The sequence below is a fragment of the Akebia trifoliata genome, unplaced genomic scaffold, assembly GCF_017979445.1.
Source record: "Akebia trifoliata isolate Shusen 1 unplaced genomic scaffold, ASM1797944v1 Contig01306, whole genome shotgun sequence".
Classification (NCBI taxonomy): domain Eukaryota; kingdom Viridiplantae; phylum Streptophyta; class Magnoliopsida; order Ranunculales; family Lardizabalaceae; genus Akebia; species Akebia trifoliata.
Genome location: NW_028237662.1, coordinates 3,421 through 75,509, shown reverse-complemented (window position 1 = coordinate 75,509; position 72,089 = coordinate 3,421). Strand labels below are relative to the sequence as shown.

Below are 72,089 nucleotides of genomic sequence, written 5' to 3'. Positions count from 1 at the left end.
AGAAATTGGAGTTCTATTCAATATTGAGTATGGATGATTGACGTTATGTGTAATTTTTAAAACTGTTTAGTTGCTCATCCCTGGCTATATGTACAAGTTGATCGTATTTTATCTTGTAAAACCTTGCATGTGTTAAAATGTTCAGTATGCTTTATTCGATCATGCTTAGGAAGGGTTATTAGTAGGAATTGGCTGTGGACTTACTGGGTAACCATTGTTACTCACCCTTTCCTTCCTATTTTTTTTTTTAGTTTCAGCATTTGCAGCTACCGAGGCAGGCGTAGAGTCAGTAATTGAGGAGTATCTGGTCAATCAGATCGACGATCAGAGTTTATTGCCTGGTGAGCACTAGGGCCACATCCCTTAGTGTTGTCAGTTTCACCTAGGGTGTATGTAGTTTTTGGATTGAGAGTTTAGGCTTATGTTAGAGTGAGAGTGTTTTGGTAAGCCTGTATATTGATAAATCTTCTGCACTTTGATCTACTTACATGTTAGATGTAATTAGTCTTCCGCTGTTATTTTCCTGTATCTACATTTTTATATACAGGTTTTGTTATAAATTGGTTTATCAGGTTTGAGTTCCGTGAAGCGCTAACATAAATAGAGGAGACCATGCCAAAATTTCGAGGTGCCACCTAGTACCTTGGGATTTGGCCTTGGGATTTGTGTTAGCGTTTGACGGGGCGCTACACATAATAAGTATAAAATCAAGTTAATCAAATTATTTTGATGTATAAAATAAAATATGAAAGCATTAGAGTACAATCACCTAAATAAATCACAGTCCATAACCAAATATTATCGTTTAATGATTTATTTTAATTGAATTATTTTTCTTTAAAAGATAAAAATTCAAATTGATTTCAAGTGCATGGCGTACTAGTATTATGAAGAAATGTAGGTTATTTTTTGTTTGTTTTTTTCCTTTATTTTAACAACTTCAAAAATAACAAAAGATCATTTCATTTTCTTTTAAGATAAAATTCTTCGATCAATTACTTTTCTACTCTATGCATCTATGCCTAAAAATCCTTGCTATCTTACGGAGCAAAAAGATTATAAAATTCTAAATAACATCTTATTTCTTATCTCTCAGTTAAGACCAACCCCGTAGGCAATCTCTAAGTTTTACCTTCCAGTTGAATTTCTTTACATTTAGGTTTGATAGAAGGTAGATGTTATCTCTGGATTTCAACATATTTTTTATTTGAATTTTAACATCTTTCATTAATTCGATTGCAAAAAACATATTATTGTGAGAATAATTTCGATTCATCAACCACTAGTGTTGCTCAATTTTTTTATTTATTTTTAAAAGGTTAGTCATCTCACTATCTTTAATTATTTTATATTGGATCTCTTTCTTTTAATCTATTTGGTATTTTTTTACAATTTCATATTCAAATTATATAGTTTAGTTCTTTTTCTATAAATATGATTCTTTCCTTATGATTTGAATCATTAATTTTTATTTGATTGATAAGAAAATGGAAAAGATGAATCAAATTGGGAAATGTGACCCTCAACATTCTACTTGTCTTTCTTTGCAAGATGTCATGGAAAAAAAGAGAAGAGAAGAAAATTTACAAGGTGAAAAAGAAAATTTACATGATGTCATGAGAAGAAGGGAAGAAGAGGAAAAATTATATTGCTATATATATGCAAAAAGTTATTCAAAATGAGTTCATTTAAAACCTACAACTAGAAAATTTACATGCGTTTTAATCGACCACCAGAGTTGCTCAATTTTTTTGTCTTATTTTTAAAAACGTTATTTATCTCACTATCTTTAATTATTTTATAGTAGATCTTTTTTTTAAATATTTTTTTGGTATTTTTTTTTTTTATAATTTTAGATCCAAATTACATAGTTTAGTTCTTTTTTTATAAATACGATTCTTTTCTTGTGAGTTAAAACATTAATTTTCATTTGATTGATTAGAAAATAGAAAAGATGAATCAAATTGGGAAATGTGACCCTCAACATTCTACTTGTCTTTCTTTAAAGGATGTCATGGGAAAAAAATGGAGAAGAAGAAATTTACAAAACATCGTGGGAAGACGGGGAGAAGAAGAAAAATTACATTGTCAGTATTTCAGTTTCAAAAAAACTTATTCATTAGATAATAATACGTTATTTCGATTAATCGGGCACTAATGTTACTCAATTTTTTTATTTTTATTTTTATAAGATTATTCATCTCACTATCTTTAATTATTTTATATTGGATCTCTATTTTAATCATTTTTTGTATTTTTTTTTCAATTTTATATCCAAATTACATAGTTTTGTTCTTTTTCTATAAATGTGATTCTTTTTTTATTATTTGAATAATTAATTTTCATTTAATTGATGAGAAAATGAAAAAGATCAAATAAATTGAGAAATATGTTCCTCAGCAATCTTCTTGTCTTTTTTTGTAGGATGTGATGGAAAATCGTAGAGAAGAAGAAAATTTACAAAATGTCATAGGAAGACAGGGAGAAGAAAAAAAATTATATTATTTTTTATGCAAGAAATTATTTAAAAGGAGTTCATTTTAAACCTACAAACCAGAGAATTCAGAAACGTTTTAAGTACTTAATTTATTTATAAATCTCTTATTTTCATTAAAATTTTTATTAATGTATGAGTTAAAAAATAATAATAACAATTAAATGAAGTTATTATAAAAGATCTTGCTAGTATTGCAACAGATATAATTATAATTGTGCTTAAACTCTTACAAATCAAGTTATACCATCTTCGTAATAAATAAATATTTTTTCCCTCTTTAAGTTATCGATTACAGTAGTGATTTGTGCTTTCAAAATTATAAGATATTTCGTGATATATATCACAAATGGTTACATCTGAATGTATCAAAATATTTTGATATATATGTCCAACGAGCCATCTTACATCCTGAGTATTTATAACAGTTTATATGCAAATATAAAAATAACCCAAACAACAATTTTTAAAGATATTTTATTATCATAATAAATATAAAATCAAGTTAATCAAATTATTTTGATATATAAAATAAAGTATGAAAGCATTATAGTACAACTACCTAAACAGATCACAATCCATAATCAAACACTATCTTTTAATGATTTATTTTAATTGAAGTATTTTTTTCTTTAAAAGACAAAAATCAAATTGCTTTCACGTGCAGGGCACATTAGTATTACAAGGAAATGTGGGTTGTCTTCTGTTTCTTTTTTTTTTCACCATTTAACAACTTAAAAAATAAGAAAAGATCCTTTCCTTTTCTTTTCAGATAAAATTCTTCGATCAGTTACTCTTCTACTCTATATATCTGCGTCTAAAAACCCTTATTATCTTATAGAGCAAATGGGTCATAAAACCCTAAATAACTTCTTACTTCTTATCTCTTAACTAAGACCAGTCCTTCAGACAATCTTCAACTTCAATTTTTCAATTGTGTTTCTTTACATATAGATTTGACCGAAGGTAAATGTTATATCTGAGTTTCAACATATTTTTTTTATTTAGGTTTCAACATCTTTCATTATTTTGATTTCAAGAAACTTATTCATTGGAGAATAATACGTTATTCCGATTAATCAGCCACCGATGTTGTTCAATTTTTTTTATATTTTATTTTTAGAAGGTAATCCATCTTAGTATCTTTAATTATTTTATATTTAATATCTTTTTTTGATTTTTTTTACAATTTTAAATTTAAATTACATAGTTTAATTCTTTATTTCTTTTCTATAAATGTCATTATTTTTTTTTGCGATTTGAAACATTAATTTTCATTTGATTGAAGAGAAAATGAAAAATATTTAACAGATTAGAAAATATGACTCTCAATATTCTTTTTGTCTTTCTTTACAAGATGTCACGGGAAAATAAGGAGAAGAAAAAAATTTACAAGGAGAAGAAGAAAATTTACAGGATGTCATGAGAAGACTGGGAGAAGAAGAAAAATTACATTGCTATACATATAAGAATTTATAAAAAAAGGAGTTAATTAGAAACTTATAACAAAAAAATTACAAGCGTTATAAGTACTTAATTCATTTATATCTCTTATTTTCATTAAAATTTTTGTAAATGTATAAATTAAAAAAAATAATAATAATTAAATGAAGTCATTATATAAGATCTTATATGTATTGCAACATATATAATTTATAATTGAGTTTAAATTCTTACATATCAAGTACATCATTTTTATAATAAATAAATATGATTTTTTTCTTTTTTTAAGTTATTGATTACATAAGTAATTTATACTTTTAAAATTAAAAGATATTTCGGATGGTAATAATTTCAAAAATATTATTACGTTTTATAAGAGGTTGTAAGTTTTTAAAAAATATAATTATTGTAAGTTAATTATATGGTTTGACATATTTTAAATGTTAGTAAAATAAATTATAAATCAACTCAATAAATTTAAATTATTAATAGTTTTATGTTAATCTCATATAAACTTATTTTAAATAAAATAATATTGTTAATCCAATTGTATTGATTGATTTACTAAATTATTGTAATATATTTAGTTAATAAATCACATATTTGAATGTGCAATTATATCGCAAATGGTTACATCTTTTGATGTATAAGACAAGCGAGACATCTTACATCCTAAGTGTGCATAACAGTTTATATGTAAATATAAAAACAAATCAGACAAAAACTTCTAAATATATTTTATTGTCATAATAAGTATTAAATCAAATTAATCAAATTATTTTGATGTATAAAATCAAGTATGAAAATATTAGAGTACAAACACTTAAACAGATCACACTTTATAACCAAACATTATCTTTTAACGATTTATTTTAATCGAACTATTTTTCCTTTAAAAGATAAAAATCAAATTGCTTTAATGTGTAAGGCATACTAGTATTATTAAGAAATATGGATTATTTTTTATTTTTTTACCCTCTATTTAACAGCTTCAAAAATAATGAAAGATCCTTTCTTTTTTTTCTAAATAAAATTCTTCGATTAACTATTTTTTTATTATAAGCATTTACGTTTAAAATCCTAAATAGCTTATTATTTCTTATCTTTTAAGTAAAACTAACCCTGCAGGCAATCAACAAGTTCAAGATTCTAGTTAAGTATCTTTACATCTGGATTTGATCGAAGGTAGATGTTATTTTTGGGTTTCAACATCTTTCATTATTTCAGTTTCAAAAAACTTATTTATAAGATAATAATACGTTATTTCGATTAATCAGCCACAAATGTTGTTCAATTTTTTTATTTTTATTTTTATAAGATTATTTATCTTACTATTTTTTATTATTTTATATTAAATATCTCCCTTTTAATCATTTTTTGTTTTTTTTTTTTACAATTTTAAATCAAAATTACATAGTTTCGTTTTTTTTCTATAAATGTGATTCTTTTTTTGTGATTTGAATCATTAATTTTCATTTGATTGATAAGAAAATGAAAAAGATCAAATAAATTGAGAAATATGTTCCTCAACATTCTTCTTGTCTTTTTTTGTAAGATGTCATGAAAAATTATGGAGAAGAAGAAAATTTACAAGATGTCATGGGAAGACATAGAGAAGAAAAAACTTACATTGTTATTTATGCAATAAGTTATTTAAACGGAGTTCATTTAAAACCTACAAAACAGAAAATTCAGAAACGTTTTAAATACTTAATTCAGTTATAAATTTCTTATTTTTATTAAAAAATTTGTTAATGTATGAAATAAAAATTTAATGAAGTTATTATAGAAGATCTTACATGTATTGCAACATATGTAATTTACAATTAAACTTAAATTCTTACATATCAAGTACATTATCTTTGTAATAAATAAATAAATATTTCGATTTAAAAAAATTTATTCATTGGAGAATAATACGTTATTTCGATTAATCAACCACCAATGTTGCTCAATTTTTTTTTTTTTTTTATTTTTAAAAGATTTCAATATTAGTATTTTTAATTATTTTATATTGAATCTCGCTCTTTTAATCTTTTTTTATGTTTTTTTAACAATTTTAGATTTAAATTATGTTGTTTATTTTTTTTCTATAAATGTGATTATTTTTTTTTTTGCGATTTGAAACATTAATTTTCATTTGATTGATGAGAAAAGAAAAAATATGTAACAGATTATGAAATATGACCCTCAACATTCTTTTTGACTTTTCTTTACAGGATGTCATGGAAAAATAGGGAGAAGAAGAAAATTTACAGGATGTCATATGAAGACGGGGAGGAGAAGAAAAATTACATTGATATATATATAAAAGAATTTATTCAAAAGGAATTCATTTAAAACCTACAACCAGAAAATTCACAAGCATTTTAAGTACTTAATTCATTTATATCTCTTATTTTCATTTAAATTTTTATAAACGTATATATTAAAAAATAATAATAACAATTAAATGAAGTCATTATATAAGATCTTATATGTATTGCAACACATATAATTTACAATTGAGCTTAAATTCTTACATATCAAGTACATTATCTTTGTAATAAATAAATATTTTTTTTTTCTCTTTTTAAGTTATTGATTACAGAAGTAATTTGTACTTTTAAAATTAAAAGATATTTCGGATGGTAATAATTTTAAAAACATTATTACGTTTTATAAGATATTGTAAGTTTTTAAAAAATATAATTATTGTGAGTTTATTATATGGTTTGACACATTTTAAATGTCAACTCAATAAATTTAAATTATTGGTAGTTTTATGTTAATCAAATATAAACTTAGTTTAAATAAAACAATATTGTTAATCCAATTGTATTGATTGATTTACTAAATTATTGTAATATATTTAGTTAATAAATCACATATTTGAATGTGCAATCATATCGCAAATGGTTACATCTTTTGATGTATAAGACAAGCGAGACATCTTACATCCTGAGTATGCATAACAGTTTATATGTAAATATAAAAACAGCTCAACAAAAATTTCTAAAAATATTTTATTAAAATAATAAGTATTAAATCAAATTAATCAAATTATTTTGATGTATAAAATCAAGTATGAAAATATTAGAGTACAAACACCTAAACAGATCACACTCTATAACCAAACATTATCTTTTAACGACTTATTTTAATCGAACTATTTTTTCTTTAGAAGATAAAAATCAAATTGCTTTCACGTGCAGGGCATACTAGTATTATTAAGAAATATGGGTTATTTTTGTTTTTTTACCCCTTTATTTAACAGCTTCAAAAATAATGAAAGATCATTTCTTCTTTTAAAAAAAATAAAATTTCTCGATTAACTACTTTTTTACTTTATGCATTTACGTTTAAAATCTTAAATAACTTATTATTTCTTATCTCTCAAGTAAGACTAACAATGCAAACAATCTTCAAGTTCAACATTCTAATTAAGTATCTTTACATCTGAGTTTGATCGAAGGTAGATGTTATCTTTGGGTTTAAACATCTTTCAGTATTTTAGTTTCAAAAAATTTATTTATTAGAGAATAATACGTTATTTCGATTAATCAGTCACAAATGTTGTTCAATTTTTTTATTTTTATTTTTATAAGATTATTTATCTTACTATCTTTAATTATTTTATATTTGATATCTCTCTTTTAATTATTTTTGTGTTTTGTTTACAATTTTAGATCAAAAATACATAATTTCATTTTTTTTTCTATAAATGTGATTTTTTTTTGTGATTTGAATCATTAATTTTCATTTAATTAATAAGAAAATAGAAAAAATCAAATAAATTGAGAAATATATTTCTCAACATTCTTCTTGTCTTTTTTTGTAAGATGTCATGAAAAATTATGGAGAAGAAGAAAAAAGACAGAAAAAAGAAAAAAATTAAATTGTTATTTATACAAGAAGTTATTCAAAAGGAATTCATTTGAAACCTACAAACCAAAAAATTCAGAAACGTTTTAAGTACTTAATTCAGTTATAAATCTCTTATTTTTATTAAAAAATTTGTTAATATATGAAATAAAAAATAATAATAACAATTTAATAAAGTTATTATAGAAGATCTTACCGGTATTACAACAGATATAATTTATAATTGTGTTTAAACTCTTACAAATCAAATTATAATATCTTTGTAATAAATAAATATTTTTTTTTCTGTAAGTTATCGATTATAAAAGTGATTCGTACTTTTCAAATTATAAGATATTTCATTTGATAATAATTTCAAAAATATTATTACATTAAATTGGAGATTATAAATTTTTAGAAAATACAATTATTGTAAGTTTCTTATATGATTTGACACATTTTAAATTTTATTAGAATGAATTATAGATAAACTCAATAAATTTAAATTATTAGTAGTTTTATGTTAGTCATATATAAACTTAACTTAAATAAAACAATACTATTAATCTAACGGTTATTATGGATTTGATCGATGGTAGATGTTATATCTTGGTTTCAACATATTTTTTATTTGGGTTGTAACATCTTTCATTATTTCGATTTCAAGAAACTTATTCATTGGAGAATAATACGTTATTTCGATTAATCAACCACCAATGTTGCTCAATTTTTTTTTGTTTTATTTTTAAAAGGTAATCCATCTTAGTATTTTTAATTATTTTAAATTGAATCTCGCTTTTTTAATATTTTTTTATGTTTTTTTACAATTTTAGATTTAAATTACATTGTTTAATTTTTTTTTTTCTATAAATGTGATTTTTTTTTTTTGTAATTTTAAACATTAATTTTCATTTTATTAATGAAAAAAAGAAAAATATGTAACAGATTAAGAAATATGACCCTAACATTCTTTTTGTCTTTCTTTACAGGATGTCATATGAAGACGGGGAGAAGAAGAAAAATTACAAGATGTCATATGAACACAGAAAGAAGAAGAAAAATTAATTTAATATATATAAAGAAATTATTTTAAAGGAATTCATTCGAAACCTACAACTAGAAAATTCACAAGCATTTTAAGTAATTAATTCATTTATATATCTTATTTTCATTAAAATTTTTATAAACGTATATATTAAAAAATAATAATAACAATTAAATTAGGTCATTATATAAAATCTTATATATATTACAACACATATAATTTACAATTGAACTTAAATTCTTACATATTAAGTACATCATCTTTGTAATAAATAAATATTTTTTTTTCTCTTTTTAAGTTATTAATTACATAAGTAATTTGTACTTTTAAAATTAAAAGATATATCGGATGGTAATAATTTCAAAAACATTATTACGTTTTATATAAAGTTGTAAATTTAAAAAAAAAATATAATTATTATGAATTTATTATATGGTTAAAACATTTTAAATGTCACTAGAATAAATTATAAATCAACTCAATAAATTTAAATTATTTGTAGTTTTATGTTTACCACATATAAATTTATTTTAAATAAAACAATACTGTTAATCTAATGGTCTTGATCGATTTACTAAATTATTGTAATATATTTAGTTGATAAATCAAATATTTGAATGTGCAATCATATCGTAAATGGTTACATCTTTTAATGTATAAGACAAGCGAGACATCTTACATCCTGAGTGTGCATAACAGTTTATATGTAAATATAAAAATAAACCAGACAAAAACTTATAAAAATATTTTATTGTCATAATAAGTATTAAATCAAATTAATAAAATTATTTTGATGTATAAAATCAAGTATGAAAATATTAGAGTACAAACACCTAAACAGATCACACTCTATAACCAAACATTATCTTTTAACGACTTATTTTAATCGAACTATTTTTTCTTTAGAAGATAAAAATCAAATTGCTTTCACGTGCAGGGCATACTAGTATTATTAAGAAATATGGGTTATTTTTTATTTTTTTGCCATCTATTTAAAAATTTTAAAAATAATGAAATATCCTTTCTTCTTTAAAAAAAAAAAAAATTCCTCGATTAACTACTTTTTTACTTTATGCATTTACGTTTAAAATCTAAATAGCTTATTATTTCTTATCTTTTAAGTAAAACTAACCCTGCAGGCAATCAACAAGTTCAAGATTCTAGTTAAGTATTTTTACATCTGGATTTGATCGAAGGTAGATGTTATTTTTGGGTTTCAACATCTTTCAGTATTTTAGTTTCAAAAAACTTATTTATTAGAGAATAATACGTTATTTCGATTAATCAGCCACAAATGTTGTTCAATTTTTTTATTTTTATTTTTATAAGATTATTTATCTTACTATCTTTAATTATTTTATATTGGATATCTCTCTTTTAATTATTTTTGTGTTTTGTTTACAATTTTAGATCCAAATTACATAGTTTCGTTCTTTTTCTATAAATGTGATTCTTTTTTTGTGATTTGAATTATTAATTTTCATTTGATTGATTAGAAAATGGAAAAGATCAAATAAATTGATAAATATATTCCTAAACATTCTTTTTATTTTTTTTTGTATGATGTCATGAAAAATTATGGAGAAGAAGAAAATTTACAATATGTCATTTGAAGACAGGGAAAAGAAATAAAATTACATTGTTATTTATGCAAGAAGTTATTAAAAAGGAGTTCATTTAAAACTCACAAATCAGAAAATTCAGAAACGTTTTAAGTACTTAATTTAATTATAAATCTCTTATTTTTATTAAAAAATTTGTTAATGTATGAAATAAAAAATAATAATAACAATTTAATAAAGTTATTATAAAGATTTTACTGGTATTACAACAGATATAATTTATAATTGTGTCTAAACTCTTAAAAATCAAATTATAATATCTTTGTAATAAATAAATATTTTTTTTTTCTGTAAGTTATCGATTATAAAAGTGATTCGTACTTTTCAAATTATAAGATATTTCGTGAGATAATAACTTCAAAAATATTATTACATTAAATGGGAGATTATAAGTTTTTAGAAAATACAATTATTGTAAGTTTCTTATATGATTTGACACATTTTAAATTTTATTAGAATGAATTATAAATAAACTCAATAAATTTAAATTATTGGTAGTTTCATGTTAGTCTTATATAAACTTAACTTAAATAAAACAATACTGTTAATCTAACGGTCATTATGGATTTGATCGAATGTAGATGTTATATCTTAGTTTCAACATATTTTTCTTATTTCGGGTGTAACATCTTTTATTATTTTGATTTCAAGAAACTTATTCATTGGAGAATAATACGTTATTTCGATTAATCAACCACCAATGTTGCTCAATTTTTTTTTTTTTATTTTTAAAAGATTTCAATATTAGTATTTTTAATTATTTTATATTGAATCTCGCTCTTTTAATCTTTTTTTTTTCAATTTTAAATTAAAATTACATTGTTTAGTTCTTTTTTTTTGTAATTTTAAACATTAATTTTCATTTGATTGATGAGAAAATGAAAAATATTTAACAGATTAAGAAATATGACCCTTAACATTCTTTTTGTCTTTCTCTACAAGATGTCATTAGAAAATAGGGAGAAGAAGAAAATTTACAGGATGTCATATGAAGACGGGGAGAAGAAGAAAAATTACATTGATATATATAAAAGAATTTATTCAAAAGGAATTCATTCGAAACCTACAACCAGAAAATTCACAAGTATTTTAAGTACTTAATTCATTTATATCTCTTATTTTCATTAAAATTTTTGTAAACGTATATATTAAAAAATAATAATAACAATTAAATGAAGTCATTATATAAGATCTTATATGTATTGCAACACATATAATTTATAATTGAGCTTAAATTCTTACATATCAAGTACATCATCTTTGTAATAAATAAATATTTTTTTTTCTCTTTTTAAGTTATTGATTACATAAGTAATTTGTACTTTTAAAATTAAAAGATATTTCGGATGGTAATAATTTCAAAAACATTATTACGTTTTATAAGAGGTTGTAAGTTTTTAAAAAATATAATTATTGTGAGTTTATTATATGGTTTGACACATTTTAAATGTCACTAAAATAAATTATAGATCAACTCAATAAATTTAAATTATTGGTAGTTTTATGTTAACTTCATATAAACTTATTTTAAATAAAACAATACTGTTAATCTAATGGTCTTGATCGATTTAGTAAATTATTGTAGTATATTTAGTTGATAAATCACATATTTGAATGTGCAATCATATCGCAAATGGTTACATTTAAATGTATCAAAATATTTTGATATATGAGACTAGCGAGTCATCTTACATCTTAAGTGTGCATAACAGTTTATATGTAAATATAAAAACAACTTAGACAAGAACTTCTAAAGATATTTTATTGTCATAATTAGTATTAAATTAAATTATTTTGATGTATAAAATCAAGTATGAATGTATTAAAGTACAATCACCTAAATATATTACATTCTATAAACAAACATTATTTTTTAATGACTTATTTTAATTGAACTATTTTTCCTTTAAAAGATAAAAATTAAATTGCTTTCACGTGTAGGGCATAGTAGTATTATTAAGAAATGTGGGTTATTTTTTTCCACTCTATTTAATAGCTTAAAAAATAACGAAAGATCCTTTCTTTTTCTTTTTAAATAAAATTTCTTGATCAACTACTTTTTTACTATAGGCATTTACACTTAAAATCCTAAATGGCTTATTATTTCTTATCTTTCAAGTAAGATTAATACTGCAGGTAATCTCCAAGTTCAACATTCTAGTTGAGTATATTTGATCGAAGGTAGATGTTATCTTTGGGTTTCAACATCTTTCAATATTTCAGTTTCAAAAAACTTATTTATGAGAGAATAATATATTATTTCGATTAATCAGACACCAATGTTGCTCAATTTTTTTATTTTTATTTTTATAAGAGTATTCATCTCACTATCTTTAATTATTTTATATTTTATATTGGATATATCTCTTTTAATCCTTTTTGGTATTTTCATTTTGTAATCTTAAATCCAAATTACATAGTTTCATTTTTTTTTATAAATGTGATTCTTTTTTTGTGATTTGAATCATTAATTTTCATTTGATTGATGAGAAAATGGAAAAGATCAAATAAATTGAGAAATATGTTCTTCAACATTCTTCTTGTCTTCTTTTTTAGGATGTCATTGGAAGACAGGAAGAAGAAAAAAAATTACATTGTTATTTATGAAAGAAATTATTTAAAAAGAGTTTATTTGAAACATACAAACCAGAAAATTCAGAAACGTTTTAAGTACTTAATTCATTTATAAATATCTTATTTTCATTAAAAAATTTGTTAATGTATGAGTTAAAAATAATAATAATTAAATGAAGTTATTATAAAAGATCTTGTTAGTATTGCAACAGATATAATTATAATTGTGCTTAAACTCTTACAAATCAAGGTTATATCAATTTGTAATAAATAAATATTTTTTTCCTCTTTAAGCTATCGATTACAGAAATGATTTGTGCTTTCAAAATTATAAGATATTTCATGTGATAATAATTTTAAAAATTTTAAAAATATTATTACGTTAAGTAGAAGGTTATAAGTTTTTAAAATATACAATTATTGTAAGTTTCTTATATGGTTTGACAAATTTTAAATTTCAATAGAATGAATTATAAATTAACTTAATGAATTTAAATTATTGGTAGTTTCATGTTAGTCTTATATAAATTTAACTTAAACAAAATAATACTGTTAATCTAACAGTCATTATCGATTTAATAAAGTATTGTAGTATATTTATTTCATAAATTACATATTTAAATGCGAAATAATATCACAAATGGTTACATCTAAATGTATCAAAATATTTTGATATATAAGTCAAACAGACTATCTAACATCCTGAATTTGCATAATAGTTTATATGTAAATATAAAAACAACCTAAACAACAACTTCTAAAGATATTTTATTGTCGTAACAAGTATTAAATCAAATTATTTTAATGTATAAAATAAAGTATGATAGCATTAGAGTACAACTACCTAAACAGATTACAATTTATAACCAAATATTATCTTTTAATGACTTATTTTAATTGAATTTATTTTTTGACAAAAATCAAACTGATTTCACATGCAGGGCACACTAGTATTATAAAGAAATATGAGTTATTTTCTGTTTGTTTTTTTCCTCCATTTAACAACTTAAAAAATAACAAAAAATCATTTCCTGTTCTTTTCAGATAAAATTCCTAAATCAACTATTCTTCTACTCTATACATCTACGCGTAAAAATCCTTACTATCTTACAGAGCAAAAAGATCATAAAATCTTAAATAGCTTATTGTTTTTTATCTCTCAACTAAAACAAATCTTGTTGGCAATCTCTAAGTTCAACCTTCTAGTTGAGTTTCTTTACATCTGGATTTCGATCGAAGGTAGATGTTATTTTTAGGTTTCAACATATTTTTTTAATTTGAATTTTAACATCTTTATTGTTTCGATTGTAAAAAAACTTATTATTTTAAGAATAATATGTTATTTCGATTGTAAGAAACTTATTATTATAAGAATAATGTTATGTATTTCGATTAATCAGTCACCAGTGTTGCTCAATTTTTTTGTATTATTTTTTAGAAGGTTATTTATCTTACTATCTTTAATTATTTTATATTAGATCTCTCTCTTTTAATATTTTTTATATGTTTTTTTAACAATTTTAAATCCAAATTACATATAGTTTAGTTCTTTTTCTATAAATACAATTCTTTTTTTGTGAGTAGTAACATTAATTTTCATTTGATTGATGAGAAAATTGAAAAGATGAATCAAATTAGAAAATGTGACTCTCAACATTCTACTTGTCTTTCTTTAAAGGAGTGTCATGAGAAAAAAGGGAGAAGAAGAAAAATTTACAAGACGTCATAGGAAGACGTGAAGAACAAGAAAAATTACATTATCATATATGCAAAAAAAATTATTCAAAATAAGTTCATTTAAAACCTATAACCAAAAAATTAACAAACGTTTTAAATACTTAATTCATTTATAAATTTCTTATTTTCATTAAAATTTTTATTAACGTATGAAATAAAAAATAATAATAACAATTTAATGAAGTTATTATAGAAGATCTTACCTGTATTGCAATAGATATAATTTATAATTGTGCTTAAACTCTTACATATCAAGTTATACCATCTTTGTAATAAATAAATATTATTTTCCTCTTTAAGTTATCGATTACAAAAGTGATTTGTGTTTTTCAAATTATAAGATATTTCGTGTAATAATAATTTCAAAAACATTATTACGTTCAATGGAAGGTTATAAGTTTTTAGAAAATACAATTATTTTGAGTTTCTTATATGGTTTGACATATTTTAAATTTCACTAGAATGAATTATAGATAAATTCAATGAATTTAAATTATTAATAGTTTCATGTTAGCCTCATATAAACTTAACTTAAAAAAGTCAATACTGTCAACCTAATGGTCTTGATTGATTTACTAAAGTATTGTAGTGTATTTATTCCATAAATTACATATTTGAATGTGTAATAATATCACAAATGGTTACATTTGAATGTATCAAAATATTTTGATGTATAGGTTCAACGAGTTATCTTACATCCTGAGTGTACATAACAATTTATATGCAAATATAAAACAACTCAGACAATAATTTCTAAAAATATTTTATTGTCATAATAAATATAAAATCAAGTTAATCAAATTATTTTGATGTATAAAATAAAGTATAAAAGTATTAGAGTACAACCATCTAAATAGATCACAGTCCATAACCAAACGCTATCTTTTAACGACTTATTTTAATAAAACTATTTTTTTCTTAGAAAGACAAAAATCAAATTGGTTTCATGTGCAGGGCACATTAGTATTACAAAGAAATGTGGGTTGTTTTCTATTTCTTTTTTTCCTCCATTTAACAACTTAAAAAATAACGAAAGATCCTTTCCTTTTCTTTTCAGATAAAATTCCTCGATTAGTTATTTTTCTATTCTATGTATCTGCGCCTAAAAACCCTTATTATCTTATAGAGCAAATGGGTCATAAAACCCTAAATAACTTCTTACTTCTTATCTCTTAACTAAGACCAGTCCTTCAGACAATCTTCAACTTCAATTTTTCAATTGTGTTTCTTTACATATAGATTTGACCGAAGGTAAATGTTATATCTGAGTTTCAACATATTTTTTTTATTTAGGTTTCAACATCTTTCATTATTTTGATTTCAAGAAACTTATTCATTGGAGAATAATACGTTATTTTGATTAATCAACCACCGATGTTGCTCAATTTTTTTTGTTTTATTTTTAGAAGGTAATCCATCTTAGTATCTTTAATTATTTTATATTTAATCTCTTTTTTTTTTTAACCTTTTTTTTATATTTTTTTTTTACAATTTTAAATTTAAATTACATAGTTTAATTCTTTTTTTTTTTTCTATAAATGTGATTATTTTTTTTCCGATTTGAAACATTAGTTTTCATTTGATTGATGAGAAAATGAAAAATATTTAACAGATTAAGAAATATGACCCTTAACATTCTTTTTGTCTTTCTCTACAAGATGTCATTAGAAAATAGGGAGAAGAAGAAAATTTACAGGGAGAAGAAGAAAATTTACATATCATAAGAAGACGGGGAGAAGAAGAAAAATTACATTGCTATACATACAAGAATTTATTCAAAAGGAGTTCATTCGAAACCTACAACAAGAAAATTTACAAGCGTTATAAGTACTTAATTCATTTATATCTCTTATTTTCATTAAAATTTTTGTAAATGTATGAATTAAAAAATAATAATAACAATTAAATGAAGTCATTATAGAAGATCTTATATGTATTGCAACACATATAATTTATAATCGGGCTTAAATTCTTACATATCAAGTACATCATCTTTGTAATAAATAAATATTTTTTTCTCTCTCTTCAAGTCAGTGATTACATAAGTGATTTGTATTTTTCAATTAGAAGATATTTCGGATGGTAATAATTTCAAAAATATTATTACGTTGTAAGTTTTAAAAAACATAATTATGTGAGTTTATTATATGATTTAACACATTCTAAATATCACTAGAATGAATTATAGATCAACTCAATAAATTTAAATTATTGGTAGTTTTATGTTAACTTCATATAAACTTATTTTAAATAAAACAATATTGTTACTCCAACGATCTTAATCGATTTAGTAAATTATTATAGTATATTTATTTGATAAATCACATATTTGAATGTACAATCATATCACAAATGGTTACATCTGAATGTATCAAAATATTTTGATATATGAGACAAGCGAGGCATCTTACATCCTGAGTATGCATAACAGTTTATATGTAAATATAAAAACAATCCAGACAACAACTTATAAAGATCTTTTACTGTCATAATAAGTATTAAATCAAATTAATAAAATTATGTATAAAATTAAGTATGAAAATATTAGAGTACAACCACCTAAACAAATCACACTCTATAACTAAACATTATCTTTTAATGACTTATTTTAATCAAACTATTTTTCCTTTAAAAGATAAAAATCAAATTGCTTTCACGTGCAGGGCATACTAGTATTATTAAGAAATGTGGATTACTTTTTAATTTTTTTCCCTTCATTTAACAGTTTCAAAAATAACGAAAAATCTTTTCCTTTTCTTTTTAAATAAAATTCCTCGATCAACTACTTTTTTACTATAGGCATTTATGCTTAAAATCTTAAATAGCTTATTATTTCTTATCTTTTAAGTAAGACTAATCCTGCAGACAATTTTCAAGTTTAACATTCTAGTTGAGTATCTTTGATCGAAGGTAAATGTTATCTTTGGATTTCAACATCTTTCAGTATTTAATTTTAAAAAACTTATTCATTAGAGAATAATACGTTATTTCGATTAATCAGCTATCAATGTTGCATAATTTTTTTGTTTTTATTTTTATAAGATTATTTATCTCACTATCTTTAATTATTTTATATTGGATATCTCTTTTTTAATCCTTTTTGGTGTTTTTTTTTTTAATTTTAGATCCAAATTACATAGTTTAATTTTTTTTTCTATAAATACGATTCTTTTCTTGTGAATTGAAACATTAATTTTCATTTAATTGATGAGAAAATAAAAAAGATGAATCAAATTAGGAAATGTGACCCTCCACATTATACTTTGTATTCTTTGAAAGATGTCATGGGAAAAAAGGAGAAGAAGAAAATTTATAAGACGTCATTAGAAGACGGGGAGAAGAAGAAAAATTACATTGTCATATATGCAAAAAAATTATTTAAAGGAGTTCATTTGAAACGTACAACTAAAAAATTAACAAACGTTTTAAGTACTTAATTCATTTATAAATCTCTTATTTTTATTAAAATTTTGTTAACTTATGAAATAAAAATAATAATAACAATTAATGAAAAAATTATTAGAAGATTTTACCGGTATTGCAACAGATATAATTTATAATTGTGTTTAAACTCTTACTTACAATCAGTAATACCATCTTTGTAATAAATAATATTTTTTTTCCTCTTTAAGTTATCGATTACAGAAGTGATTCGTGATTTTTAAATTATAAGATATTTCGTGTGATAATAATTTCAAAAACATTATTACATTAAATGGGAGGTTATAAGTTTTTAGAAAATACAATTATTGTGAGTTTCTTATATTGTTTGACACATTTTAAATTTTACTAGAATGAATTATAGATAAACTCAATGAATTTAAATTATTGGTATTTTCATGTTAGCCTCATATAAACTTAACTTAAACAAAATAATACTGTTAATCTAACGGTCATTATGGATTTGATCGAAGGTAGATGTTATATCTGGGTTTCAACATATTTTTTTTATTTGGGTTTCAACATCTTTCATTATTTCGATTTCAAGAAACTTATTCATGGGAGAATAATACGTTATTTCGATTAATCAACCACCAATGTTGCTCAAATTTTTTTGTTTTATTTTTAGAAGGTAATCAATCTTAGTATCTTTAATTATTTTATATTTAATCTCTCCCTTTTTTTATCTTTTTTTTACAATTTTAGATTTAAATTACATTATTTTGTTTTTTTTCTATAAATGTGATTATGTTTTTTGCGATTTGAAACATTAATTTTCATTTTATTGATGAGAAAAGAAAAAATATTTAATAGATTAGAAAATATGACTCTCAACATTCTTTTTATTTTTCTTTATAGGATGTCATGGGAAAATAGGAAAAAGAAGAAAATTTAGAAGGAGAAGAAGAAAATTTACAGGATGTCATGGGAAGATGGGGAGAAGAAGAAAAATTACATTGCTATACATAAAAAAATTTATTCAAAAAGAATTCATTCGAAACATACAACCAAAAAATTCACAAGCGTTTTTAAGAACTTAATTCATTTATATCTCTTATTTTCATTAAATTTTTGTAAATATATGAATTAAAAAATAATAATAACAATTAAATGAAGTCATTATAGAAGATCTTATATGTATTGCAATACATATAATTTACAATTAGACTTAAATTCTTACATATCAAGTACATCATCTTTGTAATAAATAAATATTTTTTTTCTCTCTTTAAGTTATTGATTACATAAGTGATTTGTACTTTTCAAATTATAAGATATTTCGGGTAGTAATAATTTCAAAAATATTATTACGTTCTATAGGAGGTCATAAGTTTTTAAAAAATATAATTATTGTGAGTTTATTATATTGTTTGATACATTTTAAATGTCACTAGAATGAATTATAGATCAACTCAATAAATTTAAATTATTGGTAGTTTTATGTTAACCTCATATAAACTTATTTTAAATAAAACAATACTGTTAATCCAACGGTCTTGATCGATTTAGTAAATTATTATAGTATATTTAGTTGATAAATCACATATTTGAATGTGCAATCATATCGCAAATAGTTACATCTAAATGTATCACAAATGGTTACATTTAAATGTATCAAAATATTTTGATATATGAGATTAGAGAACCATCTTACATCTGAAGTGTGCATAACAGTTTATATGTAAATATAAAAACAACCTAGACAATAACTTCTAAAAATATTTTATTGTTATAATAAGTATTAAATCAAATTAATCAAATTATTTTGATGTATAAAATCATGAAAGTATTAGAGTACAATCACTTAAACAGATTACATTTTATAACCAAACATTATCTTTTAATGACTTATTTTAATCGAACTATTTTTCCTTTAAAAGATAAAAATCAAATTGCTTTCACGTGCAGGGCATACTAGTATTATTAAGAAATATGGGTTATTTTTTGTTTTTTTCCCCTCCATTTAACAGCTTCAAAAATAATGAAAGATCCTTTCTTTTTTTTCTAAATAAAATTCTTCGATTAACTATTTTTTTATTATAAGCATTTACGTTTAAAATCCTAAATAGCTTATTATTTCTTATATTTCAAGTAAGACTAACCCTACAGGCAATCTCCAAGTTCAACATTCTAGTTGAGTCTGTTTACATCTGGGTTTGATCGAAGGTAGATGTTATTTTTGGATTTAAAAAAATTTATTCATTAGAGAATAATACGTTATTTCGATTAATCAACCACCAATGTTGCTCAATTTTTTTATTTTTATTTTTATAAGATTATTTATCTTACTATTTTTTATTATTTTATATTGGATATCTCTCTTTTAATTATTTTTATTTTTTTTTTACAATTTTAGATCAAAATTACATAGTTTCGTTCTTTTTCTATAAATGTGATTCTTTTTTTATGATTTGAATTATTAATTTTCATTTGATTAATGAGAAAATAGAAAAGATCAAATAAATTGAGAAATATATTCCTCAACATTCTTCTTATCTTTTTTTGTATGATGTCATGAAAAATTATTGAGAAGAAGAAAATTTACAGGATGTCATGGAAAGACAGGGAGAAGAAAAAAATTAAATTGTTATTTATACAAGAAGTTATTCAAAAGGAATTCATTTGAAACCTACAAACCAAAAAATTCAGAAACGTTTTAAGTACTTAATTCAGTTATAAATCTCTTATTTTTATTAAAAAATTTGTTAATGCATGAGTTAAAAAATAATAATAACAATTAAATGAAGTCATTATAGAAGAGTAATTCGTCGTCGTTGAAGGAGGAATGACACTTCCATCGAGGGTTTCGCAACCAATCCGATTCGTTTGGCACTCAAATTCAACCAATATCAAAGCTTCGGGCCGTCGATCCTTGATTTCCAAGCTAACTCATCATGTCCAACAGCCACAACTGTAAAGGACTCTCAATTCTTAGTAGTAATTTTAAATTTCGAAAATGTGCATTTAGGTTTTTAAGAAAACTTGTTGTTTGTATTTATAAATCATATAAATCTTGTGTCCGAGTTTAAATTCATGTTAGAATTCGAGATTTAATGTGTTTTTATCAAGTTTTAATGACAAATTCATGGGGCGGGTTGTAGGGTTTGAAGAATGGAAGAAAAACCCAAAAAATGGATTGAGAAATCGAAAGTTCATGAAAGTGTTCAGTGATGTCGGCAGGAACCGTCTGTGCTACCAACACCTGCCGAAGGACATACTGTCTGTCTCACCGATAGAATCATACTTTTGTCCCAGACAAAATAGTTTAATCAAAACTACTTCTGGCTTTTGGGTTGTCTTCCTCATGCCTTATACATATTTTTCCACTTTTCATTTCATTAAAAATATTTAAGTAAATGGAGGACATTTACTTTAAGTTCTTTAATGAAATTAAAATGTTACCCCTCATTTCGGAATAATGGGAATGGTTTTAAGATACAGATATCAAAGGATCAAAATTCAAATTTTGATTTCAAGAACAAAACGTAAATTTTGACATTTTCGATATATTTTCAAAAAAGTTAATATTTTTCGCGCTACTTTGAATTAGATTATAAAAATTATATGGTGTCGAATCTCTTGCTCAAAACTTTCATTTCTGTAACACCCCGTATTTTTAACTCGTATCTCGAGGAAATCAGATAATATTATTTGAAGAATATTTTATAAAGGAAAATTAGAGTCAAGTACCCGGATTATGCTATGTTGTTTTTTTATTGAAGATCGACTTCGCCATTAGTTTCAAAACGATCGAAATAATATTTTAGCCTGTAAGCAAGTTTGAATTCAAGTTCGGGTGAAAAAGTTAACAAATCCTCGAATTTCGCGTTAAGTGGGACCCCAAAAGAGTGAATTTCGTTAGAGCGAGAATCAGGAAGATTCGACCACACCATTAGGACCGCAACGAAAAATTATTCGAAATGGTATATTCGTTTGTCATTTTTCGAGTCCAAATAGTCAAGTTACGGTCGAATCGAAAACTAAGAAATAAATAAGGAAATTACATAGTATGCCTCGCCCTTGTTATAAAAGAAAATTTATTTTTCTTTTAAATCACTTTCCTTCTTCTCCAAAGCATCCAAAGCTCAGATTTTCTCAAAAACCTAGGGTTCTCCTCTCTTCTCCTCAAGATCCGTTAAGAATGAATGACCGTTGAACTTCGACGAAGAAGACAAAGTTGTCGACTACGACGATAGCTACAACCTCACCCTCCTTGTTAACCCATCCTCATTTGTTTTCCCCATCTTCCATCAAAACCCAGCCGTGTGTTCGAGTGAATCTTAATACATCTTCATCAAGGGTTCCATCGAGTGAGAGTTAGGTCCACCATTCATTGTAGAAGCAAAGGAGCGTCGTCGTCAAAGGGGATTGCAAACCCTAGCTCACTTTGCATCAAACTCAACTCAACACCAACTCCTTCACCACCAACTTTGATCCTTATACGAGTTCATTGCTTTCGGCGTCCACAAACAAGTAGGGGACTTTCAATTCCTATTGGTAACTTTAGATTTCTCAAAATGTGCATTTAGGTTATTTTAATAAAACTTATTGTTTACTTTTGAATCGTAGACGGTTGTTGTTTGATTTCAAATTCATGATAGAAATAGGTATTTTTTTTATGTTTTATCGAATTTTGATAACAAAATCGTGGGTGGGTTGAATGATTCGAAGAAGGGAAGAAGAAATTGAAAAAAGGGATCGAAAAATCCAAAAATCGCGACTGAGGTTCAGGCTGTAGGTGGGAAGGGTCGGTGCCACCGGCACCTACCGAAGGCATTCTGTCGGTCCCACCGACAGAATGATGTTTCTGCCACCAACGAAACCAAAGAACGCGAGAAAATTTTGTTCTGTTGGCAGGATCGTCGGTCCCACCGACATCTGCCGATGACCAATATGTCGGTTCCACCGACAGAATCCTGGTTCTGCCACCGACAGCCACCGACAGAAACAGTTTTGATCAGAACAGTGTTCTGACTCTTGGCTTGACCTCTTCACACCTTATACACTATTTCTTACCCTTCATTTCATTAAAAACATTTAATTCCATTTACTTTAAGTTCTTTAATGAAATTAAGGTTTTACCCCCCATTTCGGAACAATGGGAATGGTTTTAAGATCCAAATCTCAAAGGATCGAAATCCGAATTTTGGTTTCAAGAACAAAACGTAATTTTCGACGTTTTCGGCAAGTTTTCAAAATGTAATAACTTTCGCGTAACTTTGAATTAGATTACAAAAACTATATAGTGTCGAATCTCATGATCGAGACTTTCATTTCGAAAAACCCGTTTTCAATTTCGAGAACTTTAAAAAATTGAATTTCTGACACTTAGCCAAATTTTCACCAGCTTTCTCTTTTTAACAACCTTGGTTCCGAGCATCGTTGGGATTTTGTTTTGAATAAACTTGATGGTTTTCAATGGAAAGACCAAAGAATGATTTTGAAATATTGAAAATGGATGGTCGATGTGAAAAGATGAAAATTGAGAATGTCGAGAAGAATGAAAAGGGTGAACGGAAAATGTAGAATCGTCAGAATCACACCGAGGGGTGATGTCTACATTTTACATTGTATGTTGTGTGTAGGTTGGTGAAAGGATATCCAGGTTATTAATGAAAGGGTTGCATGTTTATTTCTGATTATGTTAGCGTGCGCTGAGTACTGTTGTTTATTTTTAGGCCGGGTGGCCACAGTTGCATGGTAGGAACTGGATATCCATTCTCAACCCTGTTCTGTTAATTTCTCTTCTGTTTTAAATGAAAAACTATATATATACGTAGCTATTTTGTGAGCTACTAAAGGGTTTGTGAATGCCTGAAGGGATAGTGCGTCACATCATCCGGAGGGGTGCACTATCCTGGGATGTACGGTAGGGACCACCAAATTCATACGTGGTATGGGACGCGTATGAGAGTGGAGTCACAACTGGAATCCGGGTTCATTCCTTACTTATCTTTACCAGTGAACGTGTATTGTAAAGGTGGTCGTATACGAGTGGAGTGTCATTTGGGAATCACATGCACGCCTGATAGGCATAGACGAAGATGATTGGTCAGTGATCACTAACAATCTAGTAGTAGTCGAACGTTCTGACACATCGAAAAGAGACCCATTGCTTACGGTCACGTCAAACGGCCAGCCTGAGCCGGATAAATGGTCACCGTGTGGTAAGCGCAGCGACCGGCCACAAAATCAGGAACTAAAAGCCAGATTTATTGTTTGTAACATCATGTCCCAACTGGGAGCGATCCAGTCGTGAATCCCAACGCTCAAATTCCATTACTCCACCACTTGTATTATGTATTTGCTGTTATATTTTGAACTATAAACTGAAGAGCATGTTTATTATTTTAATGTTGCCAACTGTATTTGCGTAAAATGGAATTTGTATAATGAGTATGGATGATTGATGCTAGGTGTTATTTTTAAACTGTTTAGTTGCTCATCCCTGGCTATATGTACCAGTTAAATCGTAGTTTCTACTGTAAAACCTGCATGTTTTGAAATACCGCAGTATGATTATTCAATCACGTTAGGTGAGGTTATTAGTAGGAATTGTTTGTGGACCTACTGGGTAACCATTGTTACTCACCCTTTCCTTCCATTTTTTTTTAGTTGCAGAGCCTGTGCTTGGGGAGGCGAGTGTTGAGCCATCCGTCGAGGAGCATCTGGTTGGTCAGATCGACGATCAGTGTCCCTTACCCGGTGAGCGTCATGACTACTTCTACTAGGAGGCTGTTCGTTCTAGGAGAGGTCTATGTTTTTGGGGCCGAGTGATAGAGCTATGTTAGAGTGAGGATAGACTTTGTAATCCTGTATAACTTTATACCCTTTTGCGCAACTCTGATCTTGCCTATTTTGTTGTGTATAAGATCTATTGTCTTTCGTTCTTTAGTCATTGTGAATTCGTTGCTCTATACAGGATTGTTTGGTATTGTTTATCAGGTTTGAGTTCCGTGAAACGCTAACATAAATAGAGGAGACCATGCCGAAATTTCGAGGCGCCACCTAGCGCCTCGAGGCGCCACCTAGCGCCTCGAGGCGGTATTGGGATTTGTGTTAGCATTTGGCGGGGCGTCACAATTTCTAAGAATACGTTTTCAATTTCGAGAACTTTGAAAAATTGAGTTTCCAATACTTAGTCAAATTTTCACTAGCTTTTTTAATTTTGGACAATTTGCCTTCTCGTACCTATGGGACTCCGTTTTAACAAAAAATTAATAATTTTTCGATTGAAAGATCAAAGTGAATTTGAATACTTGAAAATAAAAATAAAGGTTTGGATTTGAAAAGATGAAAAGTGAAAATATCGAAAGAATGAGAAAGGGATGAAATGGTAAAATGTCAGAATCACACCCGAGGGTTGATGTCTATATTTTACATTGTATGTTGTGTGGAGGTTGGTGAAGGGATATCTAGGTGTAATGAATAGTTGTATGTTCATTTAAATTATGTTGGCGCAGAGGCTCCGAGTACTGTTATTTATTTTAAGTCGAGTTGTCACAGTTGCATGGTAGAAAATTGGATATCCATTCTCAATCCTGTATAGTTAATTTCTCTTTTGTTTCAAATGAAAATGATATATATATATATATATAATATATATATATGTAACTATTTTGTGAGCTGTTAAAAAGTTAATGAATGCCGGAGCGTCATATCATTTGAAGTGGTGTACTATGCTAGGATGTACGATAGGGGCCATTAAGCTCATACGCGGTATGAGACGCGTATGAGAGTGGAGTCACAATTGGAATCCAGGTCCATTCCTTTCTATCTTAACTAGTAAATGTGTATTGTAAGGGTGGTCGTATACGAATGGAGTGTATAACTTGGGAATCACATGTATGCCTGATAGGCATAGACGAAGATGATTAGTCAGTGATTACTAACAATCTAGTATTAGTCAAACGTTATGACACATCGAAAAGAGACCCATTGGTTATGGTCACATCAAACGGCCAACCTAAGCCGAATAAATGGTCTCGCAAGCGTGGTAAACAGCGACCAGTCACAAAATCAGGAACTACAATGTTATTGAGAAATATCATGTCCCGACTGGGAGTGATCCAGTCGTAAATCCTAACTCTCTAATTCCACTGCTCCATTATTATGTATTATGTACTTATTGCTTTATTTTGAACTATAAAATGAAAAACATGTCTATTGTTCCAATGTTGTTATTTAGATTTGTATAAAACTAAAATGTATAATGAGTACTGATGATTGATGTTATGTGAACTTTTAAAATGTTTAACTCCTCATCCTTGACTATATGTACCAGTTAATCGTATTTTTTCTTATAAAACTTTGCATATATTAAACTGTTCAGCATGCTTACTCGATCATGTTTAGGAGAGGTTATTAGTAAGAATTGATTGTGAACTTACTGGATAACCATTGTTACTCACCCTTTTCTTCCTATTTTTTTTTAAGTTTCAGAACTTGCAATTACCGAGGCAGGTGCGGATTCGGCAAGTGAGGAGTACCTAGTTGGTCAGATCGATGATCAGAGTCTAGTGCATGGTGAGCATTAGGACTACACCTTTTAATGTTGTTAGTTTCGTCTAGGATGTATATAGGTTTTTGGGGTCGAGTGTTAGGTTCATGTTAGAGTGAGTATTTTTGTAATTATGTATATTGTTAAACTTCCATATTTTGATCTATTTATATGTTAGATATATTTAGTCTTCCACTGTTCTCTCGTGTTTGCATTTTTACACATGATATGTTGTATTCTGGATTATCAGGTTTTCGAGTTCCGTAGAATATAACATAAACAGAGGGGAGCCATGCCCAAATTTTGAGGTGCCACCTAGTACCTTGAGATTTGACCTTGGATTTTGTGTTAGCGTTTGACGAGGCACCACAAACCTTACCCTAATCTTACCTTGTCGATTCATTGAATCGAAGAGTAAGGCATGGTTCTTTGAATTGATGTTACCCTAACATTGCCTTGTCGATTCGTAGAATAAAAGAATAAGGCTTGGTTTGTTGAACCGACCCTACCCTAATCTTACTTTGTCAATTCGTTAAATCGAAGAATATAGCTCGATTCGTTGAATCGACCTTACCATTTTCTTTGTCATTTTCGATTAATTGAAACGGCTTGAAAACTTGACTAAGTAGAGATCACAAAGTTCATAGATTTTAATAACACAAATTCATAGTACATTTTTTCTACCTTAAAGAAAATAATTTTTAATACCATCCTTCTAAAAATATGTTTTTTTCATGTAATCCTGAGTTCAAGTTCCTGAATATACTTGGATCAAGCCCTCAAATAGAAATTAACCATTTTACTTTACTAAACGGGTTTAAATTGAGTCCCCCGAATATTTCACAATGGATTAGAAATTAAGAAATAAATTGAACTTAGCTTAGAGTACGTAGACTTGAATGAGTTGGGCATAAAATTAGCCCCAAAATTATACTGTTTTACCCGGTCAAGCTTCTAATAAATAAATTTGACTCGGCTTGCCCCACGTCACTTTTTTGCCAAGTTAACTCAAGTAATAAATTAGTATTAATTAGCATGGCATGGTATAATTAGTGAGAATCGTGGATCTCAAATTGAATCCATATCATTTTTACCTTGTATTTCCTTAAATAAGGGCGTGGGTTTCAATATACACCAAAGTTGATGGCCACAGAAGAACGCCCTAACCCTTGGATTTTCTTAGAAAATCTAAAATTAGTGTAAAATAGAAATTTTAAAATTAATTTAAATACCTGGCTATACCACAACCTCTGCGGTACTTTTTCCATTCCTATCCCTTTGAAATAGTGTGGCAATTATAGATCCTCTGCGTGAATAGGTGAGTATTGCTCCAGACCAGGCAATATAACTTGGCCATAGCACAAGTTGCCTGTCGATATCATTATTAAGAGGTGGAGTTCGTTTTAGTTAGTTGTCTTCCTAGGCATGTGTTTTGGCCCGATGGCTACCCTTGTAAATGAAGTAATAATCCACAAAAATCACTTTTGTAAATAAATAGTGATTCGGTGGAGCACCTTGGTATGTTAAACCTATACATATCCACCAAAAGCAATCATAGTGACGCCCCGCCAAACACTAACACAAATCCCAAGGCCAAATCCCAAGGTACTAGGTGGCACCTCGAAATTTCGGTATGGTCTCCTCTATTTATGTTAGCGTTTCACGGAACTCAAACTTGATAAACCAATTTATAACCAAACCTATATATAAAGCTGTAAATACAGGGAATGAACAGCGGAAGACTAATTACATCTAACATGTAAGTAGATCAGAGTGCGGAAGATTTAATCATATACAGGCTTACAAAATACTCTCACTCTAACATAGGCCTAAACTCTCAATCCAAAAACTACATACATCCTGGATGAAACTGGCAATTCTAACGGATGTAGCCTTAGTGCTCACCAGGCAATAAACTCTTATCGTCGATCTGACCGACCAGATACTCCTCAAATACTGACTCTACGCTTGTCTCGGTAGCTGCAAGTGCTGAAACTAAAAAAAATAGGAAGGAAAGGGTGAGTAACGAAAGTTACCCAGCAAGTCCACAGCCAATTCCTACCAATAACCCTTCCTAAGCATGATCGAATAAAGCATACTGAATATTTTTAATACATGCAAGGTTTTACAAGATAAAATACGATCAACTGGTACATATAGCCAGGGATGAGCAACTAAACAGTTTAAAAATTACACATAACATCAATTATCCATACTCACTATACATTTTTCATTTTATGCAAATAATGTTGACAACATTAAAATAATAGACATGCTTCTCAGTTTGTAATTCGAAATATAACAACAGATACATAATACAAGTGGTGGAGTATTGGAATTAAAGAGTTGGGATTCACGACTGGATCGCTCCCAGTCAGGACATGATATTCCTCAATAACATCGTAGTTCCTGATTTTGTGGCTGGTCGTGTCTACCACGCTTGCGGAACCATTTATCCGGCTCAGGCTGGCCGTTTGACGTGACCGTAAGCAATGGATCTCTTTTCGATGTGTCAGAACGTTCGACTACTACTAGATTGTTAGTGATCACTGACTAATCATCTTCGTCTATGCCTATCAGGCGTGCATGTAATTCCCAAAATGACACTCCACTCGTATACGACCACCTTTACAATACACGTTCACTGGTAAAGATAAGAAAGGAATGGACCCGGATTCCAGTTGTGACTCCACTCTCATACGCGTCCCATACCACGTATGAGTTTGGTGGTCCCTACCGTACATCCCAGGATAGTGTACCCCTCCGGATGATGTGACACACTATCCCTTCAGGCATTCACAAACCCTTTAACAGCTCACAAAATAGCTACGTACATATATGATTTTTCATTTAAAACAAAAGAGAAATTAACAGAACAGGGTTGAGAATGGATATCCAGTTCCTACCATGCAACTGTGGCCACCCGGCCTAAAATAAATAACAGTACTCAGCGCAAGCGCTAACATAATCGGAAATAAACATGCAACCCTTTCATTAATAACCTGGATATCCTTTCACCAACCTACACACAACAAACAATGTAAAATGCAGACATCACCCCGCGGGTGTGATTCTGACATTTTACCGTTTCATCCCTTTCCCATTCTTTCAACATTCTCATTTTTCATCTTTTCAAATCAACCATCCATTTCCAATCTTTCAAGGTCATTATTTCGGTCTTTCCATTGAAAACCTTCAAAGTTTATTCACAAACAAGGTCCCGATGATGCACGGGGCAAAAGTTGTTAAAAATAATGAAAGCTGGTGAAAATTTGGCTAAGTGTCGGAAACTCAAATTTTCAAAGTTTTCGAAATTGAAAACGAATTTTTCGAAATGAAAGTCTCGATCATGAGATTCGACACCATATAGTTTTTGTAATCTAATTCAAAGAAACGCGAAAGTTATTTCATTTTGAAAACTTGCTGAAAACGTCGAAAATTACGTTTTGTTCTTTAAACCAAAATTCGGATTTTGATCCTTTGAGATTTGGATCTTAAAACCATTCCCATTGTTCCGAAATGGGGGGTAAAACCTTAATTTCATTAAAGAACTTAAAGTAAATGGAAAGTAAAAATTAAACCTTAAGGGTGAGAAATAGTGTATAAGGTGTGAGGAAGTCAGGCCAAGAGTCAGAGTCTGTTTCTGACTCAGAACAGTGCTGTCGGTGGCTGAACCAGGATTCTGTCGGTGGAACCGACAGATTGGTCATCGGTAGATGTCGGTGGGACCGACGGTCCTGCCGACAGAACAAAATTTTCTCGCGTTATTTGGTTTCGTCGGTGGCAGAAACCTCATTCTGTCGGTGGGACTGACAGAATGTCTTCGGTAGGTGCCGGTGGCACCGACCCTTCCCACCTACAGCCTGAACCTCATTCGCGATTTTTGGGTTTTTCAATCCCTTTTTCGATTTCTTCTTCCATTCTTCGAACCATTCGACCCACCCACGATTTTGTTATCAAAATTCGATAAAGCATAACCAAAACACCTACTTCTACCATGAATTTGAAATCAAACATCAATTTCTACGATTTAAATGCAAACAATAAGTTTTGTTTCAAAATCCTAAATGCACATTTGAGAAATCTAAAGTTACCAATAAGAATTGGAAGTCCCTTACTTGGTTGTGGACGCCAAGGGTACAAGCTAGCACTACAACTCAAGGTTGGATGGCTCAAGAGTCGAGGTTGGGCTGACTTGGATGTGAAACGAGCGAGGGTTTGCAAGGTATCCGACAATGACGTTCTCCTTCGCTTCTACAATGAAGTATAGACCTAGCTCCTAACTCGATGAAGCCCTCGGATGGAATGTGTGGAGGTTTACTCGAGCTACCCGGCTGATTTTTGATGGAGGATGGAGAAAACGAACAAGAATGAACAACCAAAGGTGGTGAAGTTGTAGCTCTCGACGTGGCCGACAACTTTGTCTTCTTCGTCGAGGTTCAACTCGGCTTCGTTCGGGCTAGAACTTGAAGGGAATGGGTTGAAACCCTAGGGTGGAGAAGTGGCTGTCGTTTGGGGTTTTCTTAGAGAAGAAGAGGAAAATGAAATAAAAGAAATTAGATCCCTTTTTATAATAAAGCTGAGGGGCATACTTGTAATTTCCCCCTTATTTCTAGTTTCGATCGTAACTTAACTATTCGGACTCGGAAAACGACAAACGAATATACCATTTCGAATAATTTTTCGCTACGGATCTAATGGTGTCATCAAATCCTTTCGATTCTCGCTCTAACGAAATTCCACTGTTTTGGATCCCACTTAATGCGAAATTCGAGGATTTTATAACTTTTTCCTCCGAACTCGAATTCAAACTTGCTTACAGGCTAATGTATATATTTCGATCCTTTTGAATCTAATGGCGAAGTCAATTTTCCTCAAAATTAATCATAGCAATATTCGAGTGTTTTACTCTAAATCTCTCCTTCGACATTTTCCTCTAAATCTCACCATTTAATTTCCTCGAGATATGAGTTGAAAATCCGGGGTGTTACAATTTTCTTTGTCATTTTTGATTAATTGAAACGGCTTGAAAACTTGACTAAGTAGAGATCACAAAGTTCATAGATTTTAATAACACAAATTCATAGTACATTTTTTCTACCTTAAAGAAAATAATTTTTAATACCATCCTTCTAAAAATATGTTTTTTTCATGTAATCCTGAGTTCAAGTTCCTGAATATACTTGGATCAAGCCTTCAAATAGAAATTAACCATTTTACTTTACTAAACGGGTTTAAATTGAGTCCCCCGAATATTTCACAATGGATTAGAAATTAAGAAATAAATTGAACTTAGCTTAGAGTACGTAGACTTGAATGAGTTGGGCATAAAATTAGCCCCCAAATTATACTGTTTTACCCGGTCAAGCTTCTAATAAATAAATTTGACTCGGCTTGCCCCACGTCACTTTTTTGCCAAGTTAACTCAAGTAATAAATTAGTATTAATTAGCATGGCATGGTATAATTTAGTGAGAATCGTGGATCTCAAATTGAATCCATATCATTTTTACCTTGTATTTCCTTAAATAAGGGCGTGGGTTTCAATATACACCAAAGTTGATGGCCACAGAAGAACGCCCTAACCCTTGGATTTTCTTAGAAAATCTAAAATTAGTGTAAAATAGAAATTTTAAAATTAATTTAAATACCTGGCTATACCACAACCTCTGCGGTACTTTTTCCATTCCTATCCCTTTGAAATAGTGTGGCAATTATAGATCCTCTGCGTGAATAGGTGAGTATTGCTCCAGACCAGGCAATATAACTTGGCCATAGCACAAGTTGCCTGTCGATATCATTATTAAGAGGTGGAGTTCGTTTTAGTTAGTTGTCTTCCTAGGCATGTGTTTTGGCCCGATGGCTACCCTTGTAAATGAAGTAATAATCCACAAAAATCACTTTTGTAAATAAATAGTGATTCGGTGGAGCACCTTGGTATGTTAAACCTATACGTATCCACCAAAAGCAATCATACTTACATATTAACACGTGCCTCCTCTTAAGACATGCTTCCTCTGCACGTTTGCCTTGCACACGATGACCTTAGGCTTAAGCCTTTCTTGAATCGTCAGAGATGCTAAACCCCTCCTTCATCTTATTTTTTTGAAGGAGCTCACTCCAATTGAATCCATGAATTTGAAGAGATCTACAACTTGAATGGGTACCCTCTTGCTGCCCAAGAAACTTACGATCAAAGGATCTAATCGGTGATTCGCTTTTTGATCAAGCAACTTTGAAATCCTAAATCTACAAAGGGTACATCTTCGGGGAAGCCCTCAATTTCTGTTTGAGACCCCGACCATCCCCACATGATTTCTCATGGTTGCCTATTCGATTCCCATGAACAACGCTTCGATTTTGTAGTAAATCGACCTTGGTCACAATCCTTTCATTCAATCTGGCAAAAGAACATAAAAAAATAGAAAAATAAAAGAACACGAAATCTCTTACGTGATTCAACAAATGTGCTTATGTCGTCGGGGTCAAGGAGTTATTCTTTTATATTTTCATGACCTCCTCTCCTTGGTCTCTTTCCTCCCTCCTTAGTCTCCCTCCCTCTTTCTTCCTCTGTACCTTTTTACAATGGCCTAACCCCCTTTAAATAGTAAACTCTCACTTACTAAAAAAAAATCTTTGTGGCTACGTGGCTTTTGTCATTATGACGACCACACATACTACGATTTGGAGTCGCCACCATTCAAACTGTGAATGGGTGTGAATGGTCACCCGGTGCACATTTTTTGAAAAATTGTCATTTTTAGCGTTAGTGACTCGCAATGGATAGGGAACTAATCCAACCTAAAGGTTCGGGCAAGCGGCTCGATTGGAGAAAATGGAAGGTGTTAGGCACCCTTTTCTCCCTACCAAATGGTGGAAACCTCTACACAACTCGGTTACTTTGATTTTGACAAAATATTAGAAAATAAAGTGCTACGTGGAAGTGCTTATACTCTTGATAGGAATTCATTTTTGACTTGATCATAGGGTCATTCCATTAATAGGAATGACCCTTATGAACCTTAGCCTTGGGGTCCAATCATCAAAAGGGGTAAAATAAAATATAAGAAAATGGGTGTTAGAAGAGGGAAGAGTAGAAGGTTAGAGAGAGAGAGGGGAATGGGAAGTCTAGGACCCACCTTGTAGCCTTCAAGTTCTTCTTTTCTTCTTCCTTTAACTTCTCTTGAGTCCTTGGTGAGTTGAGAATGAAACTTTTCTTTTTTTTAGAATATGTTATGAGAGATTAGTAAGAAAGAGTAGAGAGGGTATGCTTTTTTTTCTAGGGAGACTTGGTAACCATTTTTGAGGATGAGAGGGGAGGTATTTATAAATGTTTGGAGGGGGTTTGGGGGTATAATGGGGTGAAGAGATGAGAGAATAGAGAATGACATGGTTTTTAGAAGATGAGAGTATGAAATTTGGAGTGAATTTATGGGTAGTTTTGTAAAGAATGGAAATGGATTGTATTTCAACCCAAATGATTTGGATCCAACCCAAATGATTTGGATCCTACCCAAATCCATTTGGGTAGAGTGTTGGGTGGGATGAGATGAGTGATGGTTGATGAGAGGAGTGGGGGTGTAAGAGAGTTGTTTAGGGAAGGAGTGTTAGGTTGATGAAAATGGTAAGGTGGAGGGATGCGTAGTGTAAGGGATTGGTTGGTTGATTTTTGGGAGAATAAAGGAGATGATGCCATGTGACAATCATGATGAGAGGGTGAGGAATGAGATTGGTTGATTGGTTGATGGGGGTTGTTTGATTAGAGAGAGAGAAATGTGTTAGTTGATTGATGATGAATGAAGTATTGGTTGAGTTGATTTTATTGGAGTGTTTTAAGGAAGATGATGGGTAGAGATATGGGTAGTGATGTGGGTGGTTGATGATGTTAGATAATGGTGATGGATTAGGGCATGAGTGGAGGTGTGGGTGGTTGATGATGTTAGAGGATGAGATAGGTTAGGTTAGGGTAGGGTATGGGTTGAGTTGATTTTGGAGGGAAGGTGATGTGTTTGATTGATTTTTAGAGAATGGTGATGGAGGTAGGTGATTAGATGAGGGAGGTGAAAGGTGGTGGTGACATGTGTCATCTTTTGGTGTGAGGATTGTGATTGGTTGATATGGGTAGTAGTTGGTGGATTAGGGTTGTGGGTTGGGTAATTGGATATGGATAGAATGATATTTGTGGGCTTTTGGTGTTGGGCTTTGGTTTGTAGATTATTTTAGGTTGGGTAAGGCTTGTTTTGGGTTGGATTTTGAGGGTGGATAGGTTTTAGGGTTTAGAAGGTATGAGGTTATTTTTGGGTTAAGGGTAATGGGTTTAGGGCATTTGTGAATTTCGAGGTGGAGTGGTGGATGATAGATGAAGGGTAGGTTTTCCAAGTCTCACATTTTTTTAATTTTTTTAATTTTTTTGTATTTTTCTTGAGATTATTGATCTGATCAAAAATGTCATGTGTTTGGCGATTTGGGACTTTTGGACCTGTTGGAGAATTTATCAATTGTTCAATTTTTCTTGGATATAAAGGTGGAGCGGTGATGTTGAACACGTATAGGACGAGTCACAACCCTTTTCGTAGGTTCCCTAGACCATTGGGAGGTCTTAGGAGCCTTGGTTCAATTGAATTGCCACATTTTAACCTTTTGGGCCCTTGAGGCCCGTTGGCCTATTTCGTTTGGAAAGTTGGTATTTTGAAAGGGGGTGGGGTAGATGCCAACTTGTAGGATCCCTTTGGTGAACCTACTAACCCATTGAGAGGTGTTAGTGGCTTGGATTTCGGCGAAAATATTAGATTTTAATGCTTCGGGCCTTCGGGGCCCGTTGGCCAAATTCATCAAGAAAAACATTGTTTTTGGGCCTTTTCGAGTGAGGGCCCGTTCAAATTGAGGTGTCTACAATCTTAATCCTAATTAAATTAAAATTGTCACTTTTAATCCCATATAAAAAAATTAATTATCTATTGGGGAAGAATCCTCCTAAATTTAGATTTTTTCATAATTTTATAGAATTTTACCTGATTCTTTCTATGTGTTTATCTCGAGATATGTGTTGATTATGTGAATAAATGATTATATGAAATTCAATTTTAATCCCTCGACACATACCACTTATCTTAATATAAATTATTATTATTACTAATTTATATAGTATTAATGAGAAATGAACCAACCAGACTTGAGTTGGGCATTTTATGCCCGAGGTGGGTTGGGTACTGGCATTGGTTGGACTTGTTTAATCCGATCCATAATCATTTGGACCATAGTGTTCTCCTCGGTCATTGTGAGTGAGTGACCCATTCCAAAATGGAGCAGGAAAGACCGAGTTCAGTGAGTTCGACTCTAGCTCAGATCCATAACTCGTAATGCCACTCCTAAGTCGTATCCAAGCTCCTCGTTACACAAGGAATCCTATAAGACTAATAATACATACGCGTTTGACGTGGCAAATACACATAGGCGGTCTATAAACTATAATGTCGTACATACAGTATGGGTCTAGAAAAATAGTATGATTTTCTTTTTCTATTTCTAAATCCCACATCTACTATAACTTCAACTTAGTACCTAAAAATTGTTAGATTTATTTTCTTATAAAACCTGCTTAATCGCACCTTCATCGTACTAGTCGTTTCGATCGATCTCCTCTACTCTAACCTTCAATCTAAGTAAATTATAAGTTGTAGAGGATTAAATTTCTGCAAATCTAGGGTTAATTAATAACCTTTTCTGGTTTAATCCCAGATTCTTAACCAAAAAATTGTGATTCAATCTCTCCAGTTCATTCTATCCAAACAATTAAATGGGTGATTGGTCCAATCTCCCCAACGATTTGTTAATGGAGATATCCAAGCGGCTTACGACCAACACCAATTATGTTTGGCTTCAGGCTGTCTGTATTCCCTGGCGATCTTGTTTACCAAAGAAGTCACCACATCGCCTACCATGCCAACTTCCATGGTTGATTCTACCAGGCAAAGATAACCACACAACACATCGTGGCTCCTCCACTCTATCCACCAATAAGATTTATCACTTGGAACTACCAGAAGCTTGTGGTAAACATTGGCCTTTGTGGAAGATAGTCCAGCCATAACACCGTTGAATCCTTTCACAAGGACCCAAATCCAACTTCCACCAGTGACTATGTTTCCAGATATTCTTGATTTTCGGATCTCAGAAGTTGGTGAAGAATATCTTTTTACTTGGTCCCTAGGTGATCCTGGCCCTCTTAGCCTAGAAGACTTTAAAAAATTTTATATGCAAAAGATCGTCTTGTCTAAAAATCCTACAGTTGAAAATTTTATTGCAATGGCAATATGTAGAGAAGTGTCTAAATTGGCCTTTTGTAGATCAGGAGATGACAAGTTGACTGTGATAGAAGATGGAAGAAGTCATCGAGCCTATTCTGACATCATATATTTCAAAGGGCAAATTTATGTTGTTACACAGACAAGCAGTATTTGGTTGATTTATCTGGAGAGCTCTTGTTGGTCTTTAAGCACACAATAGAATCTGTTGTTAAAGATGAAAATGGTGTTGAAGCTGATTTCTATCAAACATTGTTTTTCAAAGTTTTTAAACTGAATCGTGATGGTCGGAAATGGGTTAAGGTGAAAAGATTAGGTGACTCCATGTTGTTCCTTGGTCACAACTCTTTCTTGTCTCTCTCTGCCAAGGACTTCACTGGATGTAAAGCAAATTGCATCTACTTCACCGATGATTATTTCGTGGGCGAGTGTTTAACAAAAACTTGTTGCGGGGGTCATGATATAGGCGTGTTCAACTTGGAGGACGCAAGTGTCGAGCCATTTCCATGCTACATGGAGGAGTCTATGCTAAAACAACCACCACCCGTATGGGTCACACCCTCCCTGTGTTAAGGCATTTTTATGTACGAGTTTGTTTAGTTGTGCATGAGAAAAGAATATGTTCTAAATTTATGTCTGGGATGACCCAGGATTTACTGTGATTCTCACAATTCTGACGTGGACATGCATACATAACCGTAGATGGTTTTTACTCGTATCGCGAGGAAACACATCTATGGTTATGTGCACATCCCACGTCAGATTTGTGAGAATCGCAGTAAATTCTTTTTGTCATTTCAGCATTTTCCTTTTCTTTATCTTCCCATTGTGCTATGAATGAAGGGTTTATTTGTTTCAGTTCAAGCAATTCACATAGCTATTTTAATTTAATTCCATTTATTGGAATTTTACTAAATGTGACATTGAATTATGTTTTTTTATTTCTTTTACCTTCTTCTTTTCTTAAAGTGTACTTTGCAAGACTGTCTTCTGATAATCATTTGGATAGGAAGCTGTAAGATCCGCAAGCCCATGGAACAACTTCTACTTCTAGCATGACAAAACCTGGTCTTATGGAAGAAAAATCAGACGTTACAGCTTCCAAGACTTGGAGGGTAGTGAACATGATTGACATCATCAAGTGCATGCTAGACTTCCTACTGCCACATTCATGGCACTCTATTTGGTTGGAGAGAGGGAGTGGGTTTCATCTGTTCTTGATTGTTTGCTCTGTTCAGTTTCAGCTAAGGTTCTCTTTAGTGTTGTTGGTCAACCTAACTGGGTCATCATGTCATATACATAGCTGGAAAGGGTTTAGACTGGGAGTCCTCGTGTACTCAGATCAGGGTCTTATGTTAGAAGGAAATATTTCTAGTGACCAGTATCCATCTTTTAGGAAAGTTGGTTTGCATTATGTTAAAAGTGACCAGAAATATCAGTGTTTGAATAACATAGAAAACAGTGAAAGCAAAGCTGTTGAAAAGTTGAGACATTTCTGATGCTTCCATATGCTGATTTCTGGAGTGATTTGAATAAATTGGAATTTATTAAGTTATTCGTTTTACGTTGTTCTTCAAAAGTCTCACTCATTTCGGCAAACAGGCTTATCGTGAGAGAATTGCAGAGCTATCTGTGGGTTGCGAAAATCTCACTTGGTTGGCTTTGGCCTAGAGGAAATAGCATGGTAAGCTAATGATTTCATGCAGGTCTGTTTCATGGATAAGCTCACTAGCTTTCTGCTTTCCTTGGTTCCCCTCCCCTTTTTTCTTTGTATCTGTTAAAATGTGTTTCATTCTGTTATTAAATGTGTATTTTCTTTTCTTTTTAAAGGATTGCATGCCTACCCTTGGTTTTCGATTTTGCGGTAATCCATGTGCTCTTTAACCTGACAATTTTTATATTGATTATGTAAATTGGAGCATGTTTGCAAGATAACTCTTGTATTACAAATATGTCGGTGGGTTGCATTTGATGGTGGGGTAAATTCCACTTGGAAGAAAAAAAAAGGATTGTTTACACCTTGGCAAAATGTGTTGCACAGTTTTGGTGCTTAGCTGATCCTAGCATTGGGCTTAGTTAGCTTCAGTTTGATCACACACTACATGAAAATCGTAAAAATTGATTAAAAAAAATTGTTGGGTGTAACCCGAGGAATTTTAGAAGTCCAACTTCCGTGGCCATGTGCCCACGAATTTCGAGTTTTTAGCTTCCATAAACACATTAAGTGCGAATTTTTCTTCTCTCTCGATTTCCTCTTTCACTTTCTATCTAATCGCTCGATTTCTCTCTCCATCTCAAAGTGATCTCGATCTCTCAGCATTGAAGATGATGGAGTGAAGTAATAGCCATTTACCTAAGCATCGAAGCCACTCTCGAAATTTCTCAAGTTGATGGATCAATACTATTGTTCAGGTTGTTGAAGATGAGATCCAGGGTTTCTAATTCCACAAGCTCTTTGGTCTCAAAGCTAAGTCGAAGCTAGATCTGTTGAACCATTTGAAGAATTTGAAAGCCTCCACAAGCTTTGCCCTGTGTCGCAAAGGTCACTGGTGGAGCCCCCAATAAGCTTTTCAAGATGTATAAATCTCTCTCTCACACACACACACACACACATTTTCACTTTAGATCTCATTAATTGAATCATTGGATCTATTGGTTAATTGCTACTTAGTACATCGATTTGATAAATTTTTTTTTTTTTTGAATTCTTCTGGATGTAGTAAGGTGGTGAGGTTGTCGATTGATCAGTTTACTTGGTTGGGACATGTTTTCTTCAGTTTTTACAAATCAATTGCATTCACAGGAAGAAATCTGTTAGAAAAAATCCTATGATTTGAAGTATAAATCAAACAAGAACACAAGAATCTCACACAACACAAGATATACGTGATTCGGTCAAAACATCGATTTACGTCCACGGGTGAAAACGACAATTTCACTATATTAACCAAAGAAGAACTAGATTACAATTTCTCTCTATCTCTCGTATATCTCTCACATTCCTTAGGGTTTCAACTCTTACCTTTTATATACGTAGGGTTACAAAGAGGTGAAACGAGTCGGATCCAAAATCAAACCAAATAAGCCTAATATTTTGCCTTAAAAGATTCGGGTTCAATTCACGACAACTCTCCATATACAAAAATAAAAGACATAACCCAACAAAATCCAAGGAAAATTGCAGGTCATCTTGGTCCCTCAATTATGTACTATTTCTTATAAAATATCATTACTTATTTGGGTTTTGGTTTTACGTTCTTCTTGAACAATATTCTTTATTGCTTGTAAATTATTGGTGAGAAATTGGTAATCATACCCCTGACACTCATTATATGGTTGTTAGACCTTAAAATTTGAATATATTTCAATTGTATCTTTTTATTTCTTATCTCTAGGTTTAATTATCTTCTTATAGTCAAAGTAAGGGTTTCAAACCAACAAGGGTCCCTGACACTAGAACATCTAAATAGCTTGGTTGGGCAATACAATTCTTCTTAGTGTTGACTTAGTAAGTGTTAAAATCCCTTGCTATATCAATTAAGTCATATTGTTGTCCTATGCCTCCACTATCAATTTGGATGCAATTGTTTAATCTAATTTAACTAGTTCAAACTTGATTTGATTGAAGATATTAAAATCATTAGAAAGACTCAATCTTTCGAACAAAAAAAAAAAAATTTATGGAAACAAAAGTTCCCTGTCAATATCTACTAATATCTGGAACATTGGATACAAATTGATAAGGGTATTAAGAGATCTAAGTTATTCATAAGGGTAAAAAATTTTAACTCTACCAATGAAAAAAATTAAACCTTTTATATAAAAAGGGGAAAAGGATGATCCAACGACTTCTTCCTACTCTCAAGTGAGATTTTTTAAACCCTTGTTTTAAATTATAAGTTTCAATGCTTTCTTATTCTATTGTCTTTGAAATTAATTTTTCCCAAGAGTTAGAATGTTTCGAAACATTTCAAATGTTTGAAAGGTTTTGGTGTTTCAGGCGATTGAAAAAAAAGAAATGAGACGAGATTTTTTCGAACCTTGAATGTGACTATTGAGTTTGTTTTCTAAAAGTACTAGAACCACCTTTGCTCAAATATTTGAATTACAATTTTTTTGTTTGTTATAGCTTATAGATTAATATTGGTCATGCATATAACGACATAGTTTTTATATAGGGAAGATATATATCTTTTTTTTTTTTTCTGAAAATAAAATATCATTGTCATATAATCATCTAAGACGTTGCCTGATTACTCATGTGACTTCCATTTTATCTGTGGGGCCATATCATGCAGGGGCGGTGCCAGGATTTAACTCATGTGGGGGCAATGTAAGAGTGGAAGTTTTCTTGTGAGGGCATCGAAGATTGTAATTTTTTTTCGTGGGGGGCAACATAACAATGGAAACTGTTTTGCAGGGGCAATTAAAAGTGTAAAACAAATTGGGAGAGCAATAGTTCATTACTCTAAAGAAGGTTTGAAAATTCTTATGGGGGCAAGTGCCCCCATTTCCCCCACTCTAAATCCACCCCTGATATCAAGGATAATCTAGCTATAGTAAACCAGTACATATTACATGTAACATTTCTCATCATAGAACCCTCACCTCAAAATTTTATTACTCTATTCAATTTTGTTTCATAGAAGATGGCCTTCATGTCCTTTTCATCCACCAATACCAACCATGCTTTTAGATACGCCATTTGCACAAAATATTCAGGTGAAACAACATATCTCTTAATATTCTATCAACATCAAAAAAGGATAATTAGACATGTATTGGCCACACAATTATAACCCTCTTCTTTGAATTTGTAAATTTTTTTTTTCATTTTCTAGTATCAATAATATATATACTAACATAAAAAATGAGTTTTGGCGATGTTGGCTTAAAGTAGCGAATAAGCAAAGATGTGATATGTCAAACAAGTCACCTTGACAGAGACATTGGTAAGCAATAACATCCTATTGCTTATGCTATCATAGTCCACAATTCATAGTGGTAATTATTGTTTGGAAGGAGTCTCCAAGGTAATTGTGGCGAATCTTTTGGACCCATCAGTTCTTGACTCTTCCCATCATGATTTTCAAACTCGGTATCATGTCTCATCACGTTCAACTCTGATACCGAGTTGACTCAGACGATACGTCTCGTCTCATTTGAGTTGTCTCGTTCGACATTGAGACAATGATTTTTGACCATTTAAAAAATCTGAAAAAATTCAAAAATGATTCCTATTAAAAAATGAACCCAAAAAAATATATAATTAAAAAAAAATCGATTTAGGGAATAATAGAGGTTTGAGGCTTTAACTCGTTTGTCTCAGTTAACTTGAATGAGATTTTGAAAATCTTGTCTGATACGTCTTGTTTAACACACGAGTTAAACATTTTCTACGTTGTCTTGTTCGTATCGCCCGAGATATTGGAAAATATCGTCCGAGATGACTCGCTTATCTCACGATACACGGTCGTCTCAAAACACTTTGTGAGTTGGTCTCGTTGGGCTCTGATACCAAGTTAACTCGGGCAATACGTCTCGGTCTCAAACGATTTTAAAAACCATGCTTCCCATTCAATTAGTTTTAACCATTATTGTTAATTAAACTAGCAAGATTTATTCAAATTGCATAAATATGATACTCCCATTATTTGTTATTATTTGATCTTGCTTTATGCTTGTCTTTAAAGAAATCTGAATCTCTTGTTATTTATGTTGCCTTCTATTTGTGCTTAGAGAATTTCCAAACTTCGATTGTTTCGCTTATTATTAATATTGACTTACTATTTGTATTTAATGAACTTTGAATCTCTATTAATCTTTCTTTCTGCACGTGTTTAGAGAGTTTGTTGGATTTGTTCTCATGAAGTTCTATTTTCATGCAGGTAACAGAAATCAAGAAGGTTATTTCTGGTTTCCGGAAGCATGGATCAAAAGAGATCCGTCGCTTTGCTTGGACTCTCATTGAGAACAAAACTCGTAGCTCTACTAGTAAACTTAGCTTGTATGTTTTTTTTATCTGTCTAAAGAGAGTAGGGACCAATTTTTAGTATGATTTACTAATTTTGGTTTCCTCTCATATATCTGCATGGATTTTTTGAATGTTTATGCTCTAAATAAGTAGACTTTCTTAAATTATTTCTATATTTGTTGGTGGATTAGTAGGCCTAGTTATTCAATTTCCATTACAGATAGTAAGCATATCGGTATTGATTAGCTCCTTGGACTATGCATCTCTATTCTTCTAATGGGTATAATTTCTAATCCTTCCTTAAATCCGCTCTTTTCCTTGGCTTATTAGCTTTTTCTTGAAGAAATCGCTCGGGATATTCAAAAGGCCAGTAGGATCAGAGAATTGTATTACTAAGGTATTTCAATCCCGTTGGAGCTCATGAGAGTGGTAAATTAGGTGAGGATCCCAAGGGCATTCCAAATAATCTCATGTCTTACATCTAAGAAGTAGCTGTTGGCAGATTGCCTGAGTTGAATGTATACATGGTCATGATTAAATTAAATGGAAGAATGGTCATTGAATTGGGAAATCTACAATGGAAGAACGGAAATGGTTTAGAATCTATAGATGGGCATATTCCATACGAACATGGTCCTAGCTGTTACAAGGGAACTCACAGTGTAATTGGACAAGTGGGGATTCATGGTAGCTTCCCATCCTGCCTACGGGTTTATATATATTTGTTGAATAATGGAATCCGGCATAGCCAGAGAGAAAGAAGGTGAAACACAATAGATCCAAATAAAAGAAGATATTTTCTCTATCATGGAAGGAAACTACCTGAGGAATCTTGGACCTAGACTTGATTGAAGGAACCGGTTTCACTGCATCCACCTGCAATTACACAAGTTTAGTTCGACTTTATGATGTAGAGGTAAAATTTGCCAGTTACAAAGTATATAGAGAGGGTGAGAGAGAGAGAGGAAAAAACATACAAGCTCTATCTAGCAGCCTTAACTGTGAAAAATAATAAGTAAAAGATTGGAACTTTATCCACTTTGTCGTGGCAAATGGACGTTTACCATAAACACATAATATGCTAGGTTGGTTCACATAACTGTTATGAACATCAGTGCTGGTGGCAGATTCATATGGATCTGAGAAAATTTTGTTGAAAATATTAAGCAACAAACAGGCATTCCCATCTTTCAAATTTGCACCATCAGAAGGATCAGCACCAGTTCATAATTCACTTCTAGCACTAAATGAACAAAACTTTCTCCCATTTAATACCTTATGTTTGTGGATGCCGTTAAAAACACACACGAGATACAATCCAGCACACGCGATGTTGAGTGACCAAGTCCACTAATTTGCCTAACAGGGACTAAAAAAGATTTACTGGCCATTTACCCAACACAGGAAAAATAGGATCTCAACCATTCAATATGCCAATCATGGATAGTTTGAAAACATATGAATGTTCCAATAGACTAGTATTTTTACAAAAAATATAAATTTTATTTCATTCAGTTTTATGCATGTAAATGCTAATAGTGGAGTATCCCAATAGAAGATAAAGTATCGGAAAGTAGGATTGGGACATGTAACAAAAGAGGTTCACTATATTTACACCTACCATCTGACGTAAGTGCACCACCATAGTGAAGAAAACAAATACCAATGCTCGAGATGTCCTCATCAAAATGTGTCTCCCCATTCCCGATATGTGCACCAACCACATTCAAAGATAAATCCTAACCTTCTTGTTCACACCTCACCTCACATGTAGAAGACGATGTGAGTAACCCAAATTTTCATTTTTGTTTTTTCAATCGATTCCTTCTTTCTAAAACTTCAAAGATCCATATTTTTGAAGATTGCAACAATGGAAGTAGGTTTTCTATTGTTTGTTTGATTTATTAGTATTTTTGTTATAAAAATAAAAAATAAAAATAATTGGGTTTGTTTTTCTATGTCAACACAGACAAAATCGAATTTATTTTTAAACCATGTTTAAAATGAATTGGGGTGCTCCTACTTTAAGAATATTGTTTCTTGTGAGAAGGACATGGCCTGGACCTTTTTCCTGGTGATGAAACTCGATCATACTTGCGTAGTATGTGATAAATTGAAGAGAAGAGCTATTAGAGAAAAAGAGATAACAAAAACATATGAAGCAGGGGAATTGGTTGCAATCTGAAATAGAGAAACAAAGATAGTGAGAAGGATTGATCGATATAATATATTTTAAGGTTTGAACTTTGGAGTTGGTGGGTGCAACTGCAACTCTAATCTATCATCTATTTTGTTAAAACTAAGAACTCCCCCCATCCATCTAGTGTTGTTTTCTTTAATTTTCTCCACACACACACAAAGAAGAGAGAAAATAAGGAAACGATCCATTGGATTTAGAATTAGACAGAAATTCAAATGGAAGCACAGATCATCATCATCATCAGCCAAGCCATAAAACTAGCTTTTATCAATATCTGACAGATTAAGCACTGAAGTACAAGTACAAGCACCCTATTCATCCGGACTGTTAGATCACACTCAATCTCATGGCTCAACCACTATTTAACCCAATTTAGAGAGGTATCTGAGCTTGCTTTTCGAAAACTAAAATATGGGAATTAGATTTATTCCCTTTAAATTTTGTTTATTTTGTTTTTCTTTGCAGATTAAGCTACCTAAAGATGTTCCTTATGAGTTGTTATATGGGAGAGCTGGGTTCTTATGGTCATGTTCTTTCTTAAACCATCATATTGGGAAGGGCACGATCCCTTCTTATACTGTAAGTTTTGTTTTGATTTAATATTTTACTTGTAGATAAATGGGTTGATTTGATAATAGGGTTTGGATGAAAATTATGTAGGGTGTAGTAGTAAAAGAAATTATTAAGGAAAGCTATTATCTAACAGGGTAGATGCTCACGAATGTACAAATGGCATGGAAAGAAGTATTGGGGTGCGGCGCACGGACTTGCAGGGATTGTTCATGTTTTAATGGATATGGAATTGAAACCAGATGAGGTTGAAGACGTCAAGGGTACTCTGCGTTACATGATTCGGAATTGCTTACCAAGTGGGAATTACCCCTCGGGTGAGGGAAGCATGAATGATCACCTTGTACATTGGTGTCACGGTGCCCCTGGGATCGCCTTGACCCTTGTTAAAGCTGCTGAGGTAACTCTTTTTTTCTCATACCAAGTTGAGAACATAGTAGGAAAATCTTGGTTAATTGAAAAGGAAGAATGGGCATCTTCCAATGCTTTTATTAAAGTAACCCATTTTGATGTTTAAGCTACCCGTTGGATGAGCCTCATCATTGAGGGTTGAATGGACCGGAGTACTGGACAATACCGCAATGTTTAATACAATTATGGCTAAGCTCTTGAGAAAATAGTTAGGATTGATAAGTGCAATTTTGCCTCTTATGTATTTTCTAAGGAGAGGCCATGACATTGATGAGCACACAAGCCCTGTTTTGGGTCTTCTTAGAGATGTAATAAATTCTCTTACTTTTTTAGTAACTGTGTTGCTCTGAATTAACCAAAAAATGATCCATCATAGTCAGGTCTTTGGAGACAAGGAGTTTCTGCTGGCAGCTATTGATGCTGGAGATGTAGTTTGGAACCGAGGGCTGTTCAAGAGAGTTGGGATTTGTCATGGTGTGAGTGAAATACCTGCGTGTTCCTCACACTTTATCAACTGACAGGTAACATGAAGCTTTTGTACCAGGCAAAAGCCTTTACTTGCTTCCTACTTGATAGAGCTGACAAACTTATGTCGGAGGGAACAATGCATGGAGGCAATCATCCATTCTCACTGTTTGAACGGGTTGGAAGCATGGATTATCTCTTATTGGACATGATCGAACCTTCTCAGGCCCAGTTTCCAGCTTATGAACTTTGAAACTCTGCATCATGCAAAAGAGAAATGACATATATGTGATACTTATGCACTATAAAACTTGACTTCTTGTAAATGAATATGAGAAATAAACATCACTTGTGTGACTCTTATAGATTGTAGATTATTGTGTACTATGTTGCCTATTTTTTGCCCGTAGGGATTACCTTCTTTTGATGCATAGTTGGGTTGGCTGTTTCTTTCTCCATCTTATGCAGAAGAAAAAACCACAGAATTTGCTAGTAATGTATTGCTCTCAAAAACAGATTTCTTACCCAAGTTGATATTCTTCAGAAATACAAGCTTGGATTGTCTTCTGTCACAGCTTCCTTCAATGTGTGCTAAGGGTAGCATTTTCTGGCATACCACAGTGGGTGTGGTCTCAGGTTATAAACCCATTTGATCGGTGACTGAATACAGAGCAGACTGAAATGACTTGGATGAGTCAAATTGGTTTACTCAAAAATATATCTCTGTGACCAAGATGGCTGGGATGAGTCAACAAAGACAAAAGATGGACTCAGATGGGGTTCTGCAAAAAATTGGCAAGGCTGTAAGTCTTGAAAGAGTTGATTTTAAAACTTGGACTAGTCTGAGAGATGACTGGGACAAAATTTTCAGAATATTGGATGAGTCTATGTGACATGCAAACCAGTGGTATATCTTGTAGGGAATCCTATCAAACCTTGCCCGACTTGTCCGAGTCTCATACGTACAAGATTTAAAATCAAGGCTGGAACTTGAACTTTAGAATTTGTTGGGCTGAACTCATCATTACATGCCCCATATGAAGTCTGGAAGAAGAATATCTTAATAATGTACCTGAATGAAAGAAGGATCCCAAGCTGCTATACAGAAACAGGTTTTACAGGATGATCTATAGAAATAGGTTTACAGCTTCTTGACAACTAATCAATTGAAAGCGCTACTTATTAAATTCCGTAGTTCCCAACATGATTCTCTGTGAAAAAGGGTAGCAGAGAAACATGGATGTCCAATTCCTTGCTCCCCATTTTCCCAATTTTCCTGGAATAGACATGGAAATGGAACTCATGCAAAATGATTTTGTTCAAAATAAAATTTGGAGTTTGCCTGTGTTTCTAGAGTTTGGTCATGTGAGGCATTTGGTTAATTGTGCATGATGTACAATCTATTCTTCTTTGCAGCCTGATCAACCACCATTTTCATCTCACTCACCACTAACGCGGATGGGAAGTCATATGTCACGGACCTAGCCCCTTGTGTTTAGTGCTGCACTTGAACTAATCTCCATGATCTAGTTCAATTACACTTCAAGCTTCCTAAGATACACTGCCAAGTATGTGAGCATTTTTTTGCATTTACCTTGAGTAATAAAATCCCTAAGACCATTTGAGGACAAGACTTAAGTTAGATAGTGGGAATCACACTGCAACTGGAGGTTAGATCCACAACAATAAGCTTTCCTAGAGGTCTAGCATTTGTAGTTAGAGAGTATCATGGATGATTTACCATCTTTTGATGATGTTTTCGATTTTACATGAATAGACATTGTAAAAGCAGATATGAGAACACTTTGCTTAGCAAATAAAGAGAACACTTGGAATTGCAAAAGATGTGCATTTTCAATAACATGAGATGTGACTCTGTACACAATACAATATTTGTTTAGCCAAATCCAAATCCTTTGGCATAAGACTTTGATCATGATGGTGCCGTACCTCAACTCAACGAGTAATTTGACACAACAGACTGTTTTCCCTAGCACAGCACAGCACAGTTTCAACTTCCTATCAACCAGGATTTTTTAAAGAGAGCTCTAACTGTTTACAATGTCGGATCAAACTATTTTCGTTCCAAACAAATTTTTCCTGCAATCAAAACCCTCCCTACAACAGGACTTAAGGCCATGCCAACCGTCCAAAGGTCTTGTCTTTGTTCTCTTCAACATACATTTGCTCAATAGAGTAAAGGGAAGGTAATTAACACTCATCCCCTCAATTAAACGGGTTCTTAAGCAAAAATATTCAGGTAGCATTCCTGTATAAAATGGATCCTTAAAAACAAAACTAGCACTCCCGAATCAGATTGCACTTTCACCTTAACACCGAGTATTTAGAGCCCGTTTGGATAGAAAGTAGAAATTTAAAAAAAAAAACAAAACAAAACTAGTAAGAATGTTATGTTTATAAAGTAGAAAGTAGTTTCTTTTGCTTTTTAAAAAGGACGGATTTTTTACTTTTTAGAAATAGTTTTCTAAAAATGAATCCAAACAGACTTTTTAACCTTTTAACTTTTAAAAGTCAAAATGTTACTTTTTTGTGTGTATCCAAACGGGATCTTAAGTTCCCAAGAATTCAACTGTATCAGTCCTTTCCACTCATTATCAATTGCTCCCAACCTCAAGCTTTGGGACATGCTGAATTCTTTGTGTGATGAGTTGCATAACTAGTAACAATCTTTCGGGAATTTAATTCACTGAGAAGGATGAGATGATGCTATAAGAATCTGAATCAAGGACTCTAGATCACCCCAACTCCTTCGGGGAAAAAGAAAGGAACTCATACAGGTTCACAATCAACAGCAACAAGCCACTAAAATCACTATGTTATGAAGGAAAAAAAAAAACAGAATAATAGTTTAGTATATGTGAGCTCTGGAATCAAAATAAAACTTTTGCCTCCACAAATAAGAGAAGATTCTGAACCTACCCATTGTTGTTTTGAGCATTAAAACAATTTGGAGGGAGATTTGAAGCAATGATGTAGAGATGATGATTATCATCACTCTTCCATTTGGTGATTCTCCTCCGCTTGCTGGTGGGAAACCTTGACTTTGATCTTTGGAAGAGTAAGAGATGGTTCCTGTTGGAGTGCAGCTGGTGCTTTGACCATGTGGATACTCTGTTCCAACTCCTTCGCTGCCTCTCTCTGCTCCTTGGATTTCTTCCCCTTCATTCTGTCATTTATTTTCAAAAACCGAAAACAAGCGTTAATCAAAGTTTAAAATCCCATTTCAATGCAATATTTTGGCCAATAGAAAACTGATAGCCTTCGACCAAAAATAAGAACCTCAATGCATGATGTCTGGCCTCCCTATCCACTCTGACTTTATCGATCTTCTTAATGGCCTTCAAGGTGCTCTCCGCAAGATTCCTGTCATATCTCTCAGGCCTGTTTCGCTTCCTCTCAAACTCAAAGGTTGAATCCTTGGGAAAAGTCAAAAAAAAAAGAAATCAACCACTCTATCCATCTCATTAGGTGATGGAATGTCAATATATAATCAAAGCATTATCCCAAAAGAGTCGGTGGAGTAAATCCTGTTCCTCTATACAATTTTGTCTAAAACCATGCCATTAGAATGCCCAAACTTGAACTGAATGAGATGAAGTTAGGGTATATTTACCTGGGTCATATCCTTCCCATGCAACCTTCTGTATGCCTTCGTCCATTTCACTTTGCGAGGATTTCTCTTCATCTTGAAGTTCTTATGGCATTTGGATCTGCAAAAGCGGAATACCTGCAGAAAGAATGCTCATCAAGAATCTGCAGCCTTAACCCAAGGTTAGACTTAAACATATATTTCCCAATTGGTGGGCTACATCTCAGATGAGCCATAGCCTTAACTTGGCACTGATCAAACAATGCTCTCAGCTTGAAGAACTAGTTTCCCTGTTGAATGTAGAAGAGGTAATATTTTTGTCTGAGAAATTCTGGAATATGGCCAATCAGAAGGGGCTACCCATCAATTTGGCTCTCTTGATCAATGGATACCATAGACCAGATATAACTAATGCTGATCTCAACATCCTCTGACTCCTTCAAAAACTATTTTAGTTTTCAATTTTCTCTAGTAGGGATGCTTAAGAAATAATATACTTCCCTTCTAATATTGCACACCCACATATCTCAACTATATAAACTTAGTAAAGAAACGAAAAGTCAAGGGAATAAGTAATAACTCTTACCTTTGCATCATTGCGGACAAATTGAATACCATGTCCAGGATAGACGGTGGAGGAGCAGAACCAACACTTCTCCAATCTCATTGTAGTCTACGGTGATGAAAACCCCAATTCTCTGCAAAGAAAAAGTAAGGCAAAGGAAAACAAAATCCTAAGAAGTGGAAGTTAAAGCCCATCTTATTATTTAATCTTTACAAAATAAGTGATGAAGGTAACATTGAATCCATGGTCTTAAGAACGGTTATAACACCATTATAAGGCAATATTCTTCATTGTTTTATGACACGCCACACAATAAAGCCCATTAATTTTCTGCCATGATTTCAAAGGAACAACAAAACTTTAATCTCCAGGATAGAAGCATGCAGATCCTCTTTCCCAAAAAAATTCTTATGGGGAACTATAAAGAAAATAAATCCTAATCCAGCTCCACAACAATATCATTTTAGCATGCTTTTGTGTGTGTGTGTGTGTGTGGTGGGGGAGAGGGGGGGGGGAGGACGGCATAGTCACCATGTCGGAATACCGTTTTAAAATTGCAAGGGAAAATTTTGGAAACAAGAAAGAGGAAAAGAACGATAAATAAATATGAAAAACATAATTTATATATTTTTTAGAGAAAAAAACAGTATTGTATTACCTATATATTATAGAAAAATTAAAAACCAAAAGCCTTTTTTCTTCAAAAATTGGATCTCAAGTGTTAAAAAAGTGTTTAAAACTAAAAAAACATACTTTAAATGTTCTAATCTTTTTAAATAGTTACATTTTTTATTGTTTTAATTGCTAGAAGTATAAAATGGAGGGGAAAAAAACGCATTTTTGTGACTATTGTATGGGAGATGGGTATTGATAGAAGAACAAGAAAACCCTCCCCAAAAATTGAGGAAACCTACAAAAAGGTAAAAAGCTGACAAAATACATAGGATGTTAGGGCTGAGCAAGGGTCTATGACAATCAACCCCCTTTAGACGCTATCAAAAGCCACTTGATAGAAAATCCTGATAAAAATACCCTTGAATTCCTAAATACAACGTAGACCAGTAACAAAGACTCAACTTAATCTCGAGCGTGATTTTGGGTAGCTTGTCTCAAGGGCCATCCCAAAGGATCTTTTGTTACACTCTTTCCAAATACTCCAACACACAACAAAGGCTGCATCCTCCAAAGAATACCTCTAGGTCTAATGGCATAAACACAACCAACCAACCAACCAACAAAGCCAAGACCAAGTGGGGTAAAGTCCAACAAATGTTAAAAAAGGAGAAAAAAGTGGACTCGCCATGTAAGCCGTTCTCCCAATGATATTTTGAGGGCTATAATGAAGGATAAAATGACATTAAGGGTTCTAATGAAGGCTCTAATCAAGTAAGGAAGCCATTGCAGAACCAATAGTTGTTCTTCATCTCTACAAGATCTATTGCAAAGGCCACACCAAAATACTTGAACAAGGAGTGCCAAGTCAGAACTGAGAAACAATAAAAAATCAAGAAAGGACCAACTCATACAATTATTTTTAGGCAATAAACTACAATGAAACAATCCCCAAACTAAATCTCTTACACCAAATGTGTAAAATAAAGATGGATGAGAACAACAGTACCAACAATGAGGCAAGAAAAAGAAGGAAAGGAGGGAAAATCAAAATTGGGAAAAAAAACCTCACCTCGTAGATAACCCAACTTTCATAAATTAAGAACTATTGTGAAACAATCAAAGATTTCACAAGATAAGCTAATAACAAATCCTAAACCATCAAGCATTATTTTGAGGACAAAATTAGTTTTGGAGTTAACATCCAAGTATTTCAAGGTGAAAAGACTCTATGGAACAGAAATTAAGTATTTCAATGTGAGCAAACCACCAAGAATTTAACTTCAATGATGGTGCCACAACGATAATAGATGTACCCATCAATCCAAACCATCCAATAAACAAATAACCTTCTTTTGCACCATACCACATAATCCCAAACTTACAAGAGGCAAGCATTCCTACATAATAATAGATTGTATAACCCAAAGCCTTAAATTAAAGGTGACCAAAGCTTTAATAAGAAAAAACACACATTTTCATTAAAGATCAAACTTGGAAAATAAAGAAAAAGGAAACAAAAAATTAAAATCCACCACATTAATAGATGAAGATACAGATCCGAACGACTAAATAAATCTCAATGAAACAAACAAGAACAAATCAACCTTGAACTTAAATCTAAACCTAAATAAAAATGGTTCAAAACCATAACTTTACGTTGTCTCACACTCAAACCTAGCGTCATTTAGGGCAAAGTAGTTCAATATCGTAGAAATCGAGATTTGCTTTTTAACCATTGAAACAAGGATGGAGGTCTCAAAAAAAAAATTTCTCTGAAACAAAGAGAGGGTTCTCCAACCTCATAAAATCAAGAGAGAGAGCAAAAGTTTCTCTCTGAAACAAAGAGAGGGTTTACCAAGAAACGAGTTGCACACATTAGAAACCCTAGGATCCAGTGTGAATGCAGGAGCCAGAAGTACTTAGAACATAGTATTGTCACTACTTTTTGAAGTACTATCTAAAGTAGCTGGATAACTGTTGTGCGTTTGGATACAGGTTCTAAGAAGTACTTTTGATAGAGTTTTGTGTTTGGGAACTATTTTAGATTCTGTTAAAATGACCAGAATGCCCTTATATTTATTAGTTACTATTTTTAGCATTATAATTCAACAAATTATACTCCAAAAAAGTAAAAATTACTATTTTTATCCATAAAAATAGTATACCATCATTTTAAACTCAAAATACTCTCCTTTTTTATTTTACAAAAATTCAACAGACCCTCCCCTAAATATTGGATATATGAAAAATATAACTTGTATAAAAACATGACAGCTATCATATAATAAAAATAACTTATATCATCATACATACAAGTATATAAAGATTTCTTGCATCCATAACTGATATATAGTAAAAATAAACAGACCAAAGACTGCGTTTAAAACATCATCGCAAAAAGTGTATTCAATCTGACATGACATCACATGTTCATCTATTGAAAAATAATAACAATATCGATAATCAGAAGTTAAATAACAAGGTTAGAATTCCAATTACAACCGCCAAATAAGAACAATAGCATAATAGAGTTATTGATATTTGAAATAGAATCTTAACATAACATCTAGTTTAGTGTTGGTGTTATTGAGATTTGAATTTCTTTTTGTTGGATTTAATATCTTATTCTTCAACCATTTCTTGGGAACCCTAAGAAGAGATGTAATCTACATCCAATAATCAAGATTCAGTGATCCTAAATTGGTTTCTTGGCCATTTTTTCTGCAAGTCAGAGAAACCCCATCCACAAGAACATCAGTATTTAGCAGCTTTTGCATTGCTTCATGACAAATCCTTAAATAAATCCCAGATTTATTTTAAGAAGCCATCAGTTTAGTATAAGTTCTCATCCAATTTTCATAGAAATCTTTCAAAATATAACAGAAATCCACTAACCCATTATCTCTAATAGTACATTTTTTTTTCTAGATTTAACAGAAAAACCATCATCTCTAAGATATGGAAGATCAGTTTCCCATTGTTTGAATTTAATCAAATAAAATATCCAAAAAGGAAAAAATAAAATAAAATAAAGAGGTACAAGGTGAATCATGTAAATTTATTCTAAAGCAGGCTCAGGTCTTTAGTGGTGATAAATGCAAGTATTCTTATGGATTTTGAACCAAAACAACCCGAAATAGCAGGTTCAGGTCTTTAATGGTGATCGGTGCAGGTATTCTTATTGGATTGTGTACAACCCTAGTCGAAGGATCCTCGAAATCAAATCTTTCAATCAAACTCACTAGAATCAGACGAGCCTCACGATGGGGATGAAGGTCTTCGTGCAAAAACAGCCCACGAACAGCCAAGACGAGAGAGTTTTGTATTAGGGTTAGAGAATAGAGCTTCTGTTTTGGTTTTGGGGGGATATCAATCGTGGACACGAGCGGACGGGAGAATTGTGGAATTTTATTAGAACCGCAATTTTGACGGGATTTTTATATGGAACCAGATTCGAGCCGAATTGATTTAGAACCGAACCAATCCAAACTGATTTTAATTCGATTTGCTTCGATTCGATTCTTGAGTTGCCGGGAAAAAAATTCACCTAACATTTTCTTGTGTTAAAAAAAAAAATACCTATTTTTATTAAACTTTATTTAATATTTAAGAAAAAAATTTGCAAAGTGATAATAAGAGAATGGAAACTAAAATAATAAAATAGGTAAAAGCATAACAAGATCTTCTTTAAGAAAATAGATAACATGAGCATAAACAGAGAGATTATTTCAAAATAATAATATTTTTATTATTTTTAAAATAAATAAATAAACAATCAAAACATAATCTAATTATCACTCAACAGTATAGAAGAGACAAGTAAATGAGCAAATCTATTCATAAAAACAATTAAATCACACACAAACAAACAAAAGAAGGAAAATCATTTTCAAAACTAAAAAAAATATAATAATAAATAAATAAAAAGGAAATTCCGGCAAAACCTTCTTAGGGGAATAGAAAATTTGTTTCAACTTTCAGTTATAAAACAACCAAAGAAAATGTTAGTAAAGCAAAAAAATAATCAAAAACTATAATAATCCGCAGAGATAAACCCAATTAACAAAATTAAAAATAAACAAAATCAACCTAAAAAAATAATCAAAAATTAAAATAACCCTAAACCCTAACCCTAAAACCCTAAACCCTAAACCTAAACCCTAAACCTTGAACCCCAAACCCCTAAACCCTTAGTGAAGAGTTAAAAGCAAATATGCTCTTATATTTTGAACATAGTAGAGCAAGTTTTGAAAACTTCAACAGAACTAATCATGAAGTAAGAGGCGAAAATAAAGCTAACACTAAAAGAATAATCAGTGAAGTATACCATATAATCTCAGTAAGTATAAAGGTTATAAAGAAAAACATTGAAACTCTTCAAATAGGAATACAAAACATCTGTAAACAAGAGTTAGACAAATTTAGAGAAAACATTCGATTAGAAATTCCCCAAGAATTAGGAGGAATATTAGACCAATTGGAATTAATTCCAAAAAAAGGAGAAATAATATCTTTTAAAAAAGAAATAAAAAAGACTATTAGAGAAACAAGAAATACAGTTCAAATCAATCCTACTATTAGAAAAGATAATACCATCTCCTCCAGAATAATAAATGATGGCAGAGACAAAGTTAGGCTTCAAACCAATAAAGACCACTCTCAGGAAAAAAAAGAAATAGTCAAATAAAAAAACTAATATGTTCTCTGCAAAAAACATAACTAGACAACTATCAACTAGTATCAATAATAGGAAACTCCCTAATATTGCTTGGCACAATAGTAATAAGTCTCTAGAAGATTATATTCTAGAAAATCTTCAAAATGATAGATTACCTAAGGCAAGGTATAGAGATATTTTTATTCAAGGAAGAAATCTCCTAGGAGAAAACTATGATATTACTAGATGGGAAAATACTCTAAATATCTCTAGTGAATAATAATTATTCCCTTATTTAATGAAAAATAGATAAATAAATATAGACTTCAGGGATATAAATATATGGTATTTGGTTTATTTCAATGTCATATCCAAGGTTTACAACTACCAAACTCTACATTTAGAGTTTGCGTAGTTTTGATAGATGAAAGATATGAGAAGTTTAAGGATAATGTTATAGGCATGGGAGAATTAAGACTACCAGATAATGTAGCCTATTTCCAGACTCTTCCAAGTTGTACCACTAGTATATATAACCTAAACCAATTCAAATTAGTTGTAGATACAGTAGGTTATGATAACCTACTACATCCTCAAAGGAACCAACTAGCTATTCAATTTCAGACACTAGTAATATTTCATACTAAGCCACAGACAGGATTGTTGCAGGAAATTCCTATAGGAAAATTAGGGCAACAACACATAGTTAGAAGCATGAATCCTAGTGAAATCCTCGACTATACGTTTGCATTCAACAATGCAATAGATAAGTTTAGTCAAGAGATGCATCAATGGCACTTCCCTGACAAACCCCTAGAGTCATGTATACCGCTTAAATAGCATACATGGACCAAAGTAAAGAAGGAGTAACATTTGGATTCCGCAAAGGCAATTCCATAAGTCAACTACAAAATCAAAATGAATAGTTTTTTTATCAATTCGTTTCCCATAGACTGAGTACTTGCAGTTCGAGCGTGGGGAAGGGTCAAGAACATACAAGGGTAAAAACATAGACCTAAACCCTAAACCCTAAACCATATACCCTAAAAACTCACATTAATCTACCCAGGACAGGTAGTTTAAGGATAGACGATTTAGACAAATGAAAATGTAAAAATGATGGAAAACCCTAGCAAAACATTCGATACTACAGACTTAGAATTTACTCAGAGATTAGCTAAATGTAAGTCCTTAGATGAAATGAGAAAACTTCAAGATAAAATGGTTCACGTAAGCATCCAAGAGCAAATTAAAGAATTACCCGAAGGAAAAAAATCAAACTAGATACTTGCCAATCTTTAGAAGACAAATAGAAATCCATATGGTAGGAAATGATGAAAATCGTTATAGACCTAATTGAAAAAAAGAAACAATTCCAATATATAATGTAAAGATAATACTAATTCCAAACTAAAGCCTTCCTAGTCATTTAGAAGGATTTAGAAACAAGACTAAGATGATTGAAGTCCCTCTGTATTTGGTAGGGATAAAACTAAATATAGATAGAGTAGACAACATTAAACAAGCTCTAGATAAATGGAAATATAGTATGGAACTTTGCTTTACCTTAAATAGAGAATGGTCAATAGAAGAATGGCATGCTTATACTGAATTATCTCTAAAAGGAAGAGTTAAAAGGTTTATAAAGACACTCTTCAATGCTGAAGATGAAGAATCAAGGTAGTTAAAAGAAAAATGTGTCAAAAAATATGAAGACAGAAGAGATGTAGATGGCTACGTATGGTTTATCCATACAGAATTCATAGGCCAAACCAGACAACTTAGCCTAGATAAAGAAAATGAAGCAGCTAGAGCCAAGCTGAGCAAATTACAAATTTGTAAATTAGGATATATTGAAGAGTATTCTAATTCATTCCTAGACCTTTATTATTTCTATGAAGACAGGAGTGATAACCTCAAAGATAAATATTTTAGAAAACTCTCTCTTATAGGAGAAACACTAAGAAAAGACTGAATCATTTGAAGGATTCAATGGCACTAAAAACAACTCCATAGGTGAAAGAATTAATTTTACTCTAGATCAGCTCAAATATAAGCATACAGCTTTAAAAGACCAAAAGCTGGCCACAAAGGCTTTAAAGCAATTAAATTTAGGAAGAGACAATAGGGATGAAAATATCCTAGTCCAATGGGGATATAGAGAAAGTAAGAAAAGCTATAAGAAACTAAAAAAATGTCATAGAATACCTGAGAAAGGAGACTTTAGACTCCATAAAAGAAGGCGATTTAAATTCAAAAAATCACAGACCTTCAAAAAATTTGAAGAAAAAAATTAGCCAAATTCTTAAAAAAAAAAAGATATTTTAAGAGAAATAATTCAGGCAAAAGACAATAGCCAATTATAGGAAAGAACAACCTAGCCAAAAATGGAAAATAATGTTGGACATGTGGGAAAGGACACTTTGCACCACAATGCCCAGAAAGCAAATATGATAGAATGCATGCTAATAGACATCGATGATTATGATCTAGACTTAATCTATCCATCATAAGTAAATACTTTCCTAGAAGAAGAAGATGATGAAAGTATATATTCTGTAGAAGAAACCTCTAGTACAGGAGAATACGGATATACATCGGAGATAGAAGAGTCCAACATGTCTGATTATTCCATTGAAATAAATATGTTTTAGATTGGAGAAACTAGTAAAAGAAAAAAAAAAAGAATAATAGAAGAAATAATAGTAGAAGAAGATTGTCAGATTGACCTTCACAATTTTGAAGATCAAACCTGTTGGTATTCAGGAACGCAAGGATTTTCAGATAAAATACCTAAAGGATCAAAATGGAAGTTTGAATTAAAATGGTCCAGTCAGATAGTCCGATGTAATAGATGCCAAGGTACTACTTCGAGACAAAGCCAAATTAATGATTGTTTTATGATAGAACTTAATTTCAAACTAATCTATCATAGGAATTGTCTTTTGCTAGAAATAGACAAAGATAAAGAAAGACAAAAAGGAATTCTTAAGTCTTATTCAGAATTTTGGAAAGAAGTTGAAGAAAACAGACTCAATGTAGCTAGAAAATTAGAAGGTGTAGACACCCCATTTTTGCATCCGCCTGATTAATCAACTCGTCAACCCGATCGCAATGATTCCCAATGATGGATGTGTATTCCATTGCTTTATTTTGTTACCAAATGTGTTTCAGAAATCCGGATGAGGTATCTCAAACTGACAAAACCTTAAAAACCACGCTACACTAGGAAAATACGACTCTAGAAACATAGAAATCATCATCTTGCATACCAAAAAGAAGCTTCACGATAAAAATCACTAAAAATTAACCAAATTATCAAAATACCCCTAACCTCAAAACAACCCTAGAGCCTACGTTACGCTTAGGAAAACCCATTCAAACACATAAAATAACAAATCGAAACCAAATAAATCATTTCGCCAATTTTAATATAATTCGACAAAATTACGAAAATGCCCCTCATAAAGTTCACGACCATTTCACATAAAAAATTTCATAAATAACATAAAATAATATTTTCATTGAATTCCTTATGAAAAATTGATTCTAAAACATCCTAGAACATTAAAAACTGACTTAAAACATGAAAAGTCCTATCAGGGGGCAAAACGGTAATTTCACAATTTTCATAATTAAAATTTTTGAAATTAATAAATAAAACATTAAATAATTAAAGTGAAATATTGATGAAATTAATTTAAAAATTGGAACTAAAAAAATCGATCAATCGGACTTTCAAGTAAAATTGTTGAGGGTTCGTGGGATATTTCTTTAAGGACCCTCCATTTGGGGTCCAAAGAATTAAAGATATTTTAGAGGGGGGTTCTCCAAAAATTAAAGTAAATCAAGCAAGACTGAATTCAAGGTATTAAAGTCAATCAAGTGAAACTGAAGTCAAAATTAAAGTCAATTAAGCAAGACTGAAGTCAAGATATTAAAAGTCAATCAATTAAGACTAAAGTCAAAACATTAAAAGTCAATCAAATAAGACCAAAAGTCATAATAGAATTCTAATAAATAATAACTCTATCTAATAGAGTTCTAACTTAAAAACAATTCTACCTAAAACAATTCTAATTAAAACACAATTCTACCTAAAATAAGTCTAACTAAAACACAACTCTAATTAAAAGAACTCTAATTAAATACTAACTCTATCCAAATCAACCCCTAAAAATCTATAAATAGAGGTGCTCACACCCTATTTTCGTGTCAAATCATAAATCCTAAGAGAAGTAGGTCTAGAAGCCCCCATAGCCTCCCATAAACCCTAGTTTTGGAGTCCCAACTCCTTACCTAACATCCCTCCTTCAATTTTAGTCTAGAAAACACCTAAAATCCCTCCAAAAACACCTTCAAATCCGCAACAAACTTGAAGAGTTCAGATCAAAAAACAAGGAGATACCTTGATCTCGGAGATCCGAAATCAAATCCGGAGACAGAACGAAGCAAGGAGTACGGTACAATAAGTTATTTTTGTAGATCTGAAGGAACAAAATCCTTGCTATCGGAAAGGTATGAAATTTTTTATTTTTATCTAGGTTTTTAGCAATGTGATATATTTGGAAAGTTAGTAGAGACCGGCTTTGGCCGGGCGGGGTTGGTGCCTAACACCTTCCAACCCCGTAACGAGATCCCCGGACTCTTTTTCTCTTTCGTAGATTAGTTTGCCTTTTTTAGAGTTAGTTTGGTTCCTAAACGTTAACAACTAGGTGTCGACTCCCAAACCTCAACGGTCAAAAGCGGATCCGCGCACCCCGCGGATCGAGGGCGCTTTCAGAAGGCTATAGGGAAAGGAGGCAGGATAACATAACTCCTCTCCAAGACCTCTTAGGTAAGCCCAACTTCAATATTGACCAAATGGCGATTGAATATTGGGACCAAGATGAGGCAATAAATCTCAATGAAGACTGATCAAAAGGTTCCTCACTTAGACTTATCAAGACTCCAAGTTGGAATTAGTCCAGCCATTAGAATAACCATAGCCAATTTCCAAAATAAAGAAATTACTGCCCTCATAGATACCGGAGCTAATATGTCATTATGTGGAGAAGATATAGTGACAACCAGCCTTATTTCTCTCACAGTCGATGAATTAGCTGGAGGGACAGCTAATGATGGAAAATTCCAAAGCCAATTAGTTACTAAGATCTTATTTCTTAAAACGAAATATAGTCCAGTTCTATTTGAACAAAAATTTTGGATAATAGAGCCTTTTACGTCAAATTATGACGTCATTCTAGGAATGGATTTCATAACAAGATACTTTCCAATAAAGTTAGATTTGTCCAACATGGACTTGAGTATCAAAAGCAATTTTGATCTTAGAATTCCTCTAGATCTTCCCTATAAAATTACAAAAAAAAGGGACAATTGCAAATGCATAGGAAATAAATGCAAAAACAAAACCACAATGTGTTGTCAAATAAGCTACAATAAAGACAAAACCCTCGAAGCTTATTTAGCAGAAATCTCAGTCCATCATATGAAAATAAGAAAAAGGCAAAAATCCCAGTCAAAGCATGTTGAAGAAAAGGTATTAAGAACTTTAGGAGACAATGCAAACACTAACCCTACTACTAAGTGGGATGTCAAAAAACTAGTTTGTACATTGGTTTTAAAAGACCCAGAAAAAACTTTTAAAGGGAAAAGTTTTAATGCTAACTCTGATGGAAGAAAAGAGTTAGCAAGACAAGTAGATAGGCTTTTAGATCTTAAGCTAGTCAGAGAATCAAAATCTCGGCATAGCTCTACAACCTTTTTAGTTAATAATCATTATGAACAAGTTAGAGGAGAACCAAGGATGGTAATAGACTACAGACTGCTCAATAATAACACAGTCGATGAAAATTACCAAATCCCCTCAAAAGATAATCTCATTCAGTTAATCATGGATAGAAAATGGTTTAGCAAGTTTGACTGCAAATCAGGCTTTTGGCCGTTTGCTATGGCAGAAGACTATACCATGGACATCATTTACTATACCCCAAGGAACATACGAATGGCCAGTAATACCATTTGGATCAAAATATGCTCCTCAGATCTTCCAAAGGATAATGGACCAGATCTTTAGAGACTTCTAAGACTTTTGTTTAGTATATATCAATGATATTCTAGTAGCATCCCTTGAAGAACATTAAGGACATCTAGATAAGATAATGGTCAAATCAGTAAACATGGTTTAGTTATTTCTCCCACCAAATAGAAATAACCCAACAAGAAATCAATTTTTAGGAGTAAAGATTTGTCAAGGGCAAATAACCTTGCAAGAGCATTATAGCCACCAAGATTCTAGAATTTCTAGAAGAAATCAAAAATAGAAAACAACTACAATCTTTTCTAGGGATTCTCAATTGTGCATCAGACTATATAAGAGGTATTGCAGTCTACAGAGGAAGCCTATCCGCTAAACTCCAAAAGACTGAAATTACCAATCCTTTCACATGGGATGAAAGAGACAGACAAATAGTCAAATAAGTAAAGGAACAGGTCAAAAATCTTCCCCCATTAGCTCTTCCAACAAAAAACGACGAATTTGTTGTACAAACCGATATATCTGAAAAGCAATGGGGAGCAGTATATTTAGCTATAGATAAATTTGACCGAGAAAAGAAAAGAAGATTTTGTTGCTATAAGTCAGGCACTTTCAGTGGCGCAGTCATTAATTATCATATCCATGAAAATGAGCTATTTGCTGTCATCCAAACTCTAAAAAAATATGAAATGTTTCTAAGACCTTCTGAATTTATTATAGAGACAAATTCGATGTTTGTTAAAACTTTTAATAAGAATAATATTGAAAATACAACACAAATGAGACTACTAACTTGGCAAACCTATTTAGCCGATTTTAAATTTACAATCAAACATACTGCAGGAAAAACAAATATTCTCCCTGACATTCTTTTTCGCGAACCTATGTTTGGAACTAACAAACATCTGGTACAAGCAAATATGTTTTTTAACAACAGAGGATGTGGACGAGGTCCAGGACGAGGCAGAGGAATAAGTCCAAGCCCATCTTTGACACATTCCGAGGCAAGCTCTTTGGAACTAATATCTATAGAAGAGGCACATGAGCTCAAACAACTCATCATAGACTTAAAAAATACCTCGACAAAAAAAAATCCAGAGACAAAAAAAAAAGGATTATTACTACACCTGCCATAAAAAAAAGAATTAAACAAATTCCTGGAAAAAGAGAAAAATAAAAAGATAGTAAGAGAAGATAGACCTGATGTTTTCCACATGGAAGATATTAACGCTGTACTCTATCCTCCAGGACTTAATTACACCAAAAACAAATACCGAGTCTTTGGACAGGTATATCTTAAACAACATAGCACAAGGGAACGTTTTCCTATCCCAAATCCTATTAGAGATCATTTCTCCATAGGAAAACTAGCAGCAGCAGATATCGTATGGAATGCAACCACTCATTGTCTATAGATCGAGTTTGGACAAGGAATTTTTGCTATGCTCCAAGCCATGAGGCAATACAGAGGACAGATTCAAGCCCTAAATAAACAGATAAAAGCTCAAGACTCGAAATTCTCATACTCTGATATGACCAGAGAGCTGAAAGAAATAGTTTTCAAAAAGGTTAGATTTAAAGTTTCTTACGAAACTTTAGCCTTCATTGAAAATGTCCAGGTAGATGAAGCTCTTCTAGATCTTTGTCAAAGCCTCAACAAAGGCAAAAGCCTAATGGAAGGAGACCTTGTAATTGGATATGTACCACAAATCCCTAGGATTGTTATAGATACGTGTGAAAAAAGGTTGACAGATTACAGGTTAGCTAAAGCATTAATCAAGTATGGCTTATTAGACTATATCTATATTGGTAAGGATAGTCATCTTGACCTATTTAGTCCCGAGATTCAAAAAGTCCTCAGAATCTTCCTTACAGGCCAATATCCAGTTTGGATAACAACCTTTAGTACCATTGGAGAAAAGCCCTTTTCCCTAGTTCGAGTAATGGAAGATCGAATGCCCAACTATAATGTTTCAATCAACGAAGTCAAAATCGATGAACATGATTTTCTCACCCATTATACTGGACTTATAAGCGACCTAGTCGGATTGTTAGTCAACTTTGGCGAAAAATGGTGGATTGTATATCACTTTCAGTCATGCATCATTCAAACGTTAGAAGTTTATGGTAAATGAGTTACTATAGAAAAATATAGATACGAAGACAAGCCAGTAGAAATAAATATTCCAGTCACCATCCCTCTGATCACAGCTATCTGCCTCACTGACGGAAGACCAGTAGCCGATGCTCTCAAAATGCTTTTGATAGAAGAATTGGATACAATAGGAAGACTCATCAATGACAAAATCCCCCTCAGTTCTTTTCGTAACGATCACGGAAAATATGAAGATAAAGAAGACGAAGAGGAAGGCGCGACATATGCACATGAGTCAGAAGTTGAAACGAAGACTTAGCAAAAAATTACAAGATTTTAGAAAATAGTACTATTCATGGTACTATTTGGTCAAATAGTCAAAATTACTATTCTATGAATAATACCCGACAAAATACTGTTCATAAGCAGTATTTTTCGATCCCGGGTGTAAAGTACTTTCGAATGACACCTGTTCATAGTCGAATACTTTTGAAGTTAGACAGTTTACATAATGTTTGAAGTCTAAACTCTATATAAGGAAGCTTCAATTATCATGTAAACATAAGAGAATTACATCTATGAAATTTTCCCTCTCTCTCTTTCACTTTCTCGATTTTTAAGTTTTAGTTTTAAGTTATCTTTAGAGACCATAGCCTCCCAAGCTCAAGAAACTTATCTAGTCCATGTATGTCTGGCTAAGCCCAGTAAATAGCCCTGAGGTGATGCCATAATAGTAGAGCTTATGTAATCTCTTATGTAAATATAGTGATGCATAATATATATGATCTTTAATTCTTGTTTTGGTCTACTATGTTTCTGTTATTTGATCAGTATTGAGTAAAAAATATTTTCTCTCTAAGTTATACTTAAGTGTTATGATACAAGACTTTGGCTTAACAAAGCACATGCACACAGGCTCTTAACACCTCATGGGGTAAAACTGGCTTTCTACCAACCATCTACATGGTTCTCTGCCATAGCCTTCTGGTTTCATGGTTTTGATTTGCCAAAACTCTTAGATCATAAGTCTTTAAAGTTTTCCAACCAGAGATGAAAAATGAAGTTAAAATTCTGACTACATGAAACTCGAAATACTACCTTATTCCTATTTAGCATCTGAGATGGTACTATCTGAACATATGGGGCATTCTTGAGACTTGGACAAAGTTTTAAGGACCAGACAAACCGTAGTGAGATGAAAAGATTTTCCTTAAACAAATTAACTAAGCCATGTTGCCGTTAGCAATGATGCGTAAGGTAAATGGCTAATAAGTTAAGATTAAAAGGATAATTAAGTAATCGAAGACGAGTTAATTCCTTAATAATAGACAAACCTAAGTTGAAGATGAACTGTTATCTCGATAAAGACCTTCAATTGATTAAGATGAAGAAGACAATTGATAAATAAATCAGTGGAAGCAAAGTGGACCATAACCCATCGTATTTATGCATTTAAGAGATTACATATCTTTACTTATTATGTGCTAGCTTAAGGGTTATTTTGTTTTTAAATTATTTTGTTATCCCGTTCATTTTATACAATTTTAATTTTCTCAACTTTAATAATTATATGCCTAGATATACTTTCAATCTAGAAGAAAGATATTAGTTACTTAGAAGATATTTAGTAGACCTAGAAGAGATAGAAAGATTTTACTATCTCAGAATAAGAGAGCAAAGATATTGGATAATCACTTTTTGTTAATCGACACCAGAAGGGAATTCTATAAGTCTCTAAACTAATATTTGAATAAAGAAACCCTTGGATAAGAAATATATCAAAGACTAGTAGGATTGGTTTTAGATTTTAATTTTAGTATCAAAGCCAAGTTTTAGATCTATGGCATACCACTCTTTAGATCGTCTGCTAGATCCTCCGTGAACATTATAGACTATTATCCTTATCCAATCGATCAAACTAGACTAAATTCTATGACCCAGATTAGATCTAAGATAGGAGAGCCCTCTAATAAACATTCTCAAGAATTACCAATCCTAAAAAGACCAGTTTCAAAGCTACCTCAAGAAGGAACTCATATGCCAGTCCATGGTACTGAATTTACCCTTCAAATAAAAGTACCTACCACTCAAAGGTATTCAGATCATCTAACAATCTACCAAAACCTATTAGAAAATATGGATATCACTATTCCCAGACATGAGACTCAACAACGAATTTTAGAAATAGTTAGGTATGCTCAAAGACAAATATTTAAAGACGAAAAAAGAAAAATACTTAGTTCAGGATTACATAGTTCGGCCATTTTCCATTTTAGAATGACACTTCTAAATGGAAAGGCACATAAATATCAGTATTATGATTTTAACAGTGTTAGATATACCTACCTGTTCGAAATAGATATGAATGAAGAATATGATAAGTCCATATTACATCTAGAAAAGATGTTTAATATGCATGTCCAGGCTATAGATTCGATAAACAGTAAAACCCGAAGTTAGTTATGACTAATACAACAAGGATGAGATCTATTCCAAGAATCTATCAATGGTTCTTAGGAACAGGAATAGTAGATACTATAGAAGAATACCTACTATCAGATGTAGGAGTATGGTATGACCCAGAGTCATGTATAGAGACATAATTCATAAAAATAAAATAAAAATGAATTAGTAAATATTAAAATGTTAAGTTAGCAAGGAAGTCACATTTCCAATAGACTCAGATGAATTTTTGAAATGATAATAAAATTATTTAAAGAAATTTCTTCGTTATTATATCAACAAGAAAAGACACTAGAAGCCCAATATTATGCCACTAATTCAAGAATTAAAGACGTAGGAAATAATATAGAAAAATGATTAATAGAAATAAATGTCAAACTAGAGCAAGGCATTCCAAATAACTTAACAGAGGCTATACATCATATGCTAGGATTCCAACCAGACAAATAAATTAGAAAAAAGAATTATTTCTAGGATTTCAATCCTAGAAGGAAAACAAAGCATAGATCTTATGTTTTTAGACAAAAAATTATATCTCCTTCCAATAAAATTAGAAGCTATAAAAGCAGTCGTAGGAGCCCGAGATAATCCAGAATTTCCTATGAACAATAAACCAAGTGTTAGTCATGTCTGAACACTTGATGGATATTTCAGCTTATGAGCCAATAATCTAGACCATAGAAACATCACATAGGATGGACAATATCGAAGGATACCTTGGAAGGATAAATCTGGATATTAGGCAAGTTGCTGATTACATAATCAGTACAGAAGAAATTAGAAAAAAAAATAGTAAAGAATTAGAAACACTTATCATACAAAGGTTAAACTTTCTTTGTGCAAGATTAGTCTAGTCACATAAAGATTTTAGTTTAAACTTTGAAACAAATAAAGACAACATTAATGGAATAATTAGTGGGATGACTAAGTCACACAGACAATTTGTAGAATTTACAAAATTTACACAAAGACTAGCAGAGGCCTTAGATAAACTAGTCAACATATTACATAATCAACGTCAATCCCTTAGTGAAGAGTTAAAAGCAAATATGCTCTTATATTTTGAACATAGTAGAGCAAGTTTTGAAAACTTCAATAGAACTAGTCATGAAGTAAGAGGCAAAAATAAAGCTAGCACTGAAAGAATAATTAGTGAAGTACACCATATAATCTCAGAAAGTATAGAGCTTATAAAGAAAAACATTGAAACTCTTGAAATAGGAATACAGAACATCTATAAACAAGAGTTAGACAAATTTAGAGAAAATAGCTTTTAAAGAAGCAATAAAAAAGGCTATTAGAGAAACAGGAAATACAGTTAGAATCAATCCTGCTATTAGAAAAGATAATACCATCTCCTCTAGAATAATAACTAATGGCAGAGACAAAGTTAGGCTTCAAACCAATAAAAGACCACTCTCAGGGAAAAAAAGAAATAGTCAATATATAAACTAATATGTTTTCTGCAAAAAAAAAAACTTGACAACTATCAACTAGTATAAATAATAGGAAACTCCCTAATATTGCTTGGCACAATAGTAATAAGTCCCTAGAAGATTATATTCTAGAAAATCTTCAAAAGGATAGATTACTTGAGGCAAGGTATAGAGATATTTTTATTCAAGGAAGAAATCCCCTAGGAGAAAACTATGATATTACTAGATGGGAAAATACTCTCAATATCTCTAGTGAACAACAAGTCATTCCCTTATTTAATGAAAAATGAATAAATAAATATAGACTTCAAGGATATAAGTATATGGCATTTGGTTTATTTCAATGCCGTATCCAATGCTTACATCTACCAAACTCTAGATTTAGAGTTTGCATAGTTTTGATAGATAAAAGATATGAGAAGTTTAAGGATAATGTTATAGGCATGGGAGAATTAAGACTACAAGATAATGTAGCTTATTTCCAGACTATTCCAGGTTATACCACTAGTATAGATAGCTTAGACCAATTCAAATTAGTCGTAGATACAACAGGTTATGATAACCTACTACATCCTCAGAGGAACCGACTAGTTGTTCAATTTCAGACACTAGTAATGTTTCATACTGAACCACATACAGGATTTTTGCAGGAAATTCCTACAGGAAAATTAGGGCAACAACTCATAGTTAGAAGCATGAATCCTAGTGGAATCCCCGACTATACCTTTGCATACAACAATGCAATAGAAAAGTTTAGTCAAGAGATGCATCAATGACACTTCCCTGACAAAACCCCTAAAGTCATGCATACCGCTCAAATAGCATACATGCACCAAGATAAAGAAGGAGTGACATTTGGATTCCGCAAAGATGATTCCGTAAGTCAACCACAAAACCAGAATGAACAGTTTTTTGATCAATTCATTCCCCATAGACAGAGTACCTCGCAGTTCGAGCATGGTTAAGGGTCAAGAACATACAAGAGTAAAAAACATAGACCTAAACCCTAAACCCTACATTAAAGTTTTCCAACCAGAGATGAAAAATGGAATTAAAATTCTAACTATATGAAACTCAAAAGACTACCTTCTTCCTATTTGACATCTGAGATAGTACTATCTAGACATATGAGACATTCCTCAGATCTGGACATAATTTTAAAGACCAGACAAACCGTAGTGAGATGAAAAGGTTTTCCTTAAATGAAATTAACTAAACCATGATGCCGTTAGCAATGGTGCGCAAGGCAAAGGGCTAATAAATTATGGTTAAAAGGATAATCAAGTAATCAAAGACGAGTTAATTCCTTAAAATTAGACAAACCTAAGTTGAAGATGAACTGTTATCTTGATAAAGACCTTCAGTTGACTAAGATGAAGGGGACGATTGATAAATAAATCAACAGAAGCAAAGTGGACCATAACCCATCATACTTATGCATTTAAAGAGATTATATATCTTTACTTATTATGTGTTATCTTAAGGGTCATTCTGTTTTTAAATTATTCTGTTTATTTTATACAGCTTTAATTTTCTCAACTTTAATAATTATATGCTTAGATATACTTTCAATCTAAAAGAAAGATATCAGTTACTTAAAAGATATTTAGCAGACCTAGAAGAGATATAAAGATTTTACTATCTTAGAATAAGAGACCAAAGATATTGGGATAATCAATTTTTGTTAATTGACACCAGAAGGGAATTCTATCAAGTCTCTAAGCTAAGATTTGAAGAAAGAAACCCTTGGATAAGAAATATACTAGAGACTAGTAGACTTGGTTTTAGATTTGACTAATTTTGGTATCAGAGCCAAGTTTTAGATCTATGGCAAACCACCCTTTAGGTCCTCTCTCTAATCCTCCGTGGAACATTATAGACTACTATCCTTATCCGACAGATCAAACTAGATCAAATTCTATAACCCAGATTAGATCTAAGATAAGAGAGCCCTCTAATAGACCTTCTCAAGAATTATCAATTCTAGAGAGATCAATCTCAGAGCTACCTCAAGAAGGAACTCATATGCTAGTCCATGGTACTGAATTTACCCTTCAAATAAAAGTACCTACCACTCAAAAGTATTCAGATCATCTAATAGTCTACCAGAACCTGTTAGAAAATAGGGATATTATTATTCTCAGACATGAGACTCGACAACGAATTTTAGAAATAATTAGGTATGCTCAGAAACAAATATTTAAAGATGAAGAAAGAAAAATACTTAGTCTAGAATTACATGGTTCGGCCATTTTCCATTTTAGAATGGCATTTCTAAATGAAAAGGCACATAAATATCACTATTATGATTTTAACAATGTTAGATGTACCTATCTGTTTGAAGTAGATATGGATGAAGAATATAAATGAAAAGGCACATAAATATCACTATTATGATTTTAACAATGTTAGATGTACCTATCTGTTTGAAGCAGATATGGATGAAGAATATGATAAGTCCATATTTCATCTAGAAAAGATCTTTAATATGCATATTCAGGCTATAGATTCGATAAACAGTAAAATCAGAAGTTAGTTATGTCTAATACAACAAGAATGAGACCTATTCCAAGAATCTATCAATGGTTCTTAAGAACAGGAAAAACAGAGACTATAGTAGAATACCTACTTCTAGATGCAGGAGCATGGTATGACCTAGAGTCATGTATAGAGACAGAATTCATAAAAAAAATGAACTAGTAAATATTAAAATGTTAAGTTAGCTAGGAAATCACATTTACAATAAACTCAGATGGATTTTTGAAATGATAATAATTAGCGAAGTACACCATATAATCTTAGAAAGTGTAGAAGTTATAAAAGAAAGCATTAGAACTCTTGAAACAGGAATGCAAAACATTTGTAAACAAGAGTGAGACAAATTTAGAAAAAACATTAGATTGGAAATTCCCCAAGAATTAGGAGGAATATTAGACCAATTAGAATTAATTCCAAAAAGAGGAGAAATAATAGCTTTTAAAGAAGAAATAAAAAAGGCTATTAGAGAAACAGGAAATATAGTTAGAATCAATCCTACTATTAGAAAAGATAATACCATCTCCTCCAGAATAATAAATGATGGCAGAGACAAAGTTAGGCTTCAAACTAGTAAAAGACCAGAAATAGTCAATATAGAAACTAATATGTGTTCTGCAAAAAAAAAAAAAAAAACTAGACAACTATTAACTAGTATCAATAATAGAAAACTCCCTAATATTGTTTGACACAATAGTAATAAGTCCCTAGAAGATTATATTCTAGAAAATCTTCAAAAGGATTAATTACCTGAGGCAAGGTATAGAGACATCTTTATCCAAGGAAGAAATCCCTTAGGAGAAAATTATGACATCACTAGATAGGAAAATACTCTTAATATTTCTAGTGAATAACAAGTCATTCCATTATTTAATGAAAAATGAATAAATAAATATAGACTTCAAGGATATAAGTATAAGGCATTTGATTTATTTCAATGCCGTATCCAAGGCTTACATTTACCAAATTCCAAGTATAAAGTTTGTGTAGTTTTGATAGATGAAAGATATGAGAACTTCAAGAATAATGTTATAGGCATGGGAGAACTAAGACTACAAGATAATGCAGCCTACTTCCAGATGATTCCAGGTTTTACCACTATTATAAATAGTTTAGACCAATTCAAATTAGTCGTAGATACAACAGGTTATGAGAACCTAATACATCCTCAGAGGAACCAACTAGTTGTTCAATTTCAAACACTAGTAATGTTTCATACTGAGCCACAGACAAGATTGTTGCAGGAAATTCCTACAGGAAAATTAGGGCAACAACTCATAGTTAGAAGCATGAATCCTAGTGGAATCCTCGACTATACATTTGCATACAACAATGCAATAGATAAGTTTAGTCAAGAGATGCATCAATGGCACTTCCTTGACAAAACCCCTAAAGTCATGCATACTGCTCAAAGAGCATATATGCACCAAGATAAAGGAGTGACATTTGGATTC

At 31.4% G+C, this 72,089-nt stretch overlaps 1 protein-coding gene and 2 pseudogenes across 2 annotated transcripts; 2 read left to right on the top strand and 1 right to left on the bottom strand.

Annotated features, from left to right (window-relative positions):
• The first annotated feature begins 36,265 nt into the window (after positions 1–36,265).
• LOC147380551 (F-box protein At2g26160-like) lies at positions 36,266–37,611 on the top strand (annotated as a pseudogene).
• Positions 37,612–45,530: 7,919 nt separating this feature from the next.
• LOC147380550 (lanC-like protein GCR2) lies at positions 45,531–46,643 on the top strand (annotated as a pseudogene). Its single transcript, XR_015175257.1, has 2 exons — positions 45,531–46,146; positions 46,534–46,643. The product of XR_015175257.1 is annotated as a lanC-like protein GCR2 (transcript).
• A 2,707-nt stretch (positions 46,644–49,350) lies between these two features.
• On the bottom strand, positions 49,351–54,825 carry LOC147380549 (putative ribosome biogenesis protein RLP24). Its single transcript, XM_086431536.1, has 5 exons — positions 54,655–54,825; positions 50,819–50,930; positions 50,257–50,370; positions 49,923–50,059; positions 49,351–49,809 (listed from the first exon to the last, which is right to left on the bottom strand). Exons 2-5 carry the CDS (start codon positions 50,897–50,899, stop codon positions 49,635–49,637), a joined length of 507 nt encoding a protein of 168 aa, XP_086287662.1. The 5' UTR covers positions 50,900–50,930; positions 54,655–54,825; the 3' UTR covers positions 49,351–49,634.
• Positions 54,826–72,089: the final 17,264 nt, after the last annotated feature.

Bases quoted from the DNA above. Each gene is read 5' to 3' on its own strand.
- LOC147380549 (XM_086431536.1), bottom strand. From the start codon at position 50,899: ATGAGATTGGAGAAGTGTTGGTTCTGCTCCTCCACCGTCTATCCTGGA. The intron at 50,371-50,818 runs GTAAGAGTTATT...TTCTTTCTGCAG, and splicing joins TTGTCCGCAATGATGCAAAG to GTATTCCGCTTTTGCAGATC. The intron at 50,060-50,256 runs GTAAATATACCC...ACTTTTCCCAAG, and splicing joins ATGGGAAGGATATGACCCAG to GATTCAACCTTTGAGTTTGA.